General features: G+C 39.9%; 6 protein-coding genes across 7 annotated transcripts; 4 read left to right on the top strand and 2 right to left on the bottom strand.

Annotated features, from left to right (window-relative positions):
• The first annotated feature begins 88 nt into the window (after window positions 1–88).
• zgc:110410 (uncharacterized protein LOC553618 homolog) lies at window positions 89–5,121 on the top strand. 2 transcript variants are annotated; one of them, XM_048260685.1, is made up of 10 exons: window positions 89–192; window positions 533–833; window positions 1,299–1,377; window positions 1,536–1,589; window positions 1,675–1,765; window positions 1,881–1,918; window positions 2,165–2,252; window positions 3,795–3,884; window positions 4,066–4,113; window positions 4,257–5,121. In XM_048260685.1, exons 2-10 carry the CDS (start codon window positions 551–553, stop codon window positions 4,404–4,406), a joined length of 921 nt encoding a protein of 306 aa, XP_048116642.1. In that variant the 5' UTR covers window positions 89–192; window positions 533–550; the 3' UTR covers window positions 4,407–5,121. The 2 variants fall into 2 exon arrangements, with proteins under 2 accessions (XP_048116642.1, XP_048116643.1); XM_048260686.1 differs by lacking the exon at window positions 89–192 and having other exon boundaries at window positions 199–833.
• Window positions 5,122–20,841: 15,720 nt separating this feature from the next.
• LOC125305721 (protein lifeguard 2-like) lies at window positions 20,842–25,468 on the top strand. The gene is made up of 9 exons (XM_048260641.1): window positions 20,842–21,481; window positions 22,178–22,256; window positions 23,669–23,722; window positions 23,805–23,895; window positions 24,047–24,084; window positions 24,262–24,349; window positions 24,977–25,066; window positions 25,149–25,196; window positions 25,316–25,468. Exons 1-9 carry the CDS (start codon window positions 20,842–20,844, stop codon window positions 25,466–25,468), a joined length of 1,281 nt encoding a protein of 426 aa, XP_048116598.1.
• A 5,122-nt stretch (window positions 25,469–30,590) lies between these two features.
• On the bottom strand, window positions 30,591–33,943 carry LOC125305720 (trypsinogen-like protein 3). Its single transcript, XM_048260640.1, has 5 exons — window positions 33,901–33,943; window positions 33,594–33,717; window positions 32,415–32,698; window positions 31,490–31,632; window positions 30,591–31,212 (listed from the first exon to the last, which is right to left on the bottom strand). Exons 1-5 carry the CDS (start codon window positions 33,941–33,943, stop codon window positions 30,949–30,951), a joined length of 858 nt encoding a protein of 285 aa, XP_048116597.1. The 3' UTR covers window positions 30,591–30,948.
• Window positions 33,944–40,346: 6,403 nt separating this feature from the next.
• Window positions 40,347–42,746, top strand: LOC125306445 (mannose-binding protein C-like). Its single transcript, XM_048261830.1, has 4 exons — window positions 40,347–40,682; window positions 40,802–40,897; window positions 41,032–41,106; window positions 41,244–42,746. The coding sequence occupies exons 1-4, from the start codon at window positions 40,460–40,462 to the stop codon at window positions 41,627–41,629; spliced, it is 780 nt and encodes a 259-aa protein (XP_048117787.1). The 5' UTR covers window positions 40,347–40,459; the 3' UTR covers window positions 41,630–42,746.
• Window positions 42,747–45,512: 2,766 nt separating this feature from the next.
• Window positions 45,513–47,566, bottom strand: LOC125306444 (trypsinogen-like protein 3). The gene is made up of 5 exons (XM_048261829.1): window positions 47,479–47,566; window positions 47,014–47,137; window positions 46,597–46,856; window positions 46,097–46,233; window positions 45,513–45,903 (listed from the first exon to the last, which is right to left on the bottom strand). The coding sequence occupies exons 1-5, from the start codon at window positions 47,516–47,518 to the stop codon at window positions 45,667–45,669; spliced, it is 798 nt and encodes a 265-aa protein (XP_048117786.1). The 5' UTR covers window positions 47,519–47,566; the 3' UTR covers window positions 45,513–45,666.
• Window positions 47,567–53,200: 5,634 nt separating this feature from the next.
• On the top strand, window positions 53,201–61,133 carry LOC125305719 (mannose-binding protein C-like). Its single transcript, XM_048260639.1, has 4 exons — window positions 53,201–53,502; window positions 53,625–53,801; window positions 59,301–59,322; window positions 60,447–61,133. The coding sequence occupies exons 1-4, from the start codon at window positions 53,280–53,282 to the stop codon at window positions 60,961–60,963; spliced, it is 939 nt and encodes a 312-aa protein (XP_048116596.1). The 5' UTR covers window positions 53,201–53,279; the 3' UTR covers window positions 60,964–61,133.
• The last annotated feature ends 10,207 nt before the right edge of the window (window positions 61,134–71,340 follow it).

Raw genomic sequence — 71,340 nt, 5'->3', positions numbered from 1 at the left:
GGTGCAGCAAATAGGAAATGAACAAAGTGCAGGATGTGTCCGTTTTATGATGGGATGTAATGCTGATGTTCCACCATTGATATATAAGCAAGCAAAGTCCTTTCTGCCTGGAAACGAGGGGATCGAAGGTGGACTTTGGCCTGACTGAACTACTACAGGAAGTAAAGCCTGAATTGAAGCACCTACATAGAGGTAAGAAGATGACTCTTTAAAACAATCAAATTCAATCTGAATAAACTTAATTCAATGTGATTTTACCTGTAACAGTATTAATAATTCAGAAATGTGTTAATTAGTATGTGATTTTATGGCAGAATAGTAGGCCTACTACTAAGAAAAATAACTGTATGTGTAGTATAACTATGACTAATACTAGCTTTGTGGATCCAGAACATTCTCCAGTCTATGAAATGTAGTTTACTTGTTTTTCGATCAAGTATACAAATGAACTCATCTTACTTTTTGAATGTAGTCTGTTTTGAATATAATTGTATGTATCTGTTGTTTCACTTGTGGTAACTGATGCTACTAGTCCTCTAGGCTGGTAAATATGGCCACTGATAGCACCAACAACACCTACTCTCAGTACCCCCCAGCCCAGTATGGCAATTATGGAAATGGGAACACCTCTGTGGTCCCCCCAAAGATCACCCCAGGAGGCCATGATAACCAGGCGTATGACATGCCTCCAGAATATGGGCATTGGAACAATGATAGCAGAGGAAACATCTGTGTGGTCACCTTAGAAGGGCCTGAGAACCAGGCGCCACCACCAGACTATGATCAAGTATCAGAGGAAACCAACTGTTTTTCAGATGCGTCAATCAGAAGAGGTTTGTTTTGCATTTCATTCGTTTAAAAAAAGTACCTTCATGTCCTTCTTTTGCTAAGTGAATACCCTCTTGTCCTCCAGTTAAAGAGGCCTATCTAATGTCCAGTGCGATGCGATACAGTAAAAAAACAATACATGTTGAAAACAATGAATACATGTTGAAAACAATTAAATGTCCCTGAATTAGAAGAAATTATCAAATGATGCAATCTATTGGCAGGAGGTTAGATAAAGTTTTGCCATTGTAAGTGTAGGCTACTGTATATGGATAATACTTCAGGTATTGTTTATCTTTAAGCAAAGCAAATAGCCATATTTGAGTATTTACTTGAAAGTCATTGCTTACGCTTAACCAAAATATTTAGTGGAGCCGTTGGCCGGTGATTAGGAATGTTTCCCATGTAGCAGCACAAAGTGATTATCAAAGCATTTGGTTCCTACTTTCACACTGATGGAAATGTTGCAGGTTTTGTGAGAAAGGTCTACTTTACTCTGACAATTCAGCTGTTGATCACTGTTGGAATAATCTGTGCTTTCCTGTACTGGTAAGTACAGGCCTAGTGTCTGGTACAACATTTCTGCTCCGTTAGTGCTTCAGTACTTCCTACAAATTCATGAACTACAGCATCATTCAAATTCATTATCTGTCTGTTCTGACTCTGAGGGAAATGTCAACTATTAACGTTATTCCTTTTCTATTCAGGCATGATCTGAAGATATGGACACTGAAGACCAGCTGGTTCCCTCTGGCCATGATGTAAGATTTCATGTAATATTTCATAAAAAGAAATGTGTGTGTGAGGATGCAGTGGATTAATTGATTGAACATTCTCTTTAATCAGGCCAGCAACTTTTGTTCTCATCATGGTGCTAGCTTGCTGTGGTGAAATTCGTCGAAAAGTACCCTTGAATTTCATATTCTTGGGCCTGTTTGTAAGTATGTGTGTGTGTGTGTGTGTGTGTGTGGCAATTAAACAAAAGTGTGATGTTGATGCATACAATGTGTGGTATGATGATATAAATATCCTGTCTTCATCTACTTGCATAGACAATTGTAGAAGGTCTCATGCTCGGATCAGTTACTGTGTAAGTATACTGTCTATGTTTCTTTAGATGCACTCATCTCAACATGGAAATGTTATCAACCCTTCTTGTCTTTCATAGGTTGCTAGTGATATTATGAATGGGATGATAACATTTCTATTTTATATATCTATTCATTTAGATTAGATTCAACATTATTGTCATTGTGCAGAGTACAAGTACAGAGTAAAGTTCATTTGATTATTTGATTGATAGATTGATGCAATGCACATGATTTCTAATTTCTAGGTATTACAGTGCTGAGGCTGTGCTTTGGGCTGCTGGAGCCACAGCATTTGTGTGCTTTACACTGACCCTGTTTGCTATGCAGACCAAAGTAGGTGCACCTTAATGTAGGCCTATTGTTTTCACTGGGTATATCTGTTATTATGCAAACAAAACTAGAGATGTTTGCTTTCATTTTACATGCATGGTACATTTTTGCATGGCCAGATCATTAACCTTACAGTGAAAAGCTAAGCACTTGTCACAGCTCAAAGATCCTCAAATGTGACAAAATACCAATTTCAGCACCAGTTCAAATAATGAGTCTTTTTGAGTGTGTTGTAGACAATTATATGCATATTTACTTGATGAGGTTTTCACTAATCAATTTTTAGTAATCTGCACTCATCTAATATTAGTACATCAGAATGTATGGATATTAATTCAAATAAAGACATCACATGGAAAAAACATTGTTGCAATATATAAACTAATGGAACAAAACCACGCAGGTTTTTTTTTCTTTGGTCAAAGCCACATAGTGCTCACTGGACATTCTAATCTCATATTAGTGGGATTTATCCCAAGCAAGATAGAAAGCTGTTTTTGATAAAGCCATGTGATACTGATTTTACAGCATTGTGTTCTTCATTGACTGCTTTGTTCTTAAAATCACTCAGAAAGTGATCCAAACAATATTGTTCTTCATAGTGCTATTGTGTGGACGCTAGAGCAGAACCTAAAGCTGATATTCATAGTAACTAGAGCAGAACCTAAAGCTGATATTCATAGTAACTAGAGCAGAACCTAAAGCTGATATTCATAGTAACTAGAGCATAGTAACTAGAGCAGAACCTAAAGCTGATATTCATAGTAACTAGAGCATAGTAACTAGAGCAGAACCTAAAGCTGATATTCATAGTAACTAGAGCAGAACCTAAAGCTGATATTCATAGTAACTAGAGCAGAACTTAAAGCTGATATTCATAGTAACTAGAGCATAGTAACTAGAGCAGAACCTAAAGCTGATATTCATAGTAACTAGAGCAGAACTTAAAGCTGATATTCATAGTAACTAGAGCAGAACCTAAAGCTGATATTCATAGTAACTAGAGCAGAACCCTAAAGCTGATATTCATAGTAACTAGAGCAGAACTTAAAGCTGATATTCATAGTAACTAGAGCAGAACCTAAAGCTGATATTCATAGAACCTAAAGCTGATATTCATAGTAACTAGAGCAGAACCTAAAGCTGATATTCATAGTAACTAGAGCAGAACCTAAAGCTGATATTCATAGTAACTAGAGCAGAACCTAAAGCTGATATTCATAGTAACTAGAGCAGAACCTAAAGCTGATATTCATAGTAACTAGAGCAGAACTTAAAGCTGATATTCATAGTAACTAGAGCAGAACCTAAAGCTGATATTCATAGAACCTAAAGCTGATATTCATAGTAACTAGAGCAGAACCTAAAGCTGATATTCATAGTAACTAGAGCAGAACCTAAAGCTGATATTCATAGTAACTAGAGCAGAACTTAAAGCTGTTGTTTTTGTTTTTGTTGTTGTTGTTGTTGTTGTTGTTGTTGTTGTTGTTATAGTTGTCGTTCCCGGTGTGAACGGCTACTTACTCTTGTGATCCTCATTGACAGTGGGACTTTACTAGGTGCAGTGGCCTTCTGTGGGCTCTGGCTTGGTCACTGATCTCCTTTGGAATCCTATGTGCCATTTTCCGATCACAGGTACATGCCCCCACCCCCACCCCCCACCCCCAACCCCCCACACATCCCCCACCCCCAACCCCCCACACACCCCCACCCCCCACCCCCAACCCCCCACACACCCCTCTTTCACTGGATGCAAAAATGTGAGCGTTTATTTCTTTGTAGCATTAATTCAGTTCTATTCTGTGCCTGTAAACAGTATCTCAACATTGTGTATGCTTGTCTGGGGACTACAGTCTTTTCTGCGGTAGGTATACTATATCTCCATACTGTAAAAAAGGTTATGCAACACCACTGGTCAACTGAGCTTTTAGAATTTCGGTGATATCAACATCAGACATGTATTCCTCCCTGTTTCCCTTGTCTGTCTGTATCTGTGTGCGTCTCTAGTACCTGGTGATGGATACCCAGCTGATGTTAGGTGGAAAACACAAATACAGCTTAGACCCAGAAGAGTACGTCTTTGCAGCTTTGAATCTTTATTTGGACATAGTCACACTGTTCCTGTTGCTACTTCAGTTGATTGGACTCTGCCGCTAGAGCAGGCCTCTGTTAAGTATGCCTGCTCTTTCATATCTCCAAAGCACTGTTTTATGAACCATTTAAGTCAGTTTTGTGTTGCACTGTCATACAACATATGCCATGTGTTTTTGTATACAAACCATTCAATGTTAATGCTGTAACTGTATTAATTATACTTTGAAGTGTTTTTGTTCTTTTAGTACATCGTCAATTATCTCTATGTTGATGTAACAGTGAGCATGTATTTGTAGTGTCAGGCTAAGCTCTCTTTGTATGGCAGAGTTCCCTATTCTTTCTCAGGTTATACATTGAAAGGAAGTGGCCATAATCAATACCTGTGTGAACGTGGCCATTTGAACATCATGTGGATGGAAATCAACACATGCATTGTCAGTTGGGTTTTGTTCAATACAGTCAGTTACAATACAATTACATCAATACAGAAATTAGGGAAATGAAACAAAAATCATGTCACATTCAGCTGCTGAAATCAATAATATATTTCAAACCTTCACACATATTTTGTACTATTTTGCATTAAGAACAGGCTTTTGCATCCTTGTGTCATCTGTGCTATCTGTATGTGTCCAACAATACCCATGCATTTGTGTTCATGTATAATTAAATATCAGAATGCTGAAATATTCACCTGTGTTATGACATACGTATATGTGGAAGTATGTCTCCCCAAACATAGGATACATATTTCGCATTTATCCACCTTGTGAACTTATAGATTGTGGTTTCCTGATTCTGAGACATACTATGAAGTATGTGTGAAGTGTGAAGTATATTTAAGGTCCTTTATTTGCATGTGTTTTATGTTGAAGTGCATGTTATAACAAGTTTCTTTATGGGAGGATAAGGGCATGAGGACTCGTGATTCAGAATTTAGCCCAGGAAGAATGGTCATAAATAGGTCATAAATAAATAGGTCATGAACCATTGGTCATAAATACCAACAATTATTTTTTACTCCCTGTAGTTATCAGCAAATGTCATGTGTGTTGTATTGGTGTTTTTTCCCATGTCAGGGACGCACACACACACACACACACACACACACACACACACACACACACACACTCTCTATCCCATAATTTTCTGTTTCTCTCTTTTGATTTCATTCAGGATCAGTTTCATCAGTTTTGTAGCCTAGAAATCTAGACGCGCCCTTAGCGGCCGCAAATTACATTTGCTGCCAGGGCTAGTCTAGCAACTCTCCGTTGGCTTGTGAGCTCCAGAAATCGAAACTTAATCAGGCCAATGAAATCGTGTATAGAGTCGTTAGGTGGGCTTAACATAATGATTGATGGCAGAGTTGCAACGGTTTGGCTTGAATTCCCTGCTACTTGAAAACAAATAAGGTGGATGTTGCTGCTGGCAAACAGTGTGACACGAGTTAAGCTTTTATTAAGTAGGCAAACGTTTGAACTAGCTAACTAGCTCCGCTGGTGGGAAACGCATGCGCTGCCGCTGTCCTATTGCGTGCAGAGGGAATTTGAAAGACAACTGATTATCCCGCCCCTCGGACTGAGCACTGCGAACGGTGAGTGTCCAGACCCTACATTTTAATGTGGGTCTGGCTCGTCAGGCTATCAGTTTTGTGCAGAACCACTACTAACAGAACAGGGTAATAAAATAACGGTGTTATGTAAACGTGACTTTTTGGGGCCAGTAGAAATAAGGAGGACCAGTGCAAATCAGATGTACTGGCTTGGCCAAAGGAACCAGTTGAAACCCTTCTTTTGGACCTCATACAAGAAAATGACTACTTCAACTTTATGGAGGAATGGTTTTTCACTAATGCCACCTGTTGGACAAGGCATGGAACAGACAGATTTTTTCATAAAATAAAAAAAGATACCTGCAGAGTGTTTCAAATGGGGAAAAATAAGTCTTAGGCAGGCAGATAAAATTTGAGTTAAAATTGTTTTTCTATGACAAAAATCGTTTTTTTTTTTTTTTGCTGGAGAGTGCGGGTTTTCGAACGTGATTGGGCGGACTTAACCCAATCTGGCAACATGTTTGCTGAAGCTTTGGTTTGTCCACAGAGGAGCTGGCTAACATGAGCAAACTCTTAACTAGTTTGCTCAACTAGGTAACTAGCCTCAAAGATTACAGTCATCTATTGATACACCACAGACAAAGTAAGAGTGGGCTGTAGTTAGTGACACTGTCAGTTAGTGTTGCACGGTGCGCCGATACTACAAAAGTATTGCAATACCATGAAATTAAAAATGTCACAATACCTTATTTCATTAGGATCGATACTTTTAAGAATGAGTGTTGTTTTGCAGTGAGATGCGTGTGTGCAAGGCATGCTTAGTGCCTCCTAGTCCTCATCCATGATGCTGCGACACAGTGAAAGTGGCAAAGCAAAAAAAATGTAATAGACCAATAAGTTGATTTGCTCACTTGCATCTCTCAAGTTTGTGTTGCTAACCTACCTAGGCTATGAGATTTAGTTAATTTCAATTTAGTTAATTTAGTTAAATTTAGTCAATAGGTTGCATAGCCTATTTCAGTAATATGCTATGCATATTACTGAAATAGGCTGCATAGGTTGCATAGCATATTACTGAAATAGGCTATGCAACCTATTGGCAAACGTTTACATCTGGAGAGAGCTCTGTTAACTATCCTGCTAGCTCACGTCATGTCTGTCATTCGTGTTGTGCTCACCAAAATCATAAATGAACTTTGCGAGACACTTCTATGATTCCAGAAAGATTTTCTTCTACTTGTTAGTTTTTGAACATTTATTTTATCTGATGACATAGTAATGAATGGCATCCATATGATATCCATATGCACTATGGTGTAATAGTGTAAAAATCAATATGAAGAATTCAAATTACAAATTTCTTAGCTAGGCTAATTACGCAGCTCATAAAATACTATACATTATTAACAAAATATATACACTTATATTGATTCTAAAATATATTAAATAAAAATATGTGCAATAAGCCACCATTTTCTCTGTGTGTGTGTTTGTGTGTGGAAGGTCCAGGATGGCCACTGGTTCAATAGGCCTATATAAAATCAAATCAAATCAAAATTTAAATCAAATTTGAAAATCTGAAACGAAAAAGTATCCGGCACAGATCCTGCACTCGTCTATTAGTTGAACTCATTGGCAAAGTGAAACTAACTTCACCGTGGTGTCAGTCAATGACAAACAGTCATACACAGTTAGTTACTTTCACTATTGACAATGGGTTACCATCGAAAATATGGCCTGGAAAAAGCAACACTTACCCCAATAATGTTCGAATGACTGAATAAACCACGTTTATCCTGCAGAGGAGTTGCTTACATCTCGTGACAGTGCGTCTTCAGCTGTGCTTCATATTTGTCAAATTATTGTGAGATGTAATTCATAATATCTTTATTCTATGTTTCCCCTTTGTAATCGTGCAATTTGAAATGTTTTGCATTGATGTGCACTGGTGCACGTTCGTGGATGGTAGAAGCATGGTGTGTTGGGCACCTGCCCATATCACTGTTGATAGTGCGCCCTTAAAATAACATAATAAATAACTCGCCATGGACCAGGTTTCTCTTAGTCAGTGGCTTAATGCGTTTTAGCAATTTTTAGACAAAAAAAAGAGACGAGCATACGAAAATAACCCGTTTTCCACCATGCGCCAGGTCGGAAAATAGGGCCCAGTGTCTTTCTCCTCTTCCATTGATTCATCAGTCCTTATTCATGACAATTCTTGCTGTGTGAGGTCAGGAGTTTGGAATGCTTATGGGCATATGAGTTAATAAATCAATTTACACCATCAAAAACATTTTGCACTTCTCAAATTGAATGACTACCTCCTAAAACAGATTAAGTATAAGAATAACAGCCTCAGCCGGACACCACACACTGCTCCCCAGTCTGTGGGCATCGAGTGGGCAGGGCTATGGGCTGGACCTGGGGGGTGAAGCGTGCCGGCTCTGCCAACCTCACCAGTGCAAGGTCATTTACAGGACTCCTCTTGCGACGGCGGCGGTAGGGGTCGTGGTTAATCCATCGGCCACAGAGACCCTCTGCTCTGTGTCTGACTGTGTCTGACTGTCCATTCAGGTCATCAGGTCTCACAGTTAATGGTGTGTGTCAGAGTGAAAACCAAGCCACAAGGTCGAGAGAATTGTCCGTAGACCTGCAAGACAGGGTTGTGTGAAAACACAGATCTGGGGAAGGGGACACAAAATGTCTGCAGCTTTGGAAGTGCCCAAGAGCACGGTAGCCTCCATCATTCTCAAATGGAAAAGTTTGGCACAACCAACAGTCTTCCTAGATCTGGCCGCTCAGCCTAACTAAGTAATCCGCGACGATGGGCCTTGGTCAGACAGGTAACCAAGGACCCAATGGTCACTATAAATGAGATCTAGAGTTCCTTTGAGAAGATGAGAGAAGCGTAAAGAAGGACAAAACAGAGACTGAATTATTTGGCCACAATTCCCAATGGAAGAAACCAGGCACTGAGCTGCACTGATGTTTGTCCTTCTTTTTGTCTGCACACACAGACACACACACTCACATGCATGCACACACACAGACATAAACACACCCACACACAACGACACACACATACACACACTCTCTCTCTCACACACACACACACACACACACACAAAAGCAAACACAAACACACAATCATTTACATACGCAAAAGTTGCAAGAGTAGGGGATGGAGTAGTAGGAGATGGAGATAAATATACAAGTGTGATTTATTTTTGCGGAGAGAACATGCAGGACTGAGCAGCGGTCATATTTTGAACTGCTATGCTGTACATCTAGTTTACAGTTTTTTTCAACTGCTTACACACTAAATCTTTGCTTGTCACACAATTTTCTAAACATGTCCTCCAAACATCATAACCCGACACCAAATCTGCAAAACCATACACTAATTCTCAGTGTTTGACTCAGTTTTCAATTGACTAAAACACATTTTGCAAAACACCAAACACAATTTTCTACCTAACACACAAAAATCTAACAGGAAGTAACTTGATTTCGTTCTTCAAACACAACCCATCAAAATGCCACACTAAATCACCAGTGCTTCACTCTTTCTCTTCACATGTGCAAACACTCTTTACTTTACTGAACACCATCCAATCATTGCCTTAGTATAGGTCTATGAATAGATATACTCTCTATTTAGGTATAGACCCTTACAATCTGCTCCTAGAGGATTTCCGGTTGAAATATTCAGAACCAATGCAGATACTTTGAAAATTGCAGTAATCGGACTTTAGCTTACAGTAATGTTCTACAAAAAGTTGACTTTATGTAAAATTTGTCTTTTTACTCTATTTTTGTCTGTCCCCATGTTACAGTACCAGCTCAATACATTTTTCTGTGCCTCCAGAAATGCCTTAGGAACGCTTACTGTAGAATTGTTTGTTTCTGTAGTTGAAAGGGTCTATAGGCCTATGAATACATACTGTACACGACCCCCTCCCCCACACACACACACACACTTGTCTTTAGAAAAAAACAAAATCAGTGTCCATGTACATCTGGTGGTCACTGTATTCTTCTTTGCTTTTTTCTTGTTTGCTGTAAAATACTGTATTCACAACAGCAAATTATTTGGGAAAATTCACTATTTTTTGGTTTCAATATTGCTTGCATTTTACTGTGTATTTCAACTTCTCTTTACATAACTTTCACTCTTGTATGGAAATACATATAGAAAGCCTAAGACAGAAGAGCTTTTAGGTTTTGAGCAACAGTGTGTACATGATGTATCCAAAATGTCATATTATGACAAAAGTGTTTGTAATGTGAGGCGAATGTTTGCTTTGCATGTGTTTTTGACATTTTGAATGTTGTGTGTCATTTTGCTGGAGATTTGGGGCATTTTGCATTTTGTGTGAGCAGTTGTGGGTTTTGTGTGTGGAGTTTTGAAAAATAGACACAGAGTTTTGAAAACGTGTGTAAACAATTGTAAAAAACTGTAACACACAAAAATCTAACAGGAAGTAACTTGATTTCATTTTTCAAACACAACCCATCAAAAGGCCACACTAAATCACCAGTGCTTCACTCTCTCTCTTCACATGTGTAAACACCATCCAATCATTGCCTTGCCTGCTTCTAGAGGATTTAAAATGTTCAGAACCAATGCAGATACTTTGAAAGGAATGTTCTACAAAAAGTCGACTTTATGTACAGTAAAACTTGTCTTTTTTACTATATTTTTGTGTCTCCCCCAGTTACCATTAGCTCAATAATTTTTTTATAGACCTATGAATACATACACAACCCCCCCCCCCCCCCCCCACACACACACACACACACACACACACACACACACACACACAAACACAGACTTAGGCAAACACAGACTTAGGCAAAATCAGCTTTTTCAGAACTCTGAACAACTATGTACAACTGGTGGTCATTGTATTTTGCTTTGCTTTGTTCTTGTTGGCTGTAAAATACTGTATTCACAACAGCAAATTATTTGGGAAAAATCACTATTTTTTGTTTCAATATTGCTTGCATTTTTACTGTGTATTTCAACTTCTCTCTGTAGACACCGTAACTTTCACTCTTGTATGGAAATACATAAAGCCTATGAAAGACAGAAGAGCATTAGGTTTTGAGCAACAGTGTGTACATAATGTATCCAAAATGTCATATTATGACAAATGTGTTTATAATGTGAGGCGAATGTTTGATTTAAAGATGTGTTTATGACATTTTGAATGTTGTGTGTCATTTTGCTGGAGATTTGAGGCATTTTGCATTTTGTGTGAGCAATTGTTGGTTTTGTGTGTGGAGTTTTGAAAAATAGACACAGAGTTTTGAAAACGTGTGCAAACAGTTGTAAAAAACTGTAATGACAAGTAGGCCCAAGGTGACAAAGACTAATCTGAGCACGAAGTGATCGTTTTATGATGGGATGTAATACAATGATGCCACCATTTATATAAGCAAACAAAGTCCTTTCTGCCTATAAACTAGGGGATCACTGCATTTAGTTGTCTCTGCACTTGTACTCTGCACAATGACAATAAAGTGAACTAATCTCATCTATGGTAATCTAATAAAATGTGGAATTTGGCCTGACTGAACTACTACAGGAAGTAAAGCCTGAAGAGAAGCAACTAAGGTAAGAAGATGACTTTTTAAAACAATGAAATTACAGTTTTTCTCGATTGCTTTGACCTGCTTAACGAAACTGGGATCCACTTGGTCTTCATGAACACCTTCTTTGCACAGCAGAAGTCATCTCTTGGGAATGTGTTCACAGATTTTCATTGGGTTCACACATTTCTCACACCCTTTTACAAAACAGTTAACACAGGCGTCATTCAAAAGCCCCAAACTCTATTGGTTTTCCCATGCTAAACAAAAGGAAAACATCTTTTCACAGGTGGTAGAGATTCCTTGCATAAGTCTGAATCTCTGTTACACCTGTGTGAAACTCCTTTGCACAATTCTTCAATCAGCAATCATTCATTATACATAAGAGATGTCTGTTCTGTGTTGCCATTTGCAAGTATGGATCTAATGCACATTTAGACAAAGTACTGTATTGCCTATTTGGTGAAGAAACAGTAGAAAAGGTGTTTACTGCAGGTCTATTTTGATGAAAAATGACAAGTTGTAGTTCAATGAAACTTACTGTATCTTGCTATGTGTTTGCTGTATGTCTACATGTCAATGACAGTTACATCTTGGGAGGAATGAATAATTTTTTTTATTCAGTACATTTTGTCTTTTCACAGTTTTTTTTCTGATACCAGAACAATGAGAACGTAATGGAACAGACATAGCAAAAATGCTGATTTTGAGAACTAGATTTTGCATTTTGTTGTCCAGTGTGTAATGATTGATTAAAGAGTGTTTTTGAATTGGCAACAAGTTGTAGTGTTTGAAGGCAAGATTTGCTTTTGCTGCATGTTTTAAGTGTTTTGAGAGACTAACAGCCTTTTGCAAGCAAAATGTGTCATTTGTTCATTGCTTTTGTTCAGACATGGGTGTTAACTGTTTTGAAAACGTGATGTCAGAGTTGACACAGGCATCAAAACGATCGAGAAAAACTTAAAATAAAAAAATAAAAATTAATCACGAAACTACAATTAAATTACGGTTCCTGGACACTGAAGGAGAACAGCAGTTGATAGCTCTAGCAAACTCTATAAATTCAGATATTTTCAATCATTCTATTAACCAGATGGTAGAGGCCTTCAATAGTGAACTAGGTGTCCTGCTTGACAGAGTGGCTCCTTTAAAAACTAAAAAAAGGCCCTGTAGCAAATTGACACCTTGGATGAACGAAAATGTCCATGGCCTAAAAAGATCCTGTAGGAAAGCTGAGAAAACATGGAGGAAAACTAAGCTACCGGTTCACCGTGCCATTCTAAAAGAAAAAAATATCAAACTATAATAAATGTTCGTAAGAGAATGATCCACTTCTCTAAGGTAATCGCTGAAAACAATGGAAACTCTAGGATGTTGTTCTCCACCATTGATAGGCTAAACCCTTTGACACACTCAGTCAGGCAAGATGAGAAGAATTTGCAGGCTTCTCCAAAAACAAAGTCACTTATATAAGGGTGGCCATTGGTAACACAGGTAATAAGTTTGATAGAGCACCCAAAAACAGCCCTCCCAAAATTCAGATTTTTTACAGTAACACTATTATGCAATCATTCTGAGCTCAGCAAAATTGTAACTCAAACCAGCTCCTCAACATGTGCTCTGGATCAGTACCGACTAGATTCCTCAAGAACGTATATGATAGTTTGGCTCCCTTTATTCTCAAGATAATAAATACCTCATTAGAAACAAGTATATTTCTGACTGCTTTAAAAACCGCTGTTGTGAAACCTTTACTTAATAAAGTCAAATCTAGACCATACTATCCTGAGTAATTACAGGCCTTTATCAAACCTACCCTTCCTGAGCAAAGTACCTGGTAATTAGATTAGATCAGATTAGATTAGATTAGATTCAACTTTATTGTCATTATACAGAATACAAGTACAAAGACAACTAAATGCCGTTTGCGTCTAACCAGAAGTGCAAAAAAGCTGAAAAGTACAATGTGATATACAAAGTATAAACAGGTGGTGCATAGACAGTACAAGATATATAGTGCAGTTTAGATAGTACAGTTAGTTTACAGTAATTATAGTGGATGGAATCCACTATCTTGAAATCTCCTGGCTTCTTCTTCTTCTTCTTATAACCTTTTCTTTTTACCTTTTCAAGAATTAATGCAACTCTAACCGCTTAACGTACAGACATGTTGAAATAACCGTTCTGAAGGTCTGGAGTGGGGCAAGAGAGTTATTTTTTCAGATTTTTAAAAAAGTTTACACTTTTTGAGAAATAAGGGATTAAAAATGGTAAAAAGCTCATTTTCCCCCCATAGACTTCAAAGGCTGTGATGTCATAATGGCCTAAAGGCAGCTGCGCTTGTTAAGCTCCCAGAGAAGTTCCCGGGCTAATTAGAACACTGGCACAGGTGGCACCTGTGAATTCAACGGTCTCAGCTTCTAATGCATACAATCTGGTGCTCCCTAAAACTACACATCCCGTAATTAACTTGTGCGCATGCGCAGTAGCGTTCTCCTTGCCTGATTTATTCCTACCGATTCTACAGGCACTGCTGCTGTCAAGCATCCTCTTGAAGAAAGTTTACGTTCTTGTTGTCTGGTTCGTCCACACCCAATGTAAGTTACAATTATTTTGTGTTTTGTATTTGAATGGAGTGTGTGAAGTCTGTTTAAAACGACTCGGCTAATCAAGTAAGCAAGCAAGCTGGCGTTAGCTTTAAACTTGTAGCTTAGCAACATATCGATAGTAAGTTCATGTTTCTAGGTTCGCGGTTGTGTGCAGTGGAGGCGGTAGCAGCTAGCTAAGCACTCAAATTGCCAGCCAGCCGCCTTTCGTAGCGATAGCTGGCCTGACGAGGGAAATGGCAAACAATCACTGGCTGAAACGTAGCCTTCGTTTTGAACTACGTTTGTATGAGTGGCTCAATGAGTTAAATCTCCAGTTACAAGGCTAAGACAAGCACCTACCTCACCTAGCAGATCTAAGATTACTGCATTCACCAAAAAACTTGAGGTATGGGACAGGCGCCTGAGAGAAATCACGCCTCGATCACGACAGTATTATGCTTTTGAGAATCTGAGTGAAATCACTGAAACGTCTGATTCAGGAGCCACTGTAGGCCTACATCACATCCCTGCAAAGTTTATTTCAAAAATATTTCCCAACCAGCAGTGATCCATTTAATGCAGCATGTTGGTATTTCATTGAATATATTGTACAATGCTTCTTCTATTTCTGTTAGGTGCCGCTTCACTCTGCTACTGAAGGATCAGGCTGACTGCAACTGCTATGGATGGCAGGAAAACACAGTACACGTGAATTTCTAGATGAAGAGTGAATAAATGCACTTGCTTAACTGATAACAAGTTGTCAATGGTTATTTATGCAAGCTTGTGTAGCCTAAACAAGACATACCTAGGCCTAGCCAAATTTATCCTGGCTGTAGATAAAGCAGGATATGAATTTCCCAATATTTTGCCAGATTAGGCTAATAGTGGTTTACTGAAGTTTAATATCAATTGAAATAGCACTGAAATCACGTTGATCTTTAGTTTGGTTGTAATTTCAACATTGTTTCAATATTCATTTTAGTGGAAATACCATTGAAATCCCATTGATCTGTAGTTAGAATTTTAGCTTTGCTTTAATATTAATGAAGGGTGCAAAAGTGATGTAGAATAAATGTTGCAGTGCGACGTTGATTCAGTTATTTTAACGTTGACAAAGTAATTGTTAGCTGGCTGCAGAATGAGCAGTCATCAACACCAACTGAAAGCCCCGTTTTGCAGGTACAGTAGTCTTGCATTGCATACTCTGAATTACATTTTCCAAAGGCCAGCTTTCATGCTTGTGTCACAACTTCAGAACGGCTTGACGCACATGCTTCAAATTTGGTGTGAACATTTGTATGGACTCAATGATGAAGTCAAATATCAAGGCCAAACCCACCTTGAGTGTGATATCTCAAGAATGCCTGACGCACAAGGTTTTTTGGTACAAGGGTTTGTATGAACGCAAAGATTAAGTGATTCAATGTTTTTTTTTCAGGAATCTCCCCACCAACATTAACCCAGCAGCTTTCCATCCACTATTGTAATTCCTCTGGCATTACATTTCTAGTATAAATTAAGTATGCATATGTGCAGTGTATTAACAGTGACCCTATAAGAGCAGAATAAATATGGCTGTATGAACAATGAACAATAGTATGAACAATGTATGAACGAAGTATGAACAACATACATTGACTTAATACCTTCCTCAATGAAAACAGTATTCTAGAAAAATTCCAATCAGGTTTTAGATCAAATCACACCACGGAAGCGGCTCTAGTAAAAATAGTTAATGATCTCAGACTTGCTATTGACTTACAGTAAACAAAGTCCCAATCCTTATTCTTCTAGATTTGATTGCAGCATTCAACACCATTGATCATAACAATTCACTGCCTTGATGGGGTGCACTACAAGCTCTACAAATAGACAGGTAAGTTATTGTGTACCCATTCAAGTGTATACTTTTACATTGAGTACCCATGTACAGTTCTGTATTTGCCCCTTTACTGCCCATTTCTAAAACCCATCGAAGAATTATTTGCAGTGGGCCAATGAAAAGTATATGACCACCAACCATACATGCCTCTTTTGCAAGCAATGGAAGGCAGAGAGATTGAGGTGGGGTCAGTTCAAGGGTGCATATGGCACACAAGGTGATATTTTCGATGTTGCCTAGACTGAGAGGACATACAGTATTCAATTGATAAGTGTGATTCTATTTGTCCTTATTTCTGTAAGAATGTTTTTTTTTTTTTACTTTTGTTGCAAAAAAATGTCAGTTGATTACTGTAGAAATTCTACTTTTGAGTTTCACAGAAGACTGAGAAAATGACAATAAAAATAAAAACACAAAGACTGCAGTGTTTTATATAGAACACGTCAGTGTGTTGCTGTTGAGAGTAATTCAAATTGTGCCTGTGTGTATGGTTTTGTTGCAATAATTACAATTTTTAGAAAGGATTGTTGAGTTTTGATTACAGTGTTTCATTTTGGCATAGATGTGAGTTGTTTATCTCCATGCGCTATGTCTTATTTGGCTGTGTGTAGAGTTTTGACATAACATAGCAAAAGAGTGTGTAAGCAGTAGGCAAAAATTGTAATCAGTGGATGAACAACAATTTTGTAAAGCTAAATGACGATAAAACAGAGGTACTTTTGGTTGGACCAAAATGATGATAAAACAGAAGTACTTTTGGTTGGACCAAAAAACAAAGCGAGACACCGTTCTTAGTTACATTTGGAAAACCTGGCACGCCAGGTCAAAAGTAAGGTCAAAAGTCAAAAGTAACAAGCCTAAGTGTCATCTTACATACAGAGTTAAGCTTCAAGCCCCATATTAGTAAAGCTACCAAGACAGCTCATGTCCCCCTGAGCAGCATTGCAAGTGTGGTCTTTTGTTTAACTCCACAAGATGCAGGTTAGACTAATGCATTGCACTTTCTACCGTTCTCCCAAAAAAGCATATGAAGAAATTGGAATTCATACAGAACTCTGCTGCTAGACTTTTAACAAAGACCAAGAGAGAGAGCACATCAGCCCTGTGTTAGCTGAACTGCACTGGCTCCCTGTTTCCTATAGAATTTATTTTAAGGTTCAATTAATTAAAGTTTAAGTATAGTATAAGTATAAGTATATATACTCTTTTGATCCTGTGAGGGAAATTTGGTCTCTGCATTTATCCCAATCCGTGAATTAGTGAAACACACGCACACAGTGTACACACAGTGAGGTGAAGCACACACTAATCCCGGCGCAGTGAGCTGCCTGCTACAACAGCGGCGCTGTGTAGGCCACGGCTGCCCACTTACAAAGCTCAAAATGGCATACCACCTTCATATATCTCAGGGCTTTTAATATCTTATTATCAACCACAAAGGAACCTTATATCTTCCAATGTTAATCTTTTAATTGTGACTGAAGTGCTCCACAACCAAAGCGGAATAGCTGCTTTTATCCATTATGTACTAAAGCTGTGGAACACCCTGCCTCTGTATATCAAACAGGCGAATTTTGTAAACATCTTCAAAAAAAGACCTGAAAACATACCTGAGAGCTTTTAGTTAACCCACTTTTATCTTGTATTCTATTTCTTCACTTTATTATGACCGCCGCTAGTGTAGGTCATTTAGGAGTAGTCAGGAGTTTTTTTTTTTTTTTCTGGATTTTTCTTTTCTTCAGTAATTTTGTGTCCACACTTCCCGGGACACTGAAAGACGAAACTTTGTAGCCCCACAAAAATGACACGGAACCATTGATTTGGACCGCCGAAACGAGGGTAGGCCAGACACAGTTTTCTGAGAATATCTTAAGAACCGTAGGGCCTAGGAGGACCACATTTTTCTGTATGTTGGTCTCAAGAGGCCATCTCAACCCATCCCACAACCACTCATTTGATATATAGTGGCACCTAGTTAAAAATGAAAAAGCAAAAATGAGGTGTTGTAATCCGCAGGTACCTCTGGCTAACATGGTCAATTGCACAAAATTGGAGGTGTAGAATCGTTTTGACACCCTCTGAATGCATGTCAAGTTTCGTGGAATTCCGTTCATGGGGGGCCATTCAATAAATTAATTCATGTGTACATTTAGTGACTGTACACCAATCGGTCTGTAGATCGGTCTGTTTTCTGTGAATATCTCCAGAACCGTAGGGCCTGTTGGTCTCCATGGGCCATGTCAACCCATCCCATATCGACTCATTTGATGCATAGTGCCACCTAGTTAAAAATAAAAAAGCAAAAACTAGGCGTTGTAATCGCAGGTATCTTTGGCTAACATGTAACACAAAATATGATACCCTCTGAATGCATGGCAGGTTTCATGGAATTCTGTACATGGGGGACCATAAAATAAATGAATATATGTGTATATTTAGTGACTGTATACTACGCACGTACAAACACGCACTCATACACACACGCAAACACACACATAAAGATACATGCACACAAATGCAGGCACACACACACACACACACACACGCACACACAGATAAACACACACAAGCAAACACACACATATTAGAGTAATTATAATAATAATAATAATAATAATAATAACTAGATGTACCGCAAAGCGGTACAAAATATGACCGCCGCCCCGTCCAGCACATTTTTTCCACAAAAATAAATCATGTTTGTCAAATTGTGTTCATTTCCTACTTTGTTCCTTTTTTGTGTTTGTAATTGAGTGTGTGCAGTGTGTGGTTGTTTTTGTGTATACTGTATGTGTGCTTCTGTGTGTGTTTATTGAGTGTGTGTGTGTGTGTTTGTGTATGTGTGTGCCTGCATGTAAGTTAGTTTTGTTTGTGTGTGTTTTGTGTTTGTGTGTGTGTGTTTGTGTATGTAGGTGTGTTTGTGTATGTTTGTGTGCATGTGTAGTGTGCTATTCAACTACTGTACTTTACCAATAACCTAGCCCATCTGTTACAATAATGCATACAGAACTGGTTCCTTCCTTCAAAATACTGTAGGGGACTAGTGAATCACCATCATGTAACAATGTTAACAAACATCAAATGTAAAGTATATACATATATATATATATATATATATATATATATATATATATATATATATACAGTATATATATAAAAGGGGTAGGGTGGGGTGAGAAGGGTTATTACATATTACAGTTATAGCACTTTTCTTGACACTCAAAGTGCTTCACAGGAGAGGCGGAATCTCACTAAGCACCACCAATGTGTAGCACCCATCTCAGTGATGCACAACAGCCATTATGTGCCAGAATGTTCACCACACACTTGTTTCAGGTGGAGAGTGAAGGAGTGAATGAACCAATTACACACTGGGAGGATGATTACAAGGCCAAATTGAATGAACCAGGTTGGGAATTTAGCCAGAAAATCAGGGAACCACCTACTCTTTGCGATAAGTGCCATGGTATCTTTAACAACCATGGTGAGTCAGGACCTCAATAATTTAACATTCATGCAAAGGAAAACATCTCCAGCAGTACAGTGTCCCTGTCACTGCAATAGGGCATTGGAATTGATATTTGTCAAATATCTTCCAGCAGGAACCTACTCTTCCAAGGAGGTATCTTATCCAAGTACTAATTCAGCCTGCTTAGCCTCAGTAATTCAGCAAAGTCAGGGTATCTGCTGGTCTGGCTGCTGGCTAAAAACAAAAGGTGAAAGGCATATATGATTCCAACTGTCTCACTGAATTACATTATGCACACTCAATTCTCACTGGTATCTGCTAGACAACAAGTACCAAAATATGATTAGTTCATAGATTTCACATGTAAAATACATTTTATACAACCCCACCCCCATCTTGCCTGTTCATAATTCTGAGAAATTCTTGAATTGTGTGCATGTGTGCAGGTACGTGTTTATGTTTATGTGTGTGTGTGTGTGTGTGTGTGTGCGTGCATGTGCTTGTGTGAGTGCCTGTGTGTGCGCCTGTGTGTGTGCATGTGCATGCATGTGTACATATGTCTACTGTCTGTGTATGTGTCATACGTATGATTACTGTGAATGTATGGGTGTGCGTGTGTATCTGTTTATGCACATGTGTGCATATGGAATGGGTTAACATGGCAAACATACGCAAAAATTGGTCATCCTAGGCCCTACGGTTCTCAAGATATTCACAGAAAACTCTGTTAGTGTACAGTCACTAAATGTACACATAAATTAATTTATTGTATGGCCCCCCATGAACGAAAGTCATGCATTCCGAGGTTGTCACAATGATCCTACACTTTTAGTTTTGTGCAGTTTTGACCATGTCAGCCAGAGATATTGTGATTACAACTCCTAATTTTTGCTTTTTCATTTTTAACTAGGTGGTGTTATACATGAAATGAATGGTCATGGGATGGGTTGACATGGCCCATTAAGACCAACATACAAAAAAGGTGGTCCTCCTAGGCCCTACATTTCTCGAGATATTCACAGAAAACTGTGAAAACTGTAAAAACTGTGGAGCTACAAGCCCACCACATTTCGTGCTCCCCGGTCTTTCAGTGTCCCAGGAATCCTTGACGGAAAATTACACATGCAGGAAAAAAAAAACGGAAGAAAAAACTCTAACTAGACCTATATGACAGGTATATTATGACTGCCGCGGATAGCTTCGCTGTGTGGCGGTCATAATAATACTAGCTGTGTGGATCCAGAACATTCTCCAGTCTATGAAATGTTTACTTGTTTTTTGATTAAGTATACAAATGAACTCATCTTACATTTTGAATGTATCGGTAGTCTGTTTTGAATATAATTGTATTTATCTGTTGTTCCACCTGCGGTAACTGATGCTACTAGTCCTTTACTTGGCAGGTAAATATGGCCACTGATAGCACACATAGTGGGTGGAATCCCCTAGCCAACAACACCAACTACAACAACTTTAAGTACCCCCGAGCCCAGTGTGGCAATTATGGAAAAGGGAACAATGATAGCAGAGGGAACATCTCCGTGATCACCCCAAGGATCACCCGAGAAAGGCCTGAGAACCAGGCATATGCCATGCCACCAACAGACTATGGAAAAGCGAACAATGATAGCAGAGGGAACATCCCTGTTATCACCCCAAGGATCACCCTAGGAAAGCCTGAGAACCAGGCGTATGCCATGCCACCAACAGGCTATGGAAAAGCGAACAATGATAGCAGAGGGAACATCCCTGTTATCACCCCAAGGATCACCCTAGGAAAGCCTGAGAACCAGGCGTATGCCATGCCTCCACCAGACTATGGAAAAGGGAACATCTCCGTGATCACCCCAAGGATCACCCGAGGAAGGCCTGAGAACCAGGCATATGCCATGCCTCCACCAGACTATGGAAAAGGGAACATCTCCGTGATCACCACAAGGATCACCCTAGGAAAGCCTGAGGCCGATACTATGCCACCACCAGACTATACTCATGGATTAGAGGAAATCCTAGAGGAAAACTGTTTTTCAGATGCGTCAATCAGAAGAGGTTTGTTTTGCATTTCATTAGTTTTAAAAAACTACCTTCATGTCCTTCTTTTGCTAAGTGAATACCCTCTTGTCCTCCAGTTAAAGACGCCTATCTAATGTCCAGTGCGATGTGATACAGTAAAAAACTCTGTACATGGATAATACTTCACATCTTAAAGGTGCCATGTGTTAGAATTGAGGTAAAAATATTCAAAAAATGAGCTACACGCATCAAAAGAATGAGAAGAAATAAGGGCAATGATGTCATTAAAAAAATGACAAGGTATAGTGCTGCAGAGATATCAACCTGAATTAGCATGCTAAATTACTAGCCACAGCCTGACAGGTGTCATAATACCAGTTTCGGCCATGGGAGGTGGTATGCGGGCAACATAACCGCCAGCCAAACTGCAATATACACAGTCTCGGTTGTTACTCTAGGGTAGACCAACTCACTTCCTGGAGGTATACTGCCCCCATCTTTTATGGAATGTGGAGTATGAATTGATTTTTTGGCGGGCATTACACATGGCACCTTTAATAAAGCAAAGCAAATAGCCATATTTGAGTATTTACTTGAAAGTTGTTGTTTACGCTTAACCAAAATGTTTGATAATGGAGCCGTTGGCCGTGATTGGGAATATTTCCCATGTAGCAGCACAAAGAGATTATCAAGCATTTGGTTCCTGCTTTCACACTGATGGAAATGTTGCAGGTTTTGTGAGAAAGGTCTACTTCACTCTGACAATTCAGCTGTTGATCACTGTTGGAATAATCTGTGCTTTCCTGTACTGGTAAGTACAGGCCTAGCGTCTGATACAATATTTCTGCTCCTTTAGTGCTTCAGTATACTACCTGCAAATTCATGAATTACAGCATCATTAAAATACATTATTATGACCACTGCTAGTGTAGCAGGCACACACACACACACTCATTTACATACACAAAAGTTGCAAGAGTAGGGGATGGAGTAGGAGATGGAGACAAATTGACAAGCGTGACTTATTTTTGCGGAGAGAATGTGCAGGACTGAGCGGTGCTCATATTTTGTACTGCTTTACTCTACATCTAGTTGTTTTATTTGTTAGTTTGTATTGTTAGAATTTGTTCTCTATTATTGTGTTAAATGTTCCAAATGTAAAGCATTTTGTACCGTTTTGTGGTACATCTAGTTTAATGAAAAGTAGGCCCAAGGTGACAAAGACTAAACTGAGCACGAAGCAGCCTATCAAAGTTTAGCCTATTGGAAAGGGTTTTTAGCATTTGTTGATGGCCTCCAAGCGTGCCTGCAGGTGCACGGCGGTACGCACTACTCAACAACGAGAGAGAAAATTTCCCCTGTGTGTGAAGTTGGCCTACCATAATTTCCAAACTCTGCATAGTACCTCATTAAAGCAACACCAAAGAGTTTTTTGTACCTTAAAATAATGTTTCCAAAATCATTTCATCAACTCGTAACAGGGTGAACGGCACTTTCTGCATTCGCTTCGCGGCCCTATATCGGCTATAACCGGACTATGTAAGTTTGCTGGATCGGGTAGCCGATCTGTAGTCGATGGAATGAGACATGAGAAACTACAAATTTGACTTGCATCTGATGTCGCAATACATCGTACTTTCATAAAATCATGCAACATATTCTACCTTGTCTGTGGACATTGTTTTGCACTGTGACATATTTGCAAAGCCGGTGCTGGATAAACAAATAGTGCGTGCGACAGAGGAAAAGTTCTTTGGTGTTGCTTTAACGGCACGACAACCGGCTATTTAAACACCTTATTAAAATCAACTTAATGCAGAACCATGCGCACACACTTTTGTTTGCTCAGGACAGAGAATGGTGGCGCACGCACGCAGCATTACCAGCACACAATGTTTTAAGCGACGTCACTAACTAAAGACTTCAAGGGGTGAGATGGGTGTGCGTACCATAACATTAAAGGGACACCAGGCAACATCATCTTCGTAAGTCGATAAATGGTTAAATGACTCATTACAGGGCGAATGAACCGCCCCTACTGCCTGTAGGAAAAATATCCCGCTTGCAAGTTCAGTGTATCGTACCCACCGACCTTCAGTCTCACAGTCTCAGACATCGCGAGAAGTTTCATCAGTTTACATCCTGCATCCACAGCACAGTTTGTCTGTTCTGACGAAAAATGTCAACTATTAACCTTTTTCCTATTTTTCCTTTTCTATTCAGGAATGATCTAAAGATATGGACACTGAAGACCTACTGGTTCACTCTGGCCACAGGGTAAGATTTCATGTAATATTTCATAAAAAGAAATGTGTGAGAATGCAGTGGATTACTGTATCTGAACATTCCCTTTAATCAGGTCAGCAACTTTAGTCATCATTATGGTGCTAGGATTCTGTGGTGACATTCGTCGAAAAATACCCTTGAATTACATACTCTTGGGCCTGTTTGTAAGTATGTGTGTGTTTATGTGTGTGTGTGTGTGTGTGTGTGTGTGTGTGTGTGTGTGTGTGTCAATTAAGCTAATTAAGTGTAATGTTGATGCATACAATGATGTGTTGTGATATGATATAAATATCCTGTCTTAATCTACTTGCATAGACAATTGTAGAGGGTCTCATGCTCGGTTCAGTTACCGTGTAAGTACTTTCTATGTTTCTTTAGATCTATTCATCTCAACATGGAAATTGCTGTTAACACTTCTTGTCTTTCATAGGTTGCTAGTGATATTATGATGGGATGATAACATTAAATGTTTTATATGAACTTCATTTGATTAATAGATTAATGCAATGCACACGATTTCTAATTTCTAGGTTTTTCAGTGCTGAGCCTGTGCTTTGGGCTGTTGGAGCGACTGCATTTGTGTGCTTTACACTGACCCTGTTTACTCTGCAGACCAAAGTAGGTGCATCTCAATGTAGGCCTATTGTTTTCAATCGGTACATCTGTTATTACTATACAGACCAAATTAACAAGAGATGTTTGCTTTCATTCTACATGTATGTTACATTTTTGTATGGCAAGATCATTAACCTTACATTTGTCAGTGAAAAGCTAAGCACTTGTCATAGCTAAAATATCCTCAAATGTGACAATTAATGTTATATTTATTTGATGACATGTTCTTCTCTCATTAGGTGTTCACTAATCAACTTTTACCAGTCAAGAGTTTCCTCTAATATTAGTACAGCACAATGTATGGATAAATACAAATAAAGACATCACATGCAAATAACACTGTTGCAGTAGGCTAATATATAATACATTCTGACATTCTGAGTGTCACAACAAGATAGAGATCTGCTTTTGATAAAGCCATGTGATATGATTTCACAGCATTGCGTTTCTTTTTGACAGCTTTTTATCATTCTTAAAACCGCTCGGACATGATCCCAACAATAATATTATCGTTCCTCAGGGTGTTGTTGTAGTATTTGGTGTAGATGCTGTTATCAGTGGTTTGTTGTTATAGTGGTCTTTCCTGGTGTGAATAGCTCTTTACCCTTGTCTTGTGATCCTCATTAACAGTGGAAGTTTGCTGGGTGCAATGGTTTTCTGTGGGTTCTGTTTTGGTCACTGATCTCCTTTGGAATCCTATGTGCCATTTTACGATCACAGGTACATGCCCACCCCTTCTTTTACTGGATGCAAAAAGGTGTGTGTAGTACTAATTCAGTTCTATTTCTTTTTCTATCAACAGTATGTCAACATTGTGTATGCTTGGCTGGGGACTGCACTCTTTTCTGTGGTAGGTACTACTGTAAAAAAGGTTATGCAACACCACTGGTAAACTGAGCATCCAATATCGGTGATATCAACATCAGACATCATCATCTGTTTCCCTTGTCTGTCTGTGTGTGTTTCTAGTACCTGGTGGTGGATACCCAGTTGATTCTAGGTGGAAACCACAAACACAGCGTTGACCCAGAAGAGTACATCTTTGCAGCTTTGACTCTTTATTTGGACATAGTCCTAATATTCCTGTATATACTTCAGTTGTTTGGACAAAGCGAAAGTTAGAGCAGGCCTCTGCTTTATGTATGTATACCTGCTCTTTTATATCCCCAAAGCACTGTTTTATGCACCATTTTATTCAGTGTTGAAAAATAAATAATGTATTTTTGTGTCAAGGGTTTGTAAACCATTCAATAATAATGCTGGAATTATACTTTCAAGGTTTTTGTGTTCTTTCAGTAAAATCACCAATTATCTCTGTTTATGTAACAGTAAGCATATACTGTATTTGCAGTGTCAGGCTAAGCTCTCTTTGAGCACCTGGCAGTCAGAATTCAAAATGTATGAACTTAATGAGTTAAGTTCAGTGGTTTTTCTCAGGTTATACATTATAAGGAATTGGCCATAATCAATACCTGTGTGAATGTGGCCATTTGAAAATCATGTGGAAGGAAATCAGCACATGTTTTGCTAGTTGGGTTTTGGAAATACAAATTTAATCAATACCAAAATTAAGGACAGGAAACGGTTCAGATAAAACAAAAGTTTAGCTAACTTCAGCTGTCACCTTCAGCTGCTGAAATCCAAAAAATATTTCAGTATTTTGTACTATTTTGTGTTAGCCTGACGAGCCAGACCCACATTAAAATGTAGGGTCTGGGCACTCACCGTTCGCAGTGCTCAGTCCGAGGGCAGGATAATCAGTTGTCTTTCAAATTCCCTCTGCACGCAATAGGACAGCGGCAGCTATGAGTCCCATCGTTTCCCATCAGCGGAGCTAGTTGGCTAGCTCAAACGTTTGCCAACTTAATAAAAGCTTAACTCGTGTCACACTGTTCGCCAACAGCAACATCCATCTTATTTGTTTTCAAATAGCAGGGAATTCAAGCCAAACCGTTGCAACTCTGCCATCAATCATTATGTTAAGCCCACCTAATGACTCTATACACGATTTCATTGGCCTAAGTTTCGATTTCTGGAGCTCACAAGCCAACGGAGAGTTGCTAGACTAGCCCTGGCTAGGGGCGCGTCTAGATTTCTAGGCTAATTTTGTGTTAGGGAAGAACAGACTGTTGACTCCTTGTGTCAGGTGCTAAGTGTCCAATAATACCCATGCATTTGTGTTTATGTATAATTAAATGACAGAATGCTGAACTATTCGGTAACACTTGACAGTGTCGACATAGGAGTCACATAACACTGGCATAACTATGACATGACACTGTCATAAATTTTATAAACATGTCATAAACGTTTATGACTTCTGTCATTAAGTGTCATTTGTTTTTTGTCATGACAAGGACATGGATTTTCTGTTTATGTCAAGTTGTCAGGACAAAGACATCCTCTGGTAATGTCATCCTGTTTAATGTCAAGTTGTCTTACAGTGTTTTACAATTGTTTACACACGTTTTCAAAACTCTGTGTCTATTTTTCAAAACTCCACACACAAAACCCACAACTGCTCACACAAAATGCAAAATGCCCCAAATCTCCAGCAAAATGACACACAGTCCCGGCTGCATGGGGGGGCTTTGGGGGCCCAGGCCCGTCCTGGAAGTTATCTGTGCCCGCCCTGGACGAGCTTGGCTGCTCCAACCAACCCCAATCCCATAGATTGATTTTGAACACTTATTAAATGTAGGCCTATATTATACGTTTGTCAATCTAGCAAGTAGCAAATAAAACTTGTAAAATCTGTATTAGCCTATTCGTAGCTAATCAATCAGGAACATTAGGTAAGCCCATCACCTAAATGGAGAGGAGGTTACGTGGCACAGTCTACTTCACTTCTGCACTAACCCCTGTCATCCGATGACAAATAGCTTATCGGCTCTTGAAGTTAGACTATATCTCATATCTTAGTTAGTTAGTAGAAGTAGGCCTAGTAGTTTCTGGGTTTGTTTGATAGCGTTAACCTTTACTATTTCTTTCTTCTGACCTAGTCGGAGAACAGGGCCGAAGTTATCCGTAACCGGGGCTAAATCCCTAACACTCTATCTGAAAGTGGTTAGCAAATGAGCGAGGATTTTGGTTTTATCTGCGGATTTATTTTTGCATTATTTTGAATATGACTAGCCCCAGTCTCAACAGCACGTCTACTTTTTCCCACGCATCTCAGTTCTAACACACATCCCCTCTCGCTTTCTCTCTCTCCATCCATGTGCACGGGGGGCTCTCTTAAAGGAGCTGCACCATTTTACAACAATTGCATCTACATTTTCATATTAGAATGTTTTGTCAAGTGTAAGCTTAAACTACCGTGATCAATTTAAGTTCCGTGCCCCCTGGAAAGGTGTAATGCCCGTCCGCGGATTTTGTGTCTGCCACCCGGGTCTGATGGCTTTACAACATTCAAAATGTCAAAAACACATGTTTAAAGCAAACATTAGCCTCACATTACAAACACTTTTGTCATAATATGACATTTTGGATACATCATGTACACACTGTTGCTCAAAACCTAAAAGCTCTTCTGTCTTAGGCTTTCTATATGTATTTCCATACAAAGAGTGAAAGTTACGGTATCAACAAAGAGAAGTTGAAATACACAGTAAAATGCAAGCAATATTGAAACCATAAATAGTGATTTTTCCCAAATAATTTGCTGTTGTGAATACAGTATTTTACAGCAAACAAGAAAAAAAGCAAAGAAGAATACAGTGACCACCAGATGTACATGGAGTTTTGAAAACACAGATTTTTTTTTTTTCTAAAGACAAGTGTGTGTGTGTGTGTGTGTGTGTGTGTGTGTGTGGGAGGTGTGTGTGTGTGGGGGGGGGGGGGGTCGTGTACAGTATGTATTCATAGGCCTATACACCCTTTCAACTGCAGAAACAAACAATTCTACAGTAAGCGTTCCTAAGGCATTTCTGGAGGCACAGAAAAATGTATTGAGTTAATGGTACTGTAACATGGGGACAAACAAAAATAGAGTAAAAAGACAATTTTTTTTTGTAGAACATTACTGTAAGCTAAAGTCCGATTACTGTATTTTCTCTATTTTTAAAGTATCTGCATTGGTTCTGACTATTTCAACCGGAAATCCTCTAGGAGCAGATTGAAAGGGTCTATACCTATATAGAGAGTATATCTATTCATAGACCTATACTAAGGCAATGATTGGATGGTGTTCAGTAAAGTAAAGAGTGTTTGCACATGTGAAGAGAAAGAGTGAAGCACTGGTGATTTAGTGTGGCATTTTGATGGGTTGTCTTTGAAGAACGAAATCAAGTTACTTCCTGTTAGATTTTTGTGTGTTAGGTAGAAAATTGTGTGTCGTGTTTTGCAAAATGTGTTTTAGTCAATTGAAAACTGAGTCAAACACTGAGAATTAGTGTATGGTTTTGCAGATTTGGTGTCGGGTTATGATGTTTAGAGGACATGTTTAGAAAATTGTGTGACAAGCAAAGATTGTGTGTAAGCAGTTGAAAAAAACTGTAATATTGACACTCCATCCAAATTTAATGTCAAGTTGTCAAGACAAATACATCTTCTGGTAATGTCATCCTGGTTAATGTCAAATTGTCATTACAAAGACATCCCAAACATATTTAATGTCAACTTGTCATGACCAAGACAACTTCTGGTAATGTCACTTTGATTAATGTCAAGTTGTCATAATCAAGACAACCCAAACAATGTGACTTGTCATGATAAAAACCGAATGACACTTAATGACAGAAGTTTATGACATGTTTATAACATTTATGACACGTTTATGACAATCTTATGTCATAGTTATGACAGTGTCATGTCATGTCACTCTTTTGTTGACACTGTCAAGTAAAGTGTTACCAACTCTTCATCTGTGTTATGACCTAAGTATATGTGGAAGTGACTCATACAGGACATATATTTCACATTTCACCAGTTGGTGAACTTATAGATCATGGTATGTGTGAAGAATGTTTAATGTTCTTTGTTTACATGCATCTTATATTGAAGTTCATGTTATAACAAGTTACTTTATGGGTGGGCATGAGGACATACAGATGTGGTGAAAGTCATGATTCAGCCATGAATCATGTGGCCATGACCATTGGTCATAAATAATTATATTTCACTCAGTGTAGTTGATTTTTGTTATCAGTAAATGTCATGTGTGTTGTATTGGGCTTTTTCCCACGTCTTAGTGATGTATAAGGATGTTATCAGACCACTTGACACCTTGTCATATCAGTGTGAACACTGTTTAATAACAAGATGTAATAAATGGACTTGAAGTTCAAGTTTAGACCCCCCCCCCCACTGGTGCCAATGTAGCCTAATACAGTGGCTCCAAAAATAGGCTTACTGTATTATTTTGTTTTCCAATAAACAGCATCATTTCTTGATTTTATTTATGGAAGCTACATGGCAGGGTTCAACATAAGCACTGGCCCAGGGCAAGTAAAGCAGCAAGTTATTTGGCCAGTTACTGACATGTTCAGGTCAGTGTCATTTTTTCAGCCCATCGCATATGCCCAGTTCACCTGTAATGCGGTTTTATGTAAAGGTGACTTTTTGGGGTCAGTGGAAATACAGAGAGGTTTCTGCAAATCAGATGCACAGAGCCATTTGGAGGAAACTCTTCTGCTGGACCCTGTACATGGACTACCCTGGAAATCCAGAGTTCTCGCGGGAGCACAATTTGAATTTGCTCAGCGAGTCACTCTGGCAATGAGTAATGATGCTCATTACTTATGTCCCTTGTATCGTGGGGTACCAAATCACATCGGTGTATCTGATATAGGCGGGCCAGAGGCGATCTAAATAGATGACGACAACGCTGCAACCAGTCAGTAAACATTGGTCGTAGTGTTATCTAATTACGTCGAAGTGCATGCATGCTTGGTGCCGCCCCTCGAGTTGGGCCATTACATTAGTCATGGCCAGACCCTTAATCTTTCTAGATTCCCAGGGTCTGGATTTTGTCAGGCTATACATGGACTTGATTGCTTTAACTTTATGGAGGAATGATTTGACACTACTGCCACCTGTTGGACAAGGCATGGAACAGACGGCTTTTTTCATAAAAATATAAAAGATGCCTGCAGAGTGTTTGAAATTAGAACGTCATGAAACAGTCAGCCTCCTGCTTAGCTAGTACGTAACTATCCTCAAAAGATTATTGTCATTCTTGATACACCACAGACAAATTAAGAATGGGCTGTAAATAATTCACACTGTCGGTATTCCTCCGTTTATTTGAAAGCTTTACAGCAGATATACAGTCAATAAGCACAATAGGGTTGAATGGCTTCAAATGACCATTTGTGGCAGCAATGCCCTGCCATTCTAGAATGTTTGGTTGGACATGCAAATCCTGCTGGCAAGAAATCCAAACTTTTCAAAGTTATTCAAAATGTGTCTGCCTTCATTCCAGTGGGGAAATAAATGATGAGGAATAGGATGCAAGAATAAGAGAAAGAGCAAAGGACGAGAAAAGACACATTTCTACATGCTCCCTGAACGACAAAAGACACATTTCTACATGCTCCCTGAACAAGATCAGGTCAGATATGTCAGAGATGGAATTGTCAGTATGTCAAAAGCTTATGATGTCATACAGTTGGACCCCAACCTGTGGGATCCCAGAAGGTTGTACGAGTAGTAGATGTGGAGGGCCTGGGATCCCCTGTGGGTTCAGGAGAACCAGGCATAGTTGTTGTTGTTGTGGTAAAGTAGGTGCTCATGACTTTATCAATCCAGCTCCTGTAATGGCACACTCTGGAGTAGGTCTCAGGTCTTCCAGAGCATCCCTCCATCCCCCAGCCATTCACACCCTGTAGTACGCCACCACACACCAGAACGCTCCCCTCATCTCTCTGAGAAAGAAAGAAAGAAAGAAGGAGCAAGTGAGAGACCCTCTCGTGGCCCTCCACCCGATGGCAGGTGAAGCTGGGCATAGAGCCGTGTGGTCCACAACTCTCCTCCCTCACACTCCCTCTCTCATCCTCATTTTTCACATTTGACACACTCCACACACAACCTTGTGTTTTCATACATTCTACCATCTTTAGACATGTTTCTTTCTTTATATTTTCACACACACACACACACACACACACACTAACACACACACACACACACACACACTCTTACCAGGCAGTTGCCCTTTGTAGTGTGCTGGTATCCGGCACAGAACATGTGGGGAATTGGCGAGTACAGCCTATGCTCTCGCTGGCAGGACACATCACTCAGAACAGGCTGCATCAGGCACTGCTGCTTTCTAGATGAGGCACCTGCTGTGGAAAAATAGACATGCAAGTACATAAGTGAGTGTCTAATTCTGGGCTCTGTGAAGAAAATCTCAAGCATGTGTATGGTCTGGCATGAGCCAGGACTCTCTGCTCCGAGTCTGGTCACCCTAGTGTGGAGAGATCTGGACAGAATACAGTATTCATACCCTGGAAATCCAGAATTCTCGCGAGAGCACAATGAAATTGTCTCTGCGAGACACTCTGGCAAAGAGCAATGATGCACGTTACTTTTTCCCCTTTGCATTCCGGGGAACCAGCTAAACTGATGAAGATAGCGCTGCAACGTTGGAGGACAGTACACATTGGTCGTAGTGTTATCCGATTGCGTCGAAGTCCGAAATCATTCAGAGTAAACATGGTCTAGTGTTATCCAATTGCGTGCAGTGAGATTTTTAAATGCATGCTTGTTGCCGCCCCTCGAGTTGGGCCATTACATTGTTCGTGGCCAGACCCTTAATCTTTCTAGATTACCAGGGACTGTATTTTCCAGGCATCAAGCAAAAAATGCATTCACAGTTATCTAACAGTCTCTTAACATAGTGTCTTTCTCCTCTTCCATTGATTCACCAGTCCTTATTCATGACAATTCTTGCTGTGTGAGGTCATGTGTTTGGAATGCTTATGGACGTATGAGTTACAGTAATAAATCAATTTACCCCATCAAAAACATTTTGCAGTCACTTCTCCAATTGAATCATATTGAGTCTAACTGCCTAAATAAAGTTGTATATCTCTGCCTCCATGTCTCTGAGTATGTACAAACTCACCCGTGTCACATTGAAATGGGGCTGTGGATCCCCATCCTGACACCACACACTGCTCCCCAGTCTGTGGGCATCGAGTGGGCAGGGCTATGGGCTGGACCTGGGGGGTGAAGCGTGCTGGCCAGGCCAACCTCACCAGCGCCAGGTCATTTCCCGGACTCCTCTTGCTTCTGCGGAAGTCTGAATAGGGATTGTGGTTAATCCATTCGGCCACAGGTATCCTCTGCTCTGTGTCTGACTGTCCATTCAGGTCATCTACCCCGAGTCGAGCGACCAGTTTCTCAGAACTGTGGACACGACAAAGGATGATGGACACAGCAACAAGAACAGAGGATAAGGCTCAGAGAAATAGACGGAAAGTGATGCATTGTCCACAAGGGTGACCGGGCTGTGTAAAAGTATGTTTTTGTTTACTTGGCGGACCCTTATATCAAAAGACAGTCAAATAAATTATACGTATAAATAATATATACATATTGATGGTAATTTTGATACCATAGATTTAATAGAGACCCAGTCAGACCAATAGTATGGAAAATCAGGAACAGAGTTTATTTACAATGATGCGCATCAAGGGAGAGACAGCATGACTTCACCTAAAGATCCATCAGCTGCTCTAACTAGACAAGGAAATAGTTTGAGTTTAAGTATCCTTCTAGGCTGACGGGAGATGGCGTTGGTCATCCCATGTCACGTGGACTACACTGAATCAGACCCTGATTAGTGGCAGCCTGGCCATCCGGAGCAGATAGCTACTGACGCAGCCATGCAGAACAGTGAAACACTGCAAAGTCATAATATTCCTGCTTATCTCTAAACACAGTCACACACAGATATACACAGGGACAGCACAGATATCATACAGTCATTACATACAATCATACTTTTAGTATCAAAGTGACCTACTAATGAGAAATGCAGAACATTAAACCACATATTGGAATATTGGACATAATGTTCTATTCCACTTTCTCTCAATATAAAATCATAATAATAGACTAATAATATTCTAAAGTATCTAACATCGAATCTGTGGCCTAGTAATGCTTCACAGGGTATGCACCTGTGTCAGAGATGAAAACGTGTAAAGTGTCTTTGGAAAAAAGCATCTGATAAATGAATGCAAGTAAATCTGAGGATGGAGGCTAGTTTGACTCTACCCTTGGAAGCTGTTTCACTTACTCTGCAGAGCGGGAGTAGGTGGTCAGCACCCACCACTCATTGAGGAGAGCTCCACTCTGCCAGTGTCCGAAGGAGACCAGCCATGGTCTGGCAAAGGGACTGCAGTCCCCACCCAGACTCACACCTGTGGAAATCACAGGACATTCATTAGTGTTGTCAAAAAGTCAAGATGTGATACACAATATTATATTTACTCAGCATCGGCTATAGAAAAATGACTTGATTCATCAAGGATCAATAAGATTTGATTTATTCTAGATATACTCAACTTTTAATCACTCTTTGACTGATGAATAAGTCATCTTACCCACAAAACCCAAAGCAGACACCAACAGCAAGAGGAGTCTCATGTTTCTCTGTGTACCCAGCCTGGCTTTGGCTTTTATATGCAGTCGAGAGTAATCGCATGCCAGAGGAGAGCTATTACTCAATGTGTTTCCTGACATTTGTTCTTTTGTGTTGAAATTGTGTTCTGTGTTTCTTATCATTTCTTGGATTTAGCAGTTGGAAAATACTTTGTCAGACTTCACACCCTTCATGTCAATTTGCATGGCATATAATGTTGTCATGTAATGTAACAAATGGATTAACAAAAGCCTACATTTCAAAAGTGGAAGTGGAAATAGTTTTAAGTCAATTGTTTCACTGCCCTCAGTGTTGATGGAAAAAGTAAATTCACTTATCAGACATACATATTTGTGATAAACAGCTAACTTTGTCTCAAGCGAAATACAGAGGTTTTATTTGAAGAGGTCAACAATAATAGTATAACGATATAAGAAAATATGAGGGTAGCGACAATCATACACACCAGAAGGGTAATTGCACGCTGCACACCAGGGACAGGGTAATCACACACACCAGGGACAGGGTAATCACCAGCATGTGGATAATTCAAGAGGCACAACCAAAGAGATCACACACACACTGACCTATACACTACACAATAATACACGACTACAACTTAATACACAGCTGATAAGACACAATAGCAGCATTATACCACCCACACGGCATTCTGGGCACCCCAGCAGGCAGTCTGGAATATGAAGCAGTTGTAGGCTACTGCTGTGTAAGTTAGGATAATCTAACCTTAATTTGTCCTTTATTTGACAAATACCGGTAGTATTGTGAAATGGTTCTCTGAAAACTAAATGTGTAAGGGGATGGTGTCTACATCCTCCATGTTGTATGTGGCTTCAGATTGTTGGTGGGAATTATAGTGATATAGGATCAGTGATAAGACAGCAACATTGTGGTCTTTCATTCAGTATAAGCGTAGTCATTATGTGGCTCAAGAGTCTGTTTTATTGCTACATAACTAACCAAATAGTTCCAGCAAATGTATGAATCAAAGAGAACAGTGACATTGTTCCCTGTATGCAAGATAGCCAAATATAAAAGATAAGATAATGTGCTATTGAGCTTTCATATTTCAGTTACATCTAACAGTGCCAACTGCTTTTCCGAACCAATGAAATACCATCGATAAAACAGATTTCAACCACTTTTGAAAAAAAAAAAAAAAAAGAACTCCTAGCAGAAAACTTGAGGAAAAGTTAGTAACCTCGCTATTTCTCATAGCTTTGGGGTGCAAATTACATTTTGTTTACCAAACATAATTTTACATTTTACCCTGCTATTTCACATAATATCTAGTCCAGGCATCTGTAGGACACTACAGGTGAAAAGGGTAACATTTTAAACTAATAGATATCACTAAACTTCTGTAGTCGATTGCTCCCTTTAAGACCATATCTTTATCTAATACAAGGTTTCTGAATGTGTTTAAATATATAAATAAGGCTAATTAAATATGTGTATATGAGGTGAATTAAATATGTGGGTTAAGATAACATTACAATTAACCATGAAACTGGGGTTTCATGATTCACAGTGATATACTTAAACATTTTACCCTATTCACCTAAAAAGTGTTTTGAAAAGACAGGCCTTCAATTTCATATCATTTTTGGCAAACAAAACTTTTGTAATCAGAACAAACAGGAAAGCCTGTTTACGGTCTTCCCCTCAAATTTGTCGCTAGAACTTTTTCTAGAAGTTTTTCACAGCATTTGACCAAACCTAAGGGTCAATGTTCAAATTTGCTTTCTATAGCCTTCTATATGCTGTATTTAAGAATGAATGGCTTATTAATGACAGCATTTCCAAAGAGAGAGAAGAGGGACTTTTTAATAGCCTGCTGTAAGATTATTGTTCCTGGGTGTCATTTCCTCCAGAAGTACAGTAATCTGTTTTCAATGCATTCTAAATTAAAATGATAACTAGACATTAGAGTGGTCCTTGTTTTGATAGAAAAAAAATAATACCTGTTTTTTTTTTAAATCTCTGACCCCCTGAATATGTTATAATTGTTAAAAAACATTATTTGCAAAGTTTTGGAGACTATTTTGATGTACAGTAGCTCAATTGACTTAAAGTTAGTTAATAAAAGTCCATGGCATTTTCATGGGCAACATCAAAAATGCCATTATAGTCTGCTATTTCACATAATATCACAGTCCAGGCATCTGTAGGACACTACAGGTGAAAAGGGTAACATTTTAAACTAATAGATATCACTAAACTTCCCTAGTCGATTGCTCCCTTTAAGACCATATCTTTATCTTTACTGTTCATTATGGTCAGTTTGTAAACATGTTTTCTTTCTTCTGCTGTGTTTCTGACCTTTTGGCATTCTTTTTCAAAGCCGTCCATTCTGTGAAAAGTTTTTCAACCTTCTTTATATATTGTAGCAATCAAACCTGCAGACAGAGATCGCCTTTGGCCAGGACGGCCATTTATTGGAACAGGGATCAAGGCATAACACAGACAACTACATAGGGCAACACAGGGGTTGTCTCAGCCGCACATGTAACACGCAATAAGGGTTTACCACACACATCAACACGGGGATAAACACATGAGGTACAACCAAAGAGACTAACACGCTAACAACACAACATGGTAAACGCCAATACAACTATTATAACCGACATTACACATTATAGCATTCACTCGCACTGCATTCTGGGAGACACTCAGTCAACATTAGACATGTACATCCACCGAAGCTACATAACCCCCTTCCGAGCCATTGACGTCCCCGGCAATGACAGCTCAGCTCCCCGCTTGCGGCTGCGTCGGTGTCAGTCCCAGTGCTTAGTCCAAGTGAACCGAAAAGCTTCTGGCTGCAAATGAAGTGTCCAAGGCGGCCGGAGCTTCTCTGTAGACATAAGATCCCCAGGCTGTCGGTGGCCCGCTCCTGGCCTGTCGCGACAGCTCCACGGCCACCGCCACCACCTGCCCTCAACTCCGACCCCCAGGCGACCAGTCCTCGAGTCCCGCAGAAAGGCCCGGCATTCTCCAACGATAACCCCTCCCGACTGGAAGGGCTCTCGGCTGCCTCTGCCACGTCAGTTACCCCCCGCACAAGCACCAGAACCGGCCATTCGCGGGTCGTGGTGTCGCTTGGGCCCTCGGTCTCCCTGCAGTGCAGCTGCGCCACCTTAAACAGCAACAAACAAAGTCCCACTGCAGCCGAACCCCCGGATACGCTGGAACCCCTGGACGTTCGGTAGCCCCTTCTAGCTACTGTGACAGCTCGTGGCCGTTGCCACCTGTTCACAGTGTGCCGATCTCCAGGCGGTCAGCAGTCCACGTCGAGGTCCCTCCTCGCTGCCCTCGTGAGAACTCTTGTCGGCTGTCTCGAGCACAACGATGCTCCACTGTGGCGGGAAATGGAGACCCCGACCCTCCCAGCAGGCTCGGGACACACAGGAACTCACACACACAAAACGTGAAAAACATTGCGCAGACTTATGTCAACCAGAACATGCGCACTTCAAATCTCAAACAGTCCACAAAATGGTAGCTCCCAAGGTTCTACAGGTCGACGCTGCCCTCTTGGCCACCAGCTGGAGCACCGCAAGCCCCCGAACCAGCAGCCACGACTCCACCACACTCTCGACTGGCAGCTGACGCTCTGGAAGTTCCTCCACAGCCGACGGCGGAAACTCAGCCGCTGTGGCTGTCCTCCGAGGTCGCCCAAAAGCCTGCGCTCTCCAGGGACGAGATCCCGAGACGAGGGCCGCATCGACATCGGCGTCAAGCCGGGAACCCCCCGCTGGCCGGCGGCCGCAGACACCTCCGCCACATCAGCCGGGGCCGCCTCCTCCAGCCTCCACTGTTCTAGTAGCAGCTAACCTAACCGTCTCCTTCTGCTGCAAGTATAAGTATAAGTATAAGTATAAATACTCTTTTGATTCCGTGAGGGAAATTTGGTCTCTGCATTTATCCCAATCCGTGAATTAGTGAAACACACTCAGCACACAGTGAACACACAGTGAGGTGAAGCACACACTAATCCCGGCACAGTGAGCTGCCTGCAACAACAGCGGCGCTTGGGGAGCAGTGAGGGGTTAGGTGCCTCAAACCGGCAACCATCCGGTCACAAGTCCGAAGCGCTAACCAGTAGGCCACGGCTGCCCCTAATGACAATGGAGAAAGTAGCTAAGGACCTGCTGTTTAGAAGGCAGCTTTGCTCCTGTAATACTATCCTGAGTGGTTATCAAATACAACTTTCTTCTATTTGATGCCATCTCACACAGGAATGACCACTGAATACTCGGTAACCAGTTGTCTGAATCAGTTTGCAATACTGTTCAATGTGCTCAACTTCAGCAGTATACTTCAACTTCTTCTTTCTTGAGAAACAGTTTTGTAGATCAGGTTTATAGGCCAAGTATACTTGCGTATACAAGGAATTTGGTCTCTGCATTTATCCTATCCGTGAATTAGTGACCACAGAGAGCACACAGTGAGGTAAAGCACACACTAACCTGGTGAGCTGCCTTGCTACAGCCGCGCTCAGGGAGTAGTGAGGGGTTAGGTGTCTTGCTCAAGGGCACTTCCACCGTGGATGTGGGCATGGGAAAGCGGTGCTCAACCACTTCCCCCGCCCACATTTTTCCTACTGGTTCCTACCCTTCAGTTCTAAGCCCGAGGTCTTAACCAGTAGGCCACGGCTGCCCCTATTTGCTGTATGATTTTATATGTGGTCGGGAGTTAATGTACACAAGGGAGATTAGAGGTACACAGTGTGTTTCCTGACATTTCTTCTTACGTGTTGACATTGAATTCCTTGTTTCTCGTAATTTCTCAGATGTGTTATTAATGGTAAAAGACTTAGGGTGCGTTCGTAAATTGCCACACTGAACACTCCAAAACTTTTTAACCGTGCGTTAATCTATTTTCAGAGTGTCATATTGCATTTACGAATGCACCCTTATCATACTTCACACCCTTCTATGTCAATTTGGATGTCATACAATGTGCACTCCAATAACAATTTGGGTTTCAAATGTTGATTTTCACTTCAGCCGTTCCAACTGGTCGAGGTTCGAACCCTCCGGTTACAAGTCCGAAGCGCTAACCAGTATGCCACGGCTGCCTACAAACAAATCCAAGAGCTTGAGAGGAGCTTGAGCCACAAAGGGCTTACTGTACAAACTACAATGACAGTCGGAGAATGCGCTTACCTCTGCTTACCTCTTGCATTGCAAGATAGAATACGAATATTCTATCTTGCAATGTTAATAAAAGTGAAACTAAATTTGTGGATCCTTTGATTAGTATCTGCTCCAAGCTGTAATGGGGTCTGTCTGCCCCCAGATGTTAGACTGTCTCCCTCCATCACCACTTTTAAATCAAGACTAAAGACCCACCTTTACTCCTTGGCCTTCCCTGCTTCCTAGCTGTCCATCTCTCTCCTCTCTTCTTCATATTCAAGTGTCTTCTGTACTGTTGTTATTTATTTGTTTAGGGCTGTCTATTTGTCTATTGTATTTCTGTATTTGTCTTGCTTCTCTCTGTGCTTGCCTTTTATATTTTGCTTGTTCTGATTTGCTTTTATTTTTTATTTTTTAGCCATATCCTCTGTGCAGCACTTTGGTCAGTGGAAACTGTTTTAAATGTGCTCTATAAATTAAATTTACTTACTTACTTACTTATTTACTTACTTACTTACTACACCCTTATATCAGGTTTCATGAAAACCAGACATGCAGTTTTCAGTCTTCAGCAGGATAATGGAAAACATAACCTCATTAATAAAGATGAATGAAGCAGTAATAATAATAATAATAATAATATAATAATAAGTTTATTTTATATAGCGTCTTTCTCAAACCCAAGGTCGCTTTACATAGTAGGAAGTCAGGGAAACACAATAACAAACAAACAAACAATACAACAGAGACAAAGGCAGGGAAATACAATAACAAACAAACAAAACAATACAACAAAGACAAGTTATCTGTCGGAACTATGTGTTGGGTGTGGAGGAGAAGTGATCATTAAACAGAAAGGTCTTGAGAGGTGCTTTGAAGAAAGGAAGAGAAGGACAGGCACGAAGGGGTTGGGGGAGGGAGTGCCAGAGTTTGGGGGCCAAGGCACTGAAGGACCTGCCACCCAGGGTGGTGAGTCTGGAGCGGGGGATAGCCAAGAGGTTTTGGTCAGAGGATCTGAGTGAGCGGAAAGGAGTGTAAGGGGTCAGGAGGTTGCAGATGTAGGGGGGAACAAGGTTGTGGAGGGCTTTGAAGGTGAGTAGTAGTACTTTGTATTTGATCCGGGACGGAACTGGTAGCCAATGGAGTTGATGGAGAATGGGGGTGATGTGTGCTGATGTGTAATAAAATCAGTGTGTTTAAACATTTAGGTGACTGTAAGGACATTACAGGAGACAAAGGTTATAGCAGTGGTTACTTATTACAGTATAAATTACAGCATAGGATCTGGACAAGGATCTGTATAAATACCTGAATCTCTCGTTCACTTCAGACGGTCAGTCAGGAGCTAGTGAAAGCATGGCAGCATCCCCACTCTGTATCTCTGTGCTGTTGCTGCTGCAGATTCAGCTGCTTATCGTGCGAGAAGCTCAATCCCTGGAGCCTCCAGCCCTCAGCTGCCCTGCCCTCGCTGGCATACCTGGCACCCCTGGGCACAACGGCCTCCCTGGCAAAGATGGAAGAGATGGGAAAGATGGCAGAGAGGGAGCTCCTGGACCCAAGGGGGACAAAGGAGATCTTGGTGTGTGTGTGCATGTGTGCGTGCGTGTGCGTGTGCATGTGTTTTTTGTGTGTTTTCTCGAGGTACATTCCTATGTATTCATGTCTAAAACCCCAAACACATGTTTGTCTTCTTTACAGGAGTGGGAGTGCAGGGCCCTCCAGGAGAAATGGGTCCAGCTGGTCCAGTGGGTCCACCTGGCCCAAAGGGGGACAGAGGGGATCCAGGAGCATCGGGTAATGCAGGGGAATGGTGGACACTTGTAGAGAATAACTGCAGTTATCTGTCAAAGTGATACAAAGGAAAGGGGCTGAAATGATCAGTAAATTAACTGATTTGTACATTTGTACAATTTCTCTTGTGAATTCAGGGACACTGGCCAATGACAGCTTGCTCATATCAGAGATCCTGGCTCTCAGAGGAAGACTTTCTCTACTAGAAAAAGGTGAGGTGGCAAACTATTGTTTGAAACATTGTATACAATGTTGTGACTGTTGTGTACACTTTCTTTGAAGGGATGTTTGGTAGTGCAATGTGTGGTAGTGCAATGTGCTGATGGCATATTTATCTCATCTCTTAAAGCCTCAGGTTACCGCACTTTCCGAAAGGTTGGGCTGAAGTACTATGTGACTGATGGGCTTCTGGCCACTTTTGATGAGGGCCTGAAGTTCTGCTCAGATGCTGCAGCCACACTTGTGCTGCCAAGAACAGAAGAGGAAAACCAAGCGCTAGCCAATGTGCATGCAGTTTATCCTTCCACTCACCCATTCATTGGAGCAACAGACAGGAAGCAGGAGGGGCGATTTTCAGACTTAAATGGCAAACTGTTAACTTTCACTAAGTGGGGCAGTGGTGAGCCAGGTAACAGTAATGACAATGAGGATTGTGTTGTTACTTATTTGTCAAGCACATGGCATGATGTCAACTGTGACTCTGATTTTCTAATCGTATGTGAAATTACAAACTGAAGAGAAATATTACAACAATTATTTCCAATCATGGCAAAAGCATCAAAATAATGAAAGAATGAATAATTGGAAAATGTTTTATCCTCACGAAAATGAAATTCTTTCCAATCATGGCAAAAACATTAAAATAATGTGAGTATCCTAATTTTCAAGTTCAATATGGGAACATCCATCAACATTTTAAAATACTTTTATCCTTTATATTGGAGTGTGGACAACTCCAGCTTCAGAAAGTAAAGGTCCTTTAATGAATTTCCTCTGCCTTTGGTGATATCACTAATCAGCTTATCTACCTGGCTGAATAGTTTTGCAAATTAGGAACAGCTCTTTAAGTGAATGGTTGGAAAAAAATATGTTGTAGGACTTAAAGTTTCATTTAATTCAGCACAATGAAAATTCAAACTAATGAAGCCATTATTTGAGGGTAAAAGAATTGAACTGTGTTGCTATAATCCATTTGTAAATATACAATCTCTCAGGGGCTACTACAGGGCACATAAACAAGGAAACAAGGAAACGACTTACAAGAAGAGTAACAGAAATAATGTGAATAGATAAGCTGTTATCTTATTTTATCACCACAGACTGAAATAAACAGAGAGGGAGAGCCAGCATGTTTATCGGAATGAATCAATGCCAGTGAAACAAGAACAATAAAAGCAGCCACTAGTTTTGTCTAAAAGGTTAAAAAATAAATAAATAAATAAAAAATAACCATCTGATCTCAAACTGTAAATTTACCCAGCACTCTCTCTGCTCAGATACAGTGACAGAGTAAATAAATCGTTTGCACGGCAAAGCATGACGACCTCGGACCTCGCAGCTCGCAAAGAATACAGCACTGAACCAGTATGGAAAATGTCACCTCATTTGAACCTCGTCTTCTGGTGACTCTTGGATTATTTCTTAATGGTCAAATGACTTTAATGCTGTCATCCCTCCCCACTTTCAGACAGAATTTTCTATCATTGCCCTAACATAGTATTTGATAATACATGCAAGTTTAAGCTAAGCATGTGTTTGTATTCTACATGATATTAAGTAAGTCTGTAAAAAAATACGATGCGCTCGATCCTGCACATTCTCTCCACAAAGATAAATCATGCTTTTAAATTTGTCTCCATCTCCTACTCCATCCCCTACTCTTGCAACTTTTGTGTATGTAAATGAGTGTGTGCGTGTGTGCGTTTGCTTTTGTGTACAGTATGTGTCAAATGTTGATTTTTTTTATTGATAGGGTGGTTAGAGTGCACTGGGCGTTAATAGTAATTTGCAAGTAAATCTGCAATGTTACATAAATGTTATACGCACACACACACACACACACACACACACATACACATTCTGAGTGTGGAGGAACCTGTGAGGGCTATTACACATTTCCCAAGAGCTCTCATTGGCAACTTATTTTATGTTACCACTAGAAGGGCAGTCAGATTGCATGTTGTAAGTAAGGGATAAGAACGCCGGTCATTGTCGGGAAATAGGTCCTTCCACTCACCCATTCATAGGAGCAACAGACAGGAAGCACAAGGGGCGATTTTCAGACTTAAATGGCAAACTGTTAATTTTCACTAAGTGGGGCAGTGGTGAGCCAGGTAACAGTAATGACAATGAAGATTGTGTTGTTACCTCTGTATCTGGCACATGGCATGATGTCAACTGTGACATTGATCATCTAATCATATGTGAAATGACCAACTGAAGAGAAATATTACAATTATTTCCAATCATGGCAAAAGCATCAAAATAATGTAAGTCGCCTGATTTTCAAGTTTAACATGGGAACATAATCCTTTTTATCAGAAAACAAGTGGGCAACCTCCTAAGATAAAGTCCTTCCCTTGGCCTGTGCACAAAGGTGATATCACTAATTAGATGATCTACCTGGCTGAAGAGTTGGTAGTTGTGCTGATTAGTTAATTATCTGATATGTTGAAGGACCCTCTGAAGCTGGAATTTCCACCTCTGATATCAGTAGACTTACTGTATTATGTTCTTTATCTTTTACTTGTGTTTATTATTTCACAGGTTTAGATGATATTATTATGTATATTATGTATATTATTATTGTTATTCCACTTTGCGTTGAAATATTGCTGCTTGTTAACCTTGTTTCACATAGCTCACAAAATATTGGTACTGCTTTATGAATAATAAATAAACCATTACATTGCAGTGATATGCTATGAATTTCAACGGCATTGTTAATTATCTGAATGACAAAGAGAAAAGTGTGACTGTGACAGGGCCAGTGACAACCATGCTTTTACAAAACTTGGGTAAAATCAACACAATACAAATATTTTCTCATAATCAAAATAAAATAATTAATTTATGTCATGGTAAAAACATTGAAATAATGCGATGTCACCTAATTTAAAAAAAAATAACATGGGATCATTCATGAGGATTTTTGAATTTGTTAATCTTTTTAATCTTACATATCAGAACCTTTAAAGGTGCCATGTGTAAGAATTGATATAAAAATATCCAAAAAATTAGCTACACGCATCAAAAGAATTAGGAGAAATAAGAGTGATGATGTCATTAAAAAAATGACAAGGTATAGTGCTGCAGAGATATCAACCTGAATTAGCATGCTAAATTACTAGCCACAGCCCGACAGGTGTCATAATATCAGTTTCAGCCATGGGAGGCGGTATGCGGGCAACATAACCGCCAGCCAAACTGCAATACACGTTTCTCGGTTGTTACTCTAGAGTTGACCAACTCACTTTCTGGAGGTATACTGCCCCCATCTTTTATGGAATGTGGAGTATGAATTGATTTGTTGGCGGACATTACACATGGCACCTTTAATGTATTTTCCGCTGTGTGTGTTGGGCTTTAGGAGGCACGTCACCCTAGCTCATTGCGACTCATTTGTTGAGTAGCGCCATCTAGTGAATAAGTATGGCAATATCCTGTGACAAAAAGGTTCAAACTTCATGCTGCAACAACTGACACATTTCAGTTGCCTACTGCTTGCAGATGCCATATTTAAACTCAGGATAGTATCCATTTTCTGTTGTAAATGCTGATTCTGTACAGTGTACAGTAAATACTCACAACGGTTATGTGTGATTAAAGTTATGTGTGATTAAATGGTTAGATTGTATAATTATACCATACTAAATAGTTAATCTAATTTAATGATAAATTAAATGTAATTAATCAAAATTAATTTAAGGGTGTTTATTACTCTCTTTTCATTACTAAAAGCACCATACGTTGACCCTGTTGTTAGTAGAATGTGCATCATCCATTACCATTAAATGGACTCAATGCTATAGTTGTCAAGTGTTAAGAGTTGTTCATGTCAAATTAATCAGTATTGCAAAACCATAATAAATTATATTTTTATATTTTTGGAGCACTGGAATTGTATGTGTTTTTATTAATATATGTAGCTATTCAAAATATAAACAGTATTGCATTGCATTGATAAGCAACCATTGTGTCACCAATTGGGTAACAAATAGACCACCTGCAGGAGTAGGGAGTGGCGTTGGGGCTGTTGAAAGGTACTTCATTTGCTTTGCACAGAACTGGCAAAACTCTGCAGCGCTGATATTACACACTGCTGTGTGGTAGGCTATGCTAGTTCATTTGCTATTTACACAATGTGTTCACCTGGCGGAGTAATAACTCCGTTGGCCACAAACTAGAAAAGACAGTTGTGTTGCGCCAAGCGCCGCAATGCTCCGGTTGTAAGATAGGGCCCGTAATCTTTTAAGGGTTCAGTCAAAGCTGATTGTCGGATGTGGTCTACAGTATATCTCATAATGGAATATTTGATAATGACAGCAGCACGAAAACAAAAAGAATGAAGGGACTTTGTAATAATCCGCAATGAACATGTTCTGAAAGGCTAAAAAGGTTTCTGAAGTAAAATTATTTATTTATTCCCATCACATTTGTAATTCAAGATTTACATTTTCCATTTGTATCATAAGCATAACTAGTGTTCTCTTAGTATGAAAGCCATGACTTTGGCGTTGTTAAAAGCTTGCTCTTCTAGTTTACACACTGATTTAAGATACAAAATCATGAGGCCACATCCATGTGGTCATCTTTGGAGTCGTGGGTGGAGTTGTGGTGTGTGGCCTCACAGGAGACATGGTGCTCATGACTGTGTTGATCCAGCTCCTGTACCGGCAGATGCTGGAAAAGGTGTCGGGCTTCCCTGAGGAGCATCCCTCAGATATGAATACAAAGCCTTTCACACCCTGCAGCGTGCCTCCACACACCAAAATACTACTGCTGTCTCTCTGAGAAAGAAAGAAAGAAAGAAAGATAAAAAGAATGGGATAGAGAAAAAACAGTATGAATAGGTTGCATGGAACCAGAATTGGGCTTGTCCGACTGAGTTAACTTGCGACAACAAAGTAGGCTAATGTAATCACTTAGAGAGCCATTTTGAAAAGTGATGTATGGACACACACTGCACACACACTCACTCACCAAACAGTTGCCTTGTGCGTTGTGGTGGGGCTTAGTACAAAACACATTACTCGTCCAGTACATCGGGTTCAGCTGCCTACAGACAGAATCACTGAGAACTTGCTGAACCAGACACTGTTGCTTTCTGCTCCCGGTTCCTGCGGTGGTTACAAACAGACCGGATTATAAACAGGAGGAAATGAATGTCTGTTTGAATGTCCATGTGCAATTGCAGTGTCTGTTTGAATTTCTATGTGCAATTGCAGTGTCTGTTTGAATGTCCATGTGCAATTGCAGTGTTTGTTTGAATGTCTACTGTATGTGCCATTTCAAGAACACTTTATGGATGTCTGAGCCCTCCACCGACCCCTGCAGATGGCACAACAGTATGGATGAAATGTAAATAGTTACAACTTGCTCTCTCTTTCTATCTCTCTGTCTTTCTCTCTCTTTGACACCCTTAGAGAGAGAGAGAGAGAGAGAGAGAGAGAAAGAGAGATGCTTCCTGTTTTCAAACTCACCTCCACTGGATCCCCAGCCGGACACCACACACTGCTCCCCAGTCTGTGGGCATCGAGTGGGCAGGGCTATCGGCTGGACCTGGGGGGTGAAGCGTGCCGGCTCTGCCAACCTCACCAGCGCCAGGTCATTTACGGGACTCCTCTTGCGACGGCGGCGGTAGGGCTCGTGGTTAATCCACATGGCCACAGGTATCCTCTGCTCTGTGGCTGACTGTCCAGTCAGGTCATCTACCCCGAGTCGAGCGACCAGTTTCTGGGACCTGTGTGGGCATGACGATCAGAGATGCCAATACAGATGATCAGCATCAGAGCATCCATTAGTCCAGTACAGGAAGTGACCAGCATACCGAGAATGAAGACAAAAGGTCTGTTTTTGCTTTGATTGTCTTGTCTGAGCCTGTGGCTCGTTGCACTTACCCGCCATAGTAGGAGGCTTTGGTCAGCACCCACCACTCATTGAGGAGGATCCCAGTCTGCCCAGAAGAGAGGGAGACCAGCCACGGCCTGGCGAAGGGACTGCAGTCCGTGCCCACACTCACCCCTGAGGACGGTTAGTTGTTATTGCCGAGTCAACTTTTCTTGAAGATTTTTTGAAATCAATCGAAGTCAGCCACATAGTTACAGCCACTTAATTTTTGATACTAGACTGAGAAAACAATGACATTTTAATGATGAGCAAAGCACAAATTTATTAGCATTGACTGACATCATACTTTCCCCGTCATTAGGGCTACATGTTTGTATATATGTTCAAATTATTAAACGAGAACGGTATGTTCAACTTATAAATAAACGAGTCTCAAATGCCCATTCCTCTATTCCGTCCCCTTCACTAAGCAACCTTTGAGTGGCTCGGAGAGGGACTCTAGTGTTTCATCTTACCCACACAGCCCAAAGCAGCTGCCAGAAACAGGAGCCTCATGTTGGATCTTCAAGTGTGTGCGGTCTGAGTTTGGATCCCTCCGATGGTTGCTTTTATATGTAGCTGAGAGTAACTGCACATCAATGAGAGCATTGTGCAATGTGTGCCCGGTATCCTTCCTGGAACAGTTCCTGTTTGTTGAAATCATATTCTTTATTGCTTGGAATTTTCGTATGTGTTAACAGAGGTCTCCACACCCTGCTATGTCAACTTGTCTGCTGGAAAACACTCACTGCATGTTACAGATGGAGTGCTAAAGTGGAAAAGCAAAGCTTAAGATGTTCTCTTGTGAAGTCCACTTGCTCCATAACAAAATAGAGATAGATAGATAGATAGATCTAAAACAGTAACCACATAGTGCGTGATTAAGCATGAGACACTTGCAATGACTGAGGCAGTGACTGAGCCTGTGATTCTCTGTGCATAGTAAGGTAAGGCTCTGAGAGTGTCATGGTGATGGTGCAAATGATTAAGTCCAACAGTGCAACAGTGCAAGAATAAAGTCTAGAGACCAGCATAAAATAAATATGGACATATAAGAGAGTAGGCAAAGTAATATAAACAAAACTAGAAAAAATATATCTATATATAACTATATTAACTAACTATATTATACAAATGTGTGTCACAAAATCCATACTTGTATTCAGCATGTCGTCTAGCAACTGTAAAAACAGTTATTATTTTTAAAAAAATCATATAAAGCTTGAGTGAATAGGATAGAACATTTAACCAATTTATCTCAATGAAACTCTACTTTGAGACAGAATTCATGCGAAGTCCATGAATCAAATAAACTCAGAATAGTGGTTAATAACTTTGCAATGATAGCTCACATTAACTCTACAAAAACGTAGTGTTAGCTTAGCTAACATTACCCCTCAATTAGGCTTGCATTCTCATGAGATTTAACGTTAATGTTGGCAGCTGCTAAACCTTTTCCTCAAGCGAAAAATCAAACGCACTGGCGCATATTAATGTTGGACCCCAAACAAACAGGATGTCTATTTCTCTGCAGTGCCATTTCATATAACGCCATTCAAAAATGTCATACATTAATGTTAACCTGACTCATTAATGTTACCTTACCATGCATAAAATCTATCAGCATGCCAACAATGAATTCAAAGCTGAACTCAGGTAACCTAACGTTAAGTTAATGTTAACAGTTCACTGACTAAGTAACGTTAGCAGCTTGCTGCTGCTTTATAATTTAATTGACAAACCTAACAGCAACAAATAAACGTCCTTTTCACATATTAATGATAACTCACATAGCCTAGATTTGTGACTCACCAAGAAACTTCTGTGGAGGATGAAACGCTGCCATTGATCGGTTCTTCACACTAGCTGATACTTTCGTTACCCAAATGTATCAGTTCTTCACATTAGCCGAGAGTTCTCTGGTTAGCCAAATGTATTCTTTCTTTCGTGCACAGACCTAAGCAGTTCGTTGCGTGCTTTAGCTTTCAAGCTTCAAAAGGTGCATTACTGCCACCAGTTGTTTGGGAATGGAATTGCATCTCTGATCATCGTTCTCAACAAGTTTGACATTTATTGATGATTGACGGTACAGGGGCCATTCAGGGGCCAATGAAATTTCAGGTGGGGCCAGGGCCCCTGTTGCTTTGTAATAGTGCTGTGGAGTGGATAACACTCATTGTCCAAAATGTTGATCAGTTTGTTCAGGGTCCTTTTGTCAGATATTGAAGTGATGGTGACAATGAAACATCTGGAAAATGTCACAGCGATTATCAATAACCCGTTCATGATTGTTTATTCATATGGCCTTTTGTTGTGCTTCTCAGTTAAGGCCAGGCCTAAAATCTCATCTGGCCAGTGCACGGACAGTGCTCTCATTCATGCTGCTTGTGGAATCATCTTGTGATTGGGATGGTTGGTGATCCACACTGGGATCAGAGATATGACAGTGACAGGGTTCTCTTCCCATCTTTAACTCTGATCATATTCTGTATACTGGAATTCCTGAGCTCATTTACACAGTGTACTTTCCTGTTTACACAACCATTTGAATAGAGGTCCTTAAAAGCAAACCACTTCACTGTTCAACCCATACAGTCTATGGTTCAACCGGATGAAGGAGAAATAAAGTAATTGAAACAAAGATTAAGAAGATAAGGGCCAGCAAACAAGGTGTTCAGTGTATCTTAGATGCGTCATAATAGTTATTCATTCGTCAAAGCTGTTTCTCCTACATGATATGTCTTACATGCACTCACTCACAGATTTTGTAGCAAACTCCAGCCGGACAGTTATCAAGTCAAGTCAAGTCAGTTTTATTGTATAGCGCATTTAACATGCACAGAGTGCAACCCAAAGCGCTCCACATATACAGTAAGACATTGTCATTGACACAGACTAACAAAGACAAAAGATGCCGGACGGAGCAGCGTAGTCGCCAGCGTACCCGTGACACCAAGACATATAAGACAGACAACAAACAAATTAATAAATAAAATAAATAAAAATGAAAAATAAAATTTCCAACAGGCTGAAAATGTCCAAGGGCAATAATGACTCGTGTGAAACTGCACATGGCTGTGTCTCCACAACCGATGCAACGCCAACAAAGTTCTTTACAACTGACCAACCCGGTGAACTCACTGGCAGTCTGAAGATAACGCTAACGTTAGGCCTTGTTAGTCTGGAGATCACTGGAAGCATAACAGTCCGAAGTCGTGGGCGATCTTGTAGATCAGCAACTCGGTGGACTTTTAACAGCGACAGTTTGTTGGTCCGTGATGCAGATTTCTTCAACGTTAACGTTGCCATGGCAGCTCACAGGTCAGAAACAGCTCGACGGCCTCGGCAGATCTTTCGCAGAGTAGCTCCAGCTGCTGTCCCGAGAAATCCTCGACCAGACGGTGAAGTGCAGCACAGGCTCACAAATGGATGGGAAGGATGTCAGAGGCCCAGGGCAAAAGCTAGCCAATACAAGCTCCCAAGTCCAGCACATTTTTTCCACAAAAATAAGTCACGTTTGTCAAATTGTGTTCATTTCCTGCTTTGTTCCTTTTTTGTGTTTGTAATTGAGTGTGTGCAGAGTGTGTGGTTGTTTTTGTATATATGTGTGCTTCTGTGTGTGTTTATTGAGTGTGTGTGCCTGTGTAGCGTTTGTGCGTGTCGTGTGTGTGCATGTGTAGCGTGCTATTCAACCACTTTACCAATAACATAGCCCATTTGTTACAATAATGCATACAGAACTGGTTCTTTCCTTCAAAATACTGTAGGGGACTAGTGAATCACCATAATATAAAAATGTTAACAAACATAAAATGTAAAGTATTTAGCCAGCAAATCAGGGAACCACCTACTCTTTGCAATAAATGCCATGGGATTTTTAACAACCATGGTGAGTCAGGACCACAATTTAACATTCATGCAAAGGAAAACATCTCCTGCAGTACAGTGTCCCTGTCACTGCAATAGGGCATTGGAATTGATAAAAACCACTTCCAGCAGGAACCTACTCTACCAAGGAGGTTTCTTATCCAAGTACTAACTAAGCCTGCTTAGCTTCAGTAATTCAGCAAAGTCAGGGTATCTGCTGGTCTGGCTGCTGGCTAAAAACAAAAGGTGAAAGGCATATATGATTCTAACTGTCTCACTGAATTGCATAATTCACACTCAATTCTCACTGGTATCTGCTAGACAACAAGTATCAAAACGTGATTAGTTCATAGATTTCACATGTAAAATACATTTTATACAAACCCACCCCATCTTGCCTGTTCATAATTCTGAGAAATTCTTGAATTGTGTGCATGTGTGCGTGTACGTGTTTATGTGTGTGTGTGTGTGTGTGTGTGTGTGCGTGCGTGCGTGCATGTGCTTGTGTGTGTACATATGTCTACTCTTTGTATGTGATCAATTTCACTGGTACTTGTGACTATGTGACAATAAAGTTCTATCCTATCCTATCCTATCCTATGTGTGTGCGTGTGTACTGTATCTGTTTATGCACATGTGTGCATATGGAATGGGTTAACATGGCCCCTGGAGGCAAACATATGCAAAAAATTGGTCATCCTAGCCCCTACGGTTCTCAAGATATTCACAGAAAACTCTGTTGGTGTACAGTCACTAAATGTACACATAATTTAATTTATTTTATGGCCCCCCATGAACAGGATTCCACAAAACTTGGCGTGCATTTAGAGGGTGTCATAGTGATCCTACACTTCCAATTTTGTGCAGTTTTCACCATGTCAGGTCACAAATACCTGCGATTACAACACCTCATTTTTACTTTTTTGTTTTTAACTAGGTGGTGCTATACATGAAATGAGTGGTTATGGAATGGGTTGAAATGGCCCCTTAAGATCAACATACAAAAAAAAGGTGGTCCTCCTAAACCCTACGGTTCACGAGATATTCACAGAAAACTGTCTGCCCTACCCTCCTTTCAGGGGTCCAGTCCAGCGGGGGGGCTACAGATCAAAACGAAAAACAATAGTTCCATACTATCCATGTGGGGCTACATGCCCACCAAGTTTCGTGTACCCCGGTCTTTCAGTGTCCCGGGAATCCTTGACGGAAAATTGGCCATGCGAAGAAAAAAAAAAAAAAAAAAGAAAAAAACTGACTAAACCTATACATGAATCCGGCGAAACTACTGGAAGTAAGCGGGCGCCATTACTGAGCTGTTGCTGGGTAGCATTGCGCCAGTGACTCCTATTGGATTCGTTGTGTCCACTGGGATAACAGCCCGCGATTTACGACTGTCTCACTACTTCTTTTATAATGTCGAGTGGGAAAACATGTTCCGTTTTCAATTGTTCCAATAGTAGCAATAAAATTACCAGTTGGAACAAAAGAAAAATGTGAGATACACAAAATACGACTGCCCCTGTCTGGTAGCCTAACGTTACCATACGGTTTGCACAGATAGCAGTTAGCTGTACCTTACCCTTTCCTTTTGAAATGTGAAAATTAGATAAACAATGGTCACAAATGAATAACATGAATTCGTTTATTTAATATCCATTCATTTATTTATTGTTGCCAAATGGACAGATATTTTTATAGTTTCCTCGTTAGCTAGCCTAGCTAGCATAGTTATTGCTGACGTTAGAGCTACAGTAGTTAAGTAGATATAATATCAACCTGGTCCCAATTATGTATTCCCTCATTCTCTACTCTAAGCTATTTTCATTAATAATCTGTAAGATCGCTTGTACCTTCATCTGTGACCGGAGGCCACTGTCTAACATCATCAACCCAACAAGCCATACTGCCTGGCTGTAGCTGTCATTGAGGGTGGGTTATCACGGAGGTTTGTTTACATATCATATTGGATTGGTTGTGTCCACTGGGATAACAGCCCGCGATTTACGACTGTCTCACTACTTCTTTTATAATGTCGAGTGGGAAAACATGCCAAATGGACAGATATTTGTAGTTTCCTCGTTAGCTAGCCTAGCTAGCATAGTTATTGCTAATGTTAGCTAGCTACAGTAGTTAAGTAGATATAATATCAACCTAGTCCCAATTATGTCTTTATTTCCTCATTCTCTACTCTAAGCTATTTTCATAAAAAATCTGTAAATTGCTGTAATCTCTGAGACAATATTACTGTAACAAGAGGTGTGTCTGAGCCAGCTTACCACTGCCCCAGAAAGCAAATCTTTGAGCAGGGTTTATTTGTAATGAACTTACAGCATATGATCTGGACAAGGATCTGTATAAATACCTGAATCTCTCGATCACTTCAGACGGTCAGTCAGGAGCTAGTGAAAGCATGGCAGCATCCCCACTCTGTGTCTCTGTGCTGTTGCTGCTGCAGATTCAGCTGCTTATCGTGCGAGAAGCTCAATCCCTGGAGCCTCCAGCCCTCAGCTGCCCTGCCCTCGCTGGCATACCTGGCACCCCTGGGCACAACGGCCTCCCTGGCAAAGACGGAAGAGATGGGAAAGATGGCAGAGAGGGAGCTCCTGGACCCAAGGGGGACAAAGGAGATCTTGGTGTGTATGTGTGCGTGTGCATGTGTTTTTTGTGTGTTTTCTCCAGGTACATGGTGTATTCATGTATTCATGTCTATGTATTCATGTCTAAAACCCCAAACACATGCTTGTCTTCTTTACAGGAGTGGGAGTGCAGGGCCCTCCAGGAGAAAGGGGTCCAGCTGGTCCAGTGGGTCCACCTGGCCCAAAGGGGGACAGAGGGGATCCAGGAGCATTGGGTAATGCAGGGGAATGGTGGACACTTGTAGAGAATAACTGCAGAGATCAACTTACAATATGTCTGTCAAAATGGTACAAAGGTAAAAACTATTAAAAGTATACTTTTTGAAAGTACAGTTTGTACTTTTTTCATCAAATCCAAGTGTAATTAAGTGTATTGAATTATGTATTAAGTTCGACTTAATACCAACTTGACTATACTTTGAGTGTAATTAGTGTGCTAAAATGGAACAACTTTTTTCAAACTTTAAGTGTTCTTAAGTACATTATACAAAAACAGATTTTATGAGCATTCGGAACACAGTCGCAGTACAATTTTGTAACATTCCAAGTGTATTGGAAATGTACTTAAAAGGCATTACAGTATAACTAATAATAGAGTAGTAGTGTATTTTTAATACACTCTTATCCTCATTTCTATTCATTTGGCATGCTTCTGTAATATTTTAAATTAACTTCAAATGTATTTCCTGACTACAATAAGTGCCTTGAAAGTTGGCAGTTATGTTAATAAAAGTATAGTCTTAAGATACTTTAAGCATTATAAAGGCATGCAATTTAAGTATAATATTAGTGTGATTTAAAATGGTACTATTAGTACTCTCCTACCTATTCTGTTACATAACAAATTACACTTTGATTAGGAGAAAAACATTTTATTGACATGAATGAAAACAAAACATAATATTCATCCATAACAAAAGTAAAACATTTTTTTATGAAAGTTATGGATCTCTTGAGCATATCTTTTCAAGTTTGATGTGGTAACGCGATAAAACATGCATTTGGGCATATTATATTATTTCACATGCATAGATTTTTCGAGTGGCTGTTTCTGTTTGGAGCGCTGGTCAGATTCCTCCTTGCTCGCAGCATTTTCTTCCATGCTTGGGGAGCAGTTTCCTCTGAGTGCACACGCGCAGAGAGAATTTGCACGCACGCATTTAATATATACGTGTGTGAAATAATATATATATTATTATACACCCGAATGTATGTTTTATCGCGCAAATGCTTTTTGCCACTATTGTGTCGCGATACTCTACAGCCTCATTGGTAGACCATCAATTCAAAATGCTGATTTCATGAAAAACTAAAGTTGTTTACCCTCCTAGGTGAGAGAATTTGCCCTCTAAGCTTGAAATTGTTTACTGGACACCCAGCCTACAAGCCAACAACTTAACAGTCTAACATGGCTAAATTTGTAATGCATGATCATTTATTGCTTATTTGTTTGCAAAGTCTTCTGGCCCAGAAAGAAAACCATGGTGGTTACGGATCATGGCTGAGGAGGAAAGGTACAGCTGGTAGAGTTGTGCAGTGAGTGAACTTCCCTCCCAACACTGAGATGTGGTGGCAAAAGCTGTGGTAGCTAGCTTCCTTACTAGAACACCATCTTCCAGTCCAAGATGCATAAAGTTTTCGGTGGCAACCCGGGGCTGGACAGCAGTCAAATGCATTGACCTTGGTATTAAAGAATTTGTCTCTGTTGTCTGTGAACAGAAAGAAGATGGACAACATTTTACAAGATAAACAATATTTTACACAGAAATCCATTGGCAATGATGAGATTAATTCAGATTATCTGTACCTATTTGACATTTACTTTTTATGGGTCAAATTGGTATTGACACCATCTGTTTGCCATCCTGGTATGGGTAGACCCGCCCAGGTAGTCTATCCTTAAAGCGTTGTGCACCTTGGCACCGATTTGAGTATGAGTGCAACCAGTGCAGTGTTTTCTGCATTTGATTACCTTAGATTCCTTTGTTTCCAATACAACCGTATTATCGTTTTTGGGTCAAATGGCATTTTAAATGGGAGTCGTAGGGGCACACTAGCCTACTATTTTGATGCATGAATCAAAATCATCATGTATCAAAATAGTTCTGCCCCTACGACTCCCATTCAAAATGGCATTTGACCCAGAAACGACAATACAGTCAAGCTTAATGGTGGCGCTTCTGACTTAATTATGCTTTCAAATGAAAGTTTGACTCAGGTACATTCACAAAAAGACCCTAGGTTGCATTTTGGCTTGAGTTATGCTTTAACCCTTAAAGGTGTAGGTTTTTGAACAAGTTCCGCAACAATTGAAGGTTCTAAAATTCTATGTTGAATTTAATGAACCCAGATATTCTTTAGAACGTTCATTTCTCAACATTCCCTAAGGGTTAAGAGTAATGGGGCAAGGTCCTGGATGAAGAATATTTACCTTTACTGCTGATTATTTGAGGCGTTCAGACATCTCGGTTTCAAAACTGTCCAAGAACACCTGTAAAAACATAGTTAGGCTACATATTAAAACTAGGTAAATTACAAACACTACCATGAAATGAACTAGAATGCTCTGTCAAACACGAATAATAAAAAAAAATCTAAATATATCGCAAACCAAGGCATAATATCAATCATGTAGCCTAAGCTTCTTAGCACTAACTTAGTAGAACACCAGGTTTAATTCCCCCTCTAATATCAATGGTGAAAAAAAAAACGTTCTACTTCATAAAATGCATGTAATTTGCCCTGTAGACTCATTTTAAAAGATGTCTCCACGATTAAATAAAAAAAACAGCTACAATGTCATTAGCATGCCTAATGAATGTGAAGTGTGACTAGCCTAGCACCATCCTCCTTTCTGTGAGGTAGCCTACACCACACATAATGCTAAAGAACATTGGTGAACTTTAGGCAAACGTTGCCACACATAATACTAAAGAACACACTTTCTTCCATCATAGTTTGTCTAACGTTAACGTTAGTGCTAGCCAACGCTTGTCAATAATCCCACAAACACAAAGCAGGCTAGTTTAATGTAGTTTTCTTCTTGATAGGGATCTGGGTCGAGGTTTATGACTTAACGTTAGCTAAATTAGCTAACGTGATCTGGCATTGCTAGCTTGTACTAGCAAGGATAAAAACAAACTCTTGAAAGATTGCTAAGCCATCAATTTAACTTCTCCAAAGACTACCGAAGGTCATAAAGAGTAAGCTACATCAGAATCATTTAACAATATGCTTTGGGACTCACCTGATAACGAATAACTTGGCACTTTAGATCCAACTGGCTTCAGCCCTTGTTATCTCATATTACGAGTCCTTCTGGCTCTGTAGGACCAACGTCTCTGGCATGACTAGAATTTATGGTATCTTTAATTTGGACAAACCTGTAACCTAATACGTAAACGTATGTATTTTCTGGTCTCTACAGTCCATCTGTCTTGCAAATAAAGTTACAAGCATAGACTGTATAAAATAACGTTAATGTTTGCTCACACCACATTTTGCTGGAAAGGTGCACAGATCCGCCCACTCCATTTCAAATTCAAACAGCCATGTTATTGGTCAACTGGACTGCCTATACATTTAACTGTGTTGCCTATAAATTTAACAAAATGACACATTCATCCCCTCACAACCTCTACATCACAAACGTATAGGCTACTACCTTACTAAGACACAAAATCAACAAAAGAAAAATATTATTTGATGACCAAAACTGATAGATCAGTGTGTCTAGGCTAGGTTATTGCACATTGCCATCCATGCGGCTGACATATCAGGCCTAAAGGCTACACATTAGTATTTTATTAAAGGTGAGATGACTATGAAACTATACAAACAATGTATTAGGCCTACCAAAAAAATATACTTTCCATAAGTACACTATATTACAACTCTAAGTATTAGCAATTTAATACACTTAAACTAAATAAACTTCTTTACCATTTAAAATACACTAACAACAAAGTACATTTTTGAAAAGTACATTACAAAAACACTTTGAATATTGCACAATAAGTATATTTAATTTTAGTACACTGAAGTTGAACTTAATAACATCTACTTTGAAGTATACTTTCTAAAAGTACACATTAAACCTAATGTATAGAACGCCGGTCATTATTGGGAAAATAAGTCCCGACAGGGCGAACCGGACCCCGACGAGCCAGTGGAGGCCCAGACAGCATTTACATCTGTGCCAGATCCGTTTTTGAATCAGCAGATTCGCGCAGCAGTCACACTCACTATGCAGATCTGCACCAACTTTGCGCCAGACTTGTCTGTAGCTTCTGACTGTGACAGTCCATCCAGCGGGTGCGGCGCCTATCCGGGGCAGCTTCTGACTTTGCACTCATTCACTCCTCAGCACTCATGAACCCCCCACACACACACACACACACCTACAAGACTTTTAGCACTTTTACATCCCTCACCCTATGCTATAGACCTTTTATTTATTTTCTTATTTCATCACACGTCAAAACACACACACATATCTGACTTTCTCCAACTTTTGCACATCTCCATAGAACTTTTTATTTATTATTTTTGATTTCTCCTCCATCTACCCATGTCCTTGATTGCCTAGCCTTTCTGCCCCCAACACACACACAAAAAACACACACACTTACATCATCACTGTCTTACAGCACACCCCCCCCCCCCAATACACAGCACATTGTCTCATGAGGAAGCTTCTCCAACACACATATTGCACACTGCCCTCTCCCCACATACACAGCACCACCCTGTCATCCCCCCAACACACACACCAAGACCCCTGGCAGTTGGGTTAGCCCCTTGAGCCGTGGATCTGCCTAAGGTTTCTTCCTTGGTAAGGGAGTTTTTCCTTGCCCCTGTTGCTCTTGGGTGCTCCTTGTTGGTGCCCCCCCCCCCCACTTTGCACAAATAGGCTGACACCAGACATAATTTCACTGCATTTCTTACTTCCAGTAACTATATGCATGTGACAATAAACTTCCTTGTATCCTTCGCAGACCAGACGCGCCACAACTGAATTGAGTCCGCCCGGCGGGTGTGGGCCAGATCCGCAGGAGCTGTGCAGACCTGACGCGCCACAACTAACGGAACACTTTTCCCCCACATAAACCTGCAACTCTGCGTTATGTGATTATGCAGAGGGGAAGACTACAGGCTGCACCGTCTTTGTGATTATTGGTAAGTACATTATACAAGTATAATTTTAAATGTAAACTGGTGTTGATGTCATTTTAGTCTGCTAAATATTTAGGCCTGTATGAAACATGAAAGTTTACCAACTTAGTTTACTCTGAAATTCTGACAACCTGAAACGTGTCAGACAAGCTGGGTAGTAGCTACGGTTAGCTTGTAGTCTAGCTGCTAGGTTCTTTTAAACATGCATCCACAACTATGTGAACATGAGCTTTAAGGCTAAATTGGTGAGCTTTGCTTATTATTCACCAAAATCGCTTAATATCGTGTCCATTGTGTGTTAGCTGCAAATTCGTAGCCATTAGCTTAACGCTTCCACTTTGTCTGTAGCTAGCCTTGCTGCTAGTAGCACTGCAGGTATTGCATAGACGGCCAGCGTTTTTTAAGCCTGTTTAAAATGGATTTAGAGTGGAAAAACTTGGCTGTAAACACTAGGCTTTTTATCGAAGATCCACAAGAATTGTTGCTGTCCTCCAGTTTATCCGGTTTGGGATGCAATGCGTTGTTGGCGTATACTGTTATAAAATAAATAATCTTTGGATGTTGAATCTAATATTTACTCTTTGTTTCTTCGCTTTGTGTGCTTTTTGTACGTCTAACAGGAGCAGTGAGAAAGAATCACAGGTTGATGCCTAACTTTAACGTTAGTCCATTGGGCTAGTTTTTGCCCTGGTCCTCTGACATCCATCCGTGAACGGCGCTGCTATTCACCGTCTGCTCGAAAATATTTCTCAGGACACCTACTAGCCTCTGCGAGAGATCTGCCGCTGCCGCGACCAAGGAACTGCTGCTGACCTGCGAGCTGCCATGATAGCAGCCTGCCCTGCAGTCTGGATTGAGTAGCCTAGCTAACGTCGAAGAACTCTCACGAAACAACAAACTGTCGCTGTCAAAGTCCACCGACCTGCTGATCTGCAGGATCGCCCAACTGTTCTGTGCTTTCAGTGCTCCCCAGACTGCCAGTAATCTTCCTCCGACACAGCTGAGCGCCGTCATCATCATCGAGACATCAGCCGGTTAGATGCAACGGACTATGTTAACATGACATTTTCTTTCAGTGCGTTTAGTGGAGTTTGTTTATCAACATAAGCCTTATATATCACATATTGGTTTGTGTTATGTTGTAGGCCTAGGCCTAAGCTTAGGCTAGCGGACACAGTGTTCTCTTTTGCCTTTTTAAAATAAAAAACTATTTTGAAAATTACAAATTGTGTGGGCCAGATGAGCCCCAGATGTAGAATATGAGTCTGGGCCAGATCCGTACCAAATGCCATGGCAATATTAACTGTACTGGGCCAGTTCTGTCTCTGATTCGTAATTCCAACCTGTTCCGGTATTGGCCCGTTGGAAGAAATTACCCCGGGGCAGGTCCATTTAGAGGATCTGCGCCAAATGCTAATGAAGATCTGTCCCAAATATATTTTGCTGTCTGGGGGGGTCTTGTTTTGCCCTGAAGGGACTTATTTTCCCAATAATGACCGGCGTTCTATACATTATCTCGCTTATTATACGGCTACTTGCCAAAACGAAAAAATAAACTCCACAATATGTCTCTTTACATATATTTGTTATCGTTTCATTGTGGCTTTTGCTGAGAAACAAATAGTTCGCCACACACGCTGAACTTGAATCAAACGTTCTTTAGAACACAGCTGATCAACCGTCTGCCTTCACTTTTTAATGAAAATCTGTTGCCATTGACAGCGGTAATTATTTAGAGGTCCTTAGATGAAAATAATGACCGGTAGAACTTTGGGAAATCCCATTCAAGTCAATGGATTGTTCTACTTGCATTGTTTAGAGTCGTATAATAAAACATTGTATACAATGTCATGTAGTGCAATGTTTGCTGATGGCACATTTACCTCATCTGATAAAGCCTCAGGTTACCGCACCTTCCGAAAGGTTGGGCTGAAGTACTATGTGACTGATGGGCTTCTGGCCACTTTTGATGAGGGCCTGAAGTTCTGCTCAGATGCTGGAGCCACACTTGTGCTGCCAAGAACAGAAGAGGAAAACCAAGCGCTAGCCAATGTGCATGCAGTTTATCCTTCCACTCACCCATACATTGGAGCAACAGACAGGAAGCAGGAGGGACGATTTTCAGACTTAAATGACAAACTGTTAACTTTCACTAAGTGGGGCAGTGGTGAGCCAGGTAACGCTAATGGCAATGAAGATTGTGTTGTTACCTCTGTATCTGGCACATGGCATGATGTCAACTGTGACTCTGATCGTCTAATCATATGTGAAATGACCAACTGAAGAAAAATACTGCAATATAAAATGTTTCCTCCTCATCAAAATGGAAGTATTTCCAATCATGGCAAAAGCAAAATAATGTAAGCACTACTGCTTGTTCATAAACTAAATGGAGCAGGACCTAAATACCTCTCAGACATGCTTCAGCAGTACACACCCTCCAGACCTCTCAGGTCAAGAGATACACCTGTTAGTAAAACCTGCTGTTAGAACTAAACATGGTGAAGCAGCTAAGCTATATGCGGCTCAGCTCTGGAACTACCTTTCAGATGACATTAAAAAGGCCCCAACCGTAGCCAGTTTTATATCTAGACTTAAGACCAAACTGTTCTCAGATGCTTTCTGCTAACTTACAAATTCTGAATCTGCCTTGAAAATGATTCTACCTTGTGTCTTTTATTTTGTCTTTTTAATCATTATCTATTTTTAAATGATTTTATATTGTGCGTTTTATGTTTTTTTCATTATTATTATTATTACTATGATCTTTACCTTTTAAACTATTCTTTCACTATTGCCCTTTTATGCTTTTATTTGTTATTACTGTTTGCTTTTGTTTATGTAAAGCACATTGAATGACCTGTGTATGAAATGCGCTGTATAAATAAACTTGACTTGACTTGTAAGTCGCCTGATTTTCAAGTTTAACATGGGAACATCATCCTTTATATCAGAAAACAAGTGGGCAACCTCAGCTCCAATCATGAACATTCTATACGCAATGTGATTGGACTGATAGAAGTTTAATTTTTTCAGCTTGCAAGCCAACGGAGAGTTGCTAGACTAGCCTGGCTGCTAATTACATTTGCTGCCGCTAGGGTGTGTCTAGATTTCTAGGCTATGGCTGAATCTTTTCATAACTAAAAGCACCACACTTTGACACTGTTGTTAGTACAATGTGCACCATTACCATTGAATGGACACAATGTTATGGTTGTGAAGTGTTAGCTGTTTTTGTCAATTTAATCAGTATTACAAATCCACAGTAAATTATATTTTTATATTTTTGGAGCACTGGAATTGTATGTGTTTTTATTCATATATGTAGCTATTCAAACTATGAACATTATTGCATTGCATTGATAAGCAACCATTGTGTCACCAATTGGGTAACAAATAGACCACCTGGAGGAGTAGGGAGTGGCGTTGGGGCTGTTGAAAGGTGCTTCATTTGCTTTGCACAGAACTGGCAAAACTGCAGCGCTGATATTACACACTGCTGTGTGGTAGGCTATGCTAGTTCATTTACTATTTAGGCAATGTGTTCACCTGGCGGAGTAATAACTCTGTGGGCCACAAACACACTCACTGCATGTTACAGATGGAGTGCTAAAGTGGAAAAGCAAAGCTTAAGATGTTCTCTTGTGAAGTCCACTTGCTCCATAACAAACTGGTGACGATGAAACATCAGGAAAATGTCACAGCGATTATCAATAACTCGTTCATGATTGTTTATTCAATAAGTGGTGTGTTTGAGCCAGCTTACCACTGCCCTAGAAAACAAATATTTAAGCAGGGCTTATTTGGAACAAACTCTCTCCAATTCCCCCCTCTTCAAGGCTGAAGGCTGTGCTTCTCATAATCATCAACGTAATGCACATAGACAGGTTGTTTCATAGATTGTATAACTATATATTTATGTGGATCCATAAAATATTCAATGAACACAGCAAATGTTAATTGAAAACACTGGAATGGGTTGACAGAACCAATTTCTGACGTTTTTATAATCATGAGTGGATGGCATATAACAATAATCTATATAAATTGTTGCAGATTTCAAAGTCAAAGTCAAAGTCTGCTTTATTGTCAATTTCTTCACATGTCAAGACATACAAAGAGATCGAAATTGTGTTTCCTACTATCCCACGGTGGAGACAAGACATATTTTACCAATTAGGTCCACAGACAAACATAACATTCAAGTAAACAATATAAAAAGTAAAAATAAGAAGGCACATACAATGAAGAAATAAGAGCAGCAAAATTTGGTAGAAATTGTGCAATTGTGCATACAGTAGACAGTCAATATAATAGTGCAAAAGTCAGGCCAATAAATGGCTGAGGTAGTTTTGTTTGACCTAAGTATGCAAGTGGCATAGTGGTGCAAGTTATGTAAGAGCAGCAGAAGTGTGTTCAGAAGTGTTCAGGACAACAGGACAACAACAACAAGTTGCAAGTGTGCAAGTGTACAAGTGGAGTAGTGCAAGTGGAGTAGTGCAAGGCAGCCATTTTGGGTGTAAAAGTCCAGGATGTTATGTAGCTGAGGGTGGAGGGGGGAGAGAGTTCAGGATCCTAACAGCCTGGTGTATGAAGCTGTTGGTGAGTCTGGTGGTGAGGGAGCGCAGGCTTCTGTACCTCTTCCCAGAGGGCAGTAGATCAAACAAATGATCTGATATGAAATATCAAATTTGATATGAACATTTCAAAGCAACACCATGGAGGATTTGATATATGCCTTCTGGCGTCAATATTCAATGCCTTTTGCTCACACAAGGACTTGAGTTCACAAGCTTATATCGCAACACTTGAGTTTGCTATTTTTTTTCTGTTTTACAGTTTTTTTCTAGACTTTAAATTTGTCTATGTTTTCTGACCTGTGAAATATTTCAGTGCTATGGTAACTTGACAAGATACGTCAAACAAGGACATTTCCAATTTTGCACATTTTAAATAAGAAATGATTGATAATGTCATAACTAGATGTACCGCAGAGCGGTACAAAATATGACCGCCGCCCAGTCCAGCACATTTTTTCCAGCACATTTTTTCTAACTGTCTGACTAAATTGCATTATCCACACTCAATTCTCTGCCTGTTCATAATTCTGAGAAATTCTTGAATTGTGTGCATGTGTGCGTATACACGTTTATGTTTATGTGTGTGGGTGTGTGTGTGTGCGTGCTTGTGTGTTTGCCTGCGTATATGTGTTTGTGCATGTGCATGCATGCGTACATATGTCTACTGTGTGAGTATGTGTCATACGTATGATTACTGTGAATGTATGTGTGTGCGTGTGTATCTATTTATGCACATGTGTGCACATGGAATGGGTTAACATGACCCCTGGAGGCAAACATACGGAAAAAATTGGTCATCCTAGGCCCTACGGTTCTCAAGATATTCACAGAAAACTGTGTCTGCCCTACCCTCCTTCGGGGTCCAGTACAGCGGGGGCTACAGATCAAAACAAAACCGATGGTTCCATGCTATCCATGTGGGGTTACATGCCCACCAAGTTTCGATCTACCCGGTTTTCAGTGTCCGGGAATCCTTGGCCGGAAATTTGGACATCAAAAAAAAAAAAAAAAATCTGACTAAACCTATATGACCGGCTTAAGCTCTTGCGGCGGTCATAATAATTGCCTTAATGTAAGTATATATACTCGTATAACTATTCCACCTGTCTTTTCTACTATTGTCTTTCATAAATTCATGTTGCACATGGATTACTTTGTGCTGTAGATAAGCTGTTACCAGTCCACATGCCACAACAGTGCAGCTGCCCTCCGACCTCTATTACATCTGGCAGTGGCAAGGAGGTCATTGTCATTGGAATGAATGGTCAGAGCTTTAATTACTAGCATAGACACCTTCTCTTTTATTTTCGGACTTTCCAGATACATTTGCTGGTGCTTGTAATCATGCAGATCACCCATCTCTTTTTGATTCTAGGATGGTACCAGTTGCATTTGCCAGTGCAGACCTGTAACCACTGTGGCAAATGCTGGACTGTTGGCCTGCATGATTTGGTTAGGTCTGGCTACTGGCCAGCAACAGTGGCCCACCAAACCTTTAACCCTTAAAGGAGTACCGTCATACCGGTGTGACAGGAATGTTGAGAAATGAACGTTCTAAAGAATATCTGGGTTCATTGAATTCAACATAGAATTTTAGAACCTTCAATTGTTGCGGAACTTAGAACGTTCAAAAACCTACACCTTTAAGGGTCCACTTGTCGCTACCAGAGACGGTTGATAAAGCGAGACGATTCATAAGAGGGTAAATTCTGGCACGTTGTGACGTGGGGTTCGAAGCTGTCACGCCCATTTAGGAGTCTAGCGGGAGGTCCAGTGTCTATGTATTCCTATGGGAGAAATGAACATTTTCACAGAATATGACCAATCCCTTAGCATTACATTCAGCGATGTAAGTTTTGAACCCAATTTCTAGAAGCCACATGTCTCTCTAACATTCCGACATTGAAATAGTTTTTTCCAACGAAACAAATAAAGACAAAAATAGCTTTGTTCGTGATCTGTCACTGTCTCCTCAAAGCTCTGGTGCACAGCCACCTGTTCTCAGAGGCTCTAGACACAGAGATAGTTGATAAACTAACCTAACATATTTTTTGCTAGAACTAGTAGACTACCACAAAGTTGCTGAACATATGTTATTTCAGGTTTGTTTGCAACAATATATAAGTTTAACCAAAGTTCTTAGCTGCTAGCTAGCTAGCTTAACATTCCCATTCACTTTCCATTTACTGTGCTAACGTTAGCTAGCTAGCTAGCTAGCTCGGTTAACGGGGGAAATGAAATTATTCATTTCGTGTCCGAAAGAGTGTTTCATTGGCATCACACACAAACAATGACTGTAAAATAGTATACAAAATTATATGTATATGTTATTATTGCTTATTCAGAGAAAAGTTTATGTTTTGACACGCCTATTTAGGAGTCCGGAACTAGTGCCATTTCGTTCCATTGGTGAATCGTCTTATGATTCATCTTAGTTAACTATAGAATCTTTGTCGCTACCTTAACCCTTAAAGGTGTAGGTTTTTGAACGTTCTAAGTTCCGCAACAATTGAAGGTTCTAAAATTCTATGTTGAATTCAATGAACCCAGATATTCTTTAGAACGTTCATTTCTCAACATTCCGTGTGACGGTACTCCTTTAAGGGTTAAGGTTGACCTTCTACAGTCCTTCCGGGCCATCAAACACCTTGCCCCTGGTCTTTCAAGACAAGCATTCGTTGGAATGCTTGATGAAAGAACAAAGTCCTTTGGGAGAGTAAGTGTCAAAATGTTCTGATTATTGTGCATACATAGCACCTTATTTTGGACATGTAAATAAAAGTCATACACCACCAATACATTTTATAAAGTTACATGTCTTTCACTTTGCTAGGCTGGCAAAATTTGTGGAGACACTTTTCAACGAGCTTTTTTCGAGTGGTGCTTTGCATGGTCAGAGGTGGAGAAAATATCAGGGGGCTGTCCCCATTCCAGTGCACGGCATGTGCACCTGAAATGCATGCCATGTCTGTGGATGGGAATCGGAAACTTTACAGATTCCGAAATAATTCTGGGTACTAAACTATGCTTTCAAACATGTTTCAATTAAACAAAGATGATAATACTGTACAATAACTACTGTAATTATACCTTTCATGCAGTGCCGCAACGGGGCTCTTTCAGGGCCAATTTTTGGCCAAAGATGAGGAGGTGGCAGAGTTTGTTGCCAAGATCCATCAAGCTACAACACATGTAAATATGCATTAACCCATCTGCTACTTGTTATCCTACAAAAAAAAAAAAAATTGTACTTGTCATACATACAATTTCCTTTTTTAGACACCTGGCAAAGGAATGTGTGGGTCCTCAAAGTGGGCAGCTGCAAGGGAGAGGGCCCAAAAATCTGCCTCTAAAGTGGATGAGGAGGGAGTAGAGGTGGCTGTGTGCAGGCATGGGGTTCTGCTGAAAGCATTAAACATGTTCCGGGGGTTCTTGCAAAAGGAATCCTACAGTATAAGTTTCTTTTGCAGGGAAATGTCCCCTACCTGAGCATGAAGCCCCACAGTTGCAGGGACTGTTGAGCATGAAGCCTCTGCTCTCAGTAATGCATGCTAAGGCCCATTCATGGACATGTGAGGTAATGATAAAACCTAGGATAAGATAGCACTTTTTACTGCACTTAATTTCTCCATTGTGTCTCTAATTCTACAGCCAAAGGGGAGGCTTTGCAAAAAAAGTAAATGCCCCTCTCATTTCTTGAATTTTTTTGCATTTCAGCTAAAATGGGGTGGCCGTAACCTAACAGGGGCAGGCAACACCATTGGAGAGGAAGTCGAACAAGTAACCATTATTCAATACACATGTTATTTACATGCACATTTTGAATTTACAATAGTTTAATCAAACATACAATTAACTTATACTACTATTATCATGATCATTATTATTATTACTAGGTCAACAGCTTCCTCTCCAGGGCTGGCATCACCACTAAGTATATGCTGAAAGGTGGTAAATATAGACAGAACATTATGTTCTTACCCTATGCTTTACACATGCATTATGGTTGTTATCATTACTTGAGTTGTGCTTCATTGTAACAGCAAGAGAAGACATGCTTACTGTGCTGGCAATGGCATGGAATGATCGGAAGATCCCAAATATGGCAAACATGCTGTCACATAGATATGCAAAGGTAGATATAGTCATATGTTGCCTTCAGTAATGTTGTGTTCAGTAATGTTGTGTTGAATGCAGTTTGACCTGTAGTTTGAAAAAAAAAAAATAATGTGTTTCTGCTTAAGACTGTTAAAAGGGAGGCAGAGGAACACAGGATGCTGGAGGAACAAAAAAACAACCTCCAGCTTGATGACACCCTGCTGCAACACTGGGTTGCAGAAGTGCAGCAATTGCCTGAAGGTAATGCTTTATGTACATACATGCATTTCTTACCTACCACCTTACATCAGTTCTTTTCTAATGAAAGTGTTCCTTTTCCAGTCTCACAAAGTGTGGAAGGTGATAACCTCAAAAAAAAAATAGAGGGACTCTACCTCAGCATCAAACAGAGGAAACTTTATCTCTACCGCCTCCAAGGTGTGATGAAAATGTTTCACTTAATTTAATTATTTCAGTATTTGTATAGATATAGCTGTTAATACTGCTGACAGATGTTAAAAAAAATGTAGAAAAAATGTAGACAAATGTTTTTTTATCAGACAGCAACAAGAGACGCCACCATGTATGGAGCAAAATTAGAGAGGATACATCTGCTTTCTCCAAGGCAGTGGATGAACTCAGGGCACAGGGGAGTGTAGGCCTCCCAGCCCCTGATGAGCTCCTGGCAACCGACCACTTTGTGTGGCCATGGGAGACCCATGGAACAAGTAAGAATATTAACTGTGTGCTTTTTTTGTTCATCAATTGTGATTGCAATGTGATGATCCTGTTATGACATGTTTAATTGACAGCACATTGGACTTTCTTAATTTAATTTATATTTATATAGTATTTAGTTTTGTTAGAATCTTTCTTATTAAGTGGAGTTTGTTATATGTTTATACTTATACTTTGTTTCATCAGTGCATTGTGATGTCTGTATGCTACTGAGACCCTTGAATTTCCCCTTGGGGATCATTAAAGTATCTATCTATCTATCTATCTATCTATCTATCTATCTATCTATCTATCTATCTATCTATCTGTTTATGTACCAATGTCTCCCTATCCATGTCAGGACAATCTGATCTTCAAACCAAAAGAATGGTCTTTGATCAGTACATGCTGGTGTCAAGATTGGAGGAGGAAAAGAAAATATTGATACAGGAGATGTGCAGACACACACAATCTCTCCAAAACATGCAAACAAGTGTTGAAGGCATGTTGCAAGACCAAGAGTAAGTTCTAACATTTACAGTTTCTTACTCCATGTGTTATACAGGGCACTGTTTACAGGGCACGATGCAGGTCACTGTTTGCCAAAACCAGCTGACACAAAAACAGGGCATGATACAGGTCACTGTTTGCCAAAACCAGCTGACACAAAGACAGCTTCTTCCCCCAAGCAGTCACTCAGAAACAGCCCCCACCCTTACATTGAACATAGTCAATCAACACTGTTCTGCTCATCTACTGTACTTCAACCTTACAGTTACAGTATTGTTATTAATACATTATCATTGCACTGAACTGCCTTGCAGTATATTTATATTTAATCTTAAACCTCAGTCTAAACTGATATTGCACTATTCCCACCCTCTTTTCAACTGTATATTGCATCTTTCCTATGTCTGTTGAGGTGTCCACGACTTGGCAACCTTGACAGGGACATTGCATTACCCTATACCACCCATAGTGTCTATTTATTTATTTGCAAATGTACATACTGTATTTATTCTCATACATAGCCATATTCTACTGCCCTGTACTGTTTTTATTCTTATACATAGCCATATTCTACTGCCCTGCATTCTACTGCCCTGCATTCTACTGCCCTGCATTCTATTCTTACTGTTCTGTTTTTATTATTTTACTCTTTATATGTTTTATTATTTTTATTTTCTTGTATAGAAAAGAAAAAGAAAAAATAAAAATAATAAAACATATAAAGAGTAAAATAATAAAAATATATATATATATATTTCTTTTTTTATTAAGAATATAAGAATATATTTTCTTATGTTCTTTTATATTAAGTGTGTTGTACTTTGAGAGCAAAGACTAACCAGAGTCAAATTCCTTGTTTGATTATGCAAACTTGGCCAATAAAGCTGATTTCTGATTGGTTGCAGAGATGTCATAGTGATGTTTTACAAAACTCAACACTACATATTATTCTTTCTGCTTTTATAGCCACTGAAGAGCACCCTGGGAGAAGAAATTTACTTAAGTGAAGAGAGCAGGAGTTGAAGACCAAAATGCAACAGGCCAAAATAATGTTCTCCATGGCGGTAAAGGGGCAGCTACATGACGGGAACATTGAGGATGGAGAGGAGGAAGAGGAAGAGGAGGAGGAAGAAGACAACAGGCAGACAGACACCTCAGATGAGGAAGACTGAAAAAAAAGTCAAAAAACATGATGGAATACCATAAAGCCAATAAATGCATTGTAGCCATTGCTAGCAATGATGTTGTGTGAATGTGGGGGGGACGGGACCAATTCTTCATAGAAAAGTTGTTAAAAATATTGGAACAGGAGATGTGCAGACATACACAATTGGACACAATGACACAATCTTCCAAGAAATACCTCCTTTCTTAGCTCTGACCTCACACATTGTATGCAAAAATGTTATGTTATTGCATTTCTGTAAGTTGCTTTTGAGAAATGGCAAATCAATACCTATTTTTTACAGTCTATGATCAATACATGCAAAATGTAATTGTTTATGTGCACAACACTTTACAGAAAGGTGGGGTATGTCCCATTTAATATTAAACTACTGTAAATCTGAAGTTTGATGGTAACCTTACAAATTCTTGGTTTGATTTGACATAATGCTGCTAGCCATCCTTCACATGTTTTTAGTTAATGTAGTTTGTGGAGAGTCTGGCCCACACTCTTTGAGCAGATGTAATTGCTGTGACAATTTTGTTTTTAAGGTTGTAGACATTCTCTTGTTGCAGTATTTTAAAAATATCATTATGAGTCAGGTAAAGAACCAATAAGAAACACTGTCTTTGCATTTCCCTAAAATTAAATGTTTTGCTTGGTCATTGGTTCATAATTTCTGTCCAAATATGCAAATCAGGTACACTTTGCATGATTTTGATGCATTCATGTGTGCTGTAATGAAATAAAATGAAATAATTATTCTTGTATTGTTCCATTTTGCAAGCCATGACATTTCCCCCATATCAATATATGTGCAACATGTTGGTACTAGATAATGATAACTGGTGTAACCAGAGGCGATTGCTCTAAGACTACAGGGGAAGCTCAGCCTCCCCTAAAATATCACTGGCAATTTCGTCAAATACTCCCGAATTTACATTAATATTCCAACTAAAATGTGCTAGAACATGATCGACCTCATGGCTAGTTCTTTAATAACACAATCGTTAATACGTTTTAGCCGTTCGTCTATCGTGATTTTTTTCTCATATTGCTGTGATGGCACGGTCCGTTTAAAAACCCATTGAGGCTCGGCTTACTTGTTCCTTTTGCCCCTGACAGATTCAATGTTCACTACACCTCGTTTGTGCGGCTCCTCGTTTTTTCTAAGAGATTGGTAGCACAGTGATACACACCGACACTACCATCTAGGCCTACTACGTTGGAGACTATACAAAAAACAACATGCACGTAATAATTTCAAAATAAAATACTGGATCATTTCTTTACACAGCTTTATTGAAGTGCATTTACAAGCTGTTTGGATCTGATGTTAGCCACCTAGCTAGCTGACATCAACATTACCTTCACAAAACATAAACTGTTCATGGAACAATCTTTATCTACAATCCAATTCTGATGGTTTAGTAGAAGTAGGCTACAGGATAATTTTGTTACATTGCTTTATTGAAGTGCATTTACAAGCTGTTGTGTCTTATCTAGTATTATCCATCTAGTTATCTGGTATTAGCCATCTAGCTAGCTGACTTGACTTTACCTTCATATTTATATATAAATTGTTCATGG

Source organism: Alosa alosa, chromosome 13 (genome assembly GCF_017589495.1).
Source record: "Alosa alosa isolate M-15738 ecotype Scorff River chromosome 13, AALO_Geno_1.1, whole genome shotgun sequence".
Taxonomy (NCBI): domain Eukaryota; kingdom Metazoa; phylum Chordata; class Actinopteri; order Clupeiformes; family Clupeidae; genus Alosa; species Alosa alosa.
The sequence above is the reverse complement of the archived record's forward strand: the minus strand, read 5'-3'. Positions and strand labels throughout refer to the sequence as shown.

Bases quoted from the DNA above. Each gene is read 5' to 3' on its own strand.
- LOC125306445 (XM_048261830.1), top strand. From the start codon at position 40,460: ATGGCAGCATCCCCACTCTGTATCTCTGTGCTGTTGCTGCTGCAGATT. The intron at 40,683-40,801 runs GTGTGTGTGTGC...TCTTCTTTACAG, and splicing joins GGGGGACAAAGGAGATCTTG to GAGTGGGAGTGCAGGGCCCT. The intron at 41,107-41,243 runs GTGAGGTGGCAA...CATCTCTTAAAG, and splicing joins ACTTTCTCTACTAGAAAAAG to CCTCAGGTTACCGCACTTTC.
- LOC125305719 (XM_048260639.1), top strand. From the start codon at position 53,280: ATGGCAGCATCCCCACTCTGTGTCTCTGTGCTGTTGCTGCTGCAGATT. The intron at 53,503-53,624 runs GTGTGTATGTGT...TCTTCTTTACAG, and splicing joins GGGGGACAAAGGAGATCTTG to GAGTGGGAGTGCAGGGCCCT. The intron at 59,323-60,446 runs GTTGATGCCTAA...AATGACCGGTAG, and splicing joins GCAGTGAGAAAGAATCACAG to AACTTTGGGAAATCCCATTC.
- LOC125305721 (XM_048260641.1), top strand. From the start codon at position 20,842: ATGGCCACTGATAGCACACATAGTGGGTGGAATCCCCTAGCCAACAAC. The intron at 21,482-22,177 runs GTTTGTTTTGCA...GAAATGTTGCAG, and splicing joins AGATGCGTCAATCAGAAGAG to GTTTTGTGAGAAAGGTCTAC. The intron at 25,197-25,315 runs GTAGGTACTACT...GTGTGTTTCTAG, and splicing joins GGACTGCACTCTTTTCTGTG to TACCTGGTGGTGGATACCCA.
- LOC125306444 (XM_048261829.1), bottom strand. From the start codon at position 47,518: ATGAGGCTCCTGTTTCTGGCAGCTGCTTTGGGCTGTGTGG. The intron at 46,857-47,013 runs GTAAGTGCAACG...ATGCCCACACAG, and splicing joins AAAGCCTCCTACTATGGCGG to GTCCCAGAAACTGGTCGCTC. The intron at 46,234-46,596 runs GTGAGTTTGAAA...TAACCACCGCAG, and splicing joins CGGCTGGGGATCCAGTGGAG to GAACCGGGAGCAGAAAGCAA.
- LOC125305720 (XM_048260640.1), bottom strand. From the start codon at position 33,943: ATGAGACTCCTCTTGCTGTTGGTGTCTGCTTTGGGTTTTGTGG. The intron at 32,699-33,593 runs GTAAGTGAAACA...TCGTGTCCACAG, and splicing joins ACCTACTCCCGCTCTGCAGA to TTCTGAGAAACTGGTCGCTC. The intron at 31,213-31,489 runs GTAAGAGTGTGT...TTTCTTTCTCAG, and splicing joins CTACAAAGGGCAACTGCCTG to AGAGATGAGGGGAGCGTTCT.
- zgc:110410 (XM_048260685.1), top strand. From the start codon at position 551: ATGGCCACTGATAGCACCAACAACACCTACTCTCAGTACCCCCCAGCC. The intron at 834-1,298 runs GTTTGTTTTGCA...GAAATGTTGCAG, and splicing joins AGATGCGTCAATCAGAAGAG to GTTTTGTGAGAAAGGTCTAC. The intron at 1,590-1,674 runs GTAAGATTTCAT...CTCTTTAATCAG, and splicing joins TGGTTCCCTCTGGCCATGAT to GCCAGCAACTTTTGTTCTCA.